At 43.3% G+C, this 72,089-nt stretch overlaps 1 protein-coding gene across 2 annotated transcripts; it reads left to right on the top strand.

The window, feature by feature from the left end:
* Positions 1-20,247: 20,247 nt before the first annotated feature.
* braf (B-Raf proto-oncogene, serine/threonine kinase) lies at positions 20,248-64,636 on the top strand. 2 transcript variants are annotated; one of them, XM_063216830.1, is made up of 20 exons: positions 20,248-20,414; positions 24,936-25,037; positions 26,890-27,213; positions 29,231-29,334; positions 30,183-30,285; positions 31,478-31,626; positions 32,337-32,456; positions 33,670-33,829; positions 33,923-33,962; positions 35,695-35,814; positions 37,397-37,533; positions 38,782-38,899; positions 39,743-39,827; positions 40,756-40,932; positions 43,692-43,738; positions 44,489-44,607; positions 51,153-51,284; positions 55,515-55,649; positions 56,934-57,087; positions 60,243-64,636. In XM_063216830.1, exons 1-20 carry the CDS (start codon positions 20,253-20,255, stop codon positions 60,263-60,265), a joined length of 2,511 nt encoding a protein of 836 aa, XP_063072900.1. In that variant the 5' UTR covers positions 20,248-20,252; the 3' UTR covers positions 60,266-64,636. The 2 variants fall into 2 exon arrangements, with proteins under 2 accessions (XP_063072900.1, XP_063072901.1); XM_063216831.1 differs by lacking the exon at positions 35,695-35,814.
* The last annotated feature ends 7,453 nt before the right edge of the window (positions 64,637-72,089 follow it).

Raw genomic sequence — 72,089 nt, 5'->3', positions numbered from 1 at the left:
TCCTCTGCTGGCGTCCTTCTGAATGAGACAACACGGCAGCGTTTATAGCCAGAGAAGCTGTAAGAACAGTGGAGAGAGAGAGAGAGAGAGAGAGAGAGAGAGAGAGAGAGAGAGAGAGAGAGAGAGAGAGAGAGAGAGAGAGAGAGAGAGAGAGAGAGAGAGAATTAATGGACTGGGTTTCCGCTGGCGCGGATATTAGCATAAAATAAGCGTTATACATGCAATACCAACCAAATTGCTGTCAAAACAATATCACTGCGTGACAGCACTTGTTCTCCGCATCTGTCCAAATAAACAGGTCATGTTTTGTTGTCGGTTTAAGGCCACCCCACCCCTTTTTTGCCTTTTCCAGAGGAGTCCAGGGGTGTGCGCTCTTTTTGCTGTAGCCTACCAATTTAAAATGCACTCACTAAACATTCCTACATGCCACAACATACGCGCATAATTTAAACGTCCCTTGGGTGCAAATCTGTATGTCGCCTGGCAAAATGAATTGACTCGGAGCACATGTAATTTGCAATACAGTCAACGAAGTCCCGTTTAACAGCGCTGCATGACTGGCGTGAAATGTTTGCATGTCACTCATAGAACCACGTAGACTAGGCATAGCCTACCTTATGGACGCGTCAACACCAATCCAAATCCATGTCACAGTCTCAGTTGAAATACAGATGCTTGACAGTAAATTGCTGGAATTTTCCCAAGACCACTATGATAACCTACATGACACTGGTACACGAACGAACAAAAGATAATGCTACTCACCGTTCAGAAACAGCTATTCGTTTGTTTTAACAATAGCCGTCCGAACAATTCTGTCAGTCGTGCTGCCGAGGATCAGTTCTCCGAACGTTTAATGGGTGTCTCGTGTTACTTGTGACTCAGTAGGCTAGTAGTCAGTAGTCACACTTTTGTGTTCAATAGATATTCCCAAAATATAGGCTATTGTATCCTTAAATTGGGTAAAATAATTCTAGGTTTAGCTACCTGGAAAGCAATACTCCAGAGGTCTCGTTGTATATTTTTCGGAGGCGATACAGTGGTGATGTCATGCTGTCAACGTGAGATTCATTGTTTATTAAAGCACCTTCTTAAAGCTACAGTGCATGGCGCCAAATGCTACTAGGCTTCGTGTTTTATTTTTGTTTGTTTGCTTATAAACACGCATGCGCTGAGGGAGAAGTTTTGAAAAAGATCAAGCTTCTGCCAGCTGTTTGCGTCAATTTAAGTCAGTCCGCCATCTGATATAGGCAACCCCATGCGCGAGAACCATGTTTCATATCTTTGATTAAAGTGCCCTTTGTCCTCATACCTCCGTCTACAGATGGCAGGCACCTTTTTTACAAGATGCATTAGGCTACATTACAACCAGAAAGTGCTATGCAAATGTTATATATTGCTGAAATGCAACCTCTCACCAAAAAGCTAGACGTCAGGTTGTACAAACAGCTCTGTAGGCCTACTTATGTCCAATAGGCTACATTTCCAAAGTACCACTTCATTTCATTCTCTTGGCAAGGACAAATTACTGGGGAGGGAGTTGTAAATAATGCTCCTCCATTTGCATTGCATTGTCATTTGTCTATTAATTCATTTTATTTGTTTTCTCCATGCACTAAATGAGGGTGAAATACTGCCATGCACATCTTGCCAGGTGTCAAAGGTAAAAGAAGTACATTTGTTGTGTAGGCTCCTTACAATACCAACTAGCCTACATCAGAGGTGACAAAGTCAAATTCTGTGACAGCGGGCCAGGTTTGGCCCCTGGGCCTGAGTTTGACATCCCTGGCCTACATGGTGGTGATAGTTAGCCCATGGGTGTAATTTTAGGGGGGGACGGTGGGGACATGTCCATACCACTTTTGAGATAAACATAGCTTGTCCCCACCACTTTTTCACAAATACAATGCAAAAACAGCATATCCGGACAATTTGCCATTAAAATGTCCCCACCACTTTTTGAGCCAAACCTACACCTCTGAGTTAGCCTATTAGTCTATCCATTGTGTCTACTGATGTAGATAAACTGTTGTTCTGGGGGGGAAAACCAGTAACAAAATAAAAAAAAACTGCCACAAATTGATCCAAGCAGTTCAGAATCAGCTGCGCATAAAACAGGTTCTGTACAGTAACTAAACATCAGCTAGTTGCTCAGTGAAGAAGGAAAATGAATGTTATTTATTTTACCTCTTCTTTTACGTGACACCTCTGCTTCTTGCTGGAATGCACAGCTACATACAATGTAGGCCTACCTTATATCAACACAAACGGTCCTTCACACCCTTTAATAAATCCAATGGAAAGATGTCATAGAAGCTAGGACTATCACTGACTTACATTGCATGCAAAGACGGTTTTGCCAATAAGCAGTCTGGGCAATTTCCTACAGCCACAGCAAAACTGCCCTCTGTAGGGGCCACCAACATTCAACACAGCCCTGGTAAATGCCAGCAAAACTAACTCAAGATGGGCCCATGTCTACATTTCGCCTGGGGCCCCCAAATGGGTAGAATTGACTCTGGTTGCATATGGTTTCATAATATAAAAGATTCTTTACCGGCAGAGGGAGATGAGATCAAATTTATGTTCAAATCAACCAGAAGTGTGTCAGTGACTTCTGGTTGACATGAACAGAAATGTGCCTACAAACTCGCCTACATAGTGACATCACACTCCACCCCCACTTACCTTGGGGCAGTGGGTAAGTGGGCGCAGTCATGGATAAGCACGTTGGACTTTTAGCCCATAGGTTGCAAGTCCGACTCCTGTCCCGACCCGCCAGGTGGGGGGAGTAATTAACCGCCCTCCCCCATCCTCCATGACTGAGGTGCCTTGAGCATCTTCCGTCCCGCTGCACTGCTCCCTTGGGCACCCTTTGGGGCTGCCCCTTGCACTAGTGAGGCATAAATGCAATTTCGTTGTGTTCTATGGAGTGCTGTGTCACAATGACAATGGGAGTTTCCCAGGTGAGTTTTCACTTCCACTGCCACTTTACCTGAACTGCGATTTTACACTGTTCTGTCCCACTCTTGAAGTAATGCTCATCAGAAGATCATTCATTGACATTGACGAGGTGATTCATTGACTGACTGTCTCTGCCATATCTTCGCAACAAACAAGCTTAGTCAATAGGCGTACTGGTACATGTTCTTTTTTGTGTGTGTTTCTCCAAAGGTGCGTCAAGCTCCATTGCTAGATGAGTAAGGTCATGAAGAGGTCATGAAGGTTCTCTTCTCTTCCTCCACATCTAGTAACTCTATCTCACCAACCCTGCTGCATTCTTTCATTTCATTTATTTTCATTAATTGTTTATTTGACAGGGACAGTGCACAACATCCAATTGAGCCAGATTATAGCCCTGAGGCTAATTTTCATCTGTAGTCCCTGGACAGGAAGGTGTTAAAATAAAGAGGGATTAAAATTAATAATGATACAAAAATGTGACAATAATACAATGAGTGCACTATTTGCAAATAGGCCTACATTATATTACAAGGTCAAGTACATAGTTAAAAAATATAGACTAAAAAACAACAAAGCACAACAGCAAAATACATAGATATATGATAAAATAAACAACAACACACAAAACACAAGCTCAGTGACTAAAAATGTCCACAGTGTTGCCCCACTTTGAGCCATTTCTTAAGACCTGATTTAAAACTACTAAGTGTGTTGGTTTGCCTGATATTTACCGGGATACTATTCCATACCCCTACTGTTTTCACTGAGAAGGCACTTTGTCCAAAAGTGGACTTTCTAAACACACTTAGCCAGTCCCCCCTTAATGACGCTCTTGTATTATTTGTGGGTTTGCTCAGACTCACAAATTGCTTAAGGGGAGGAGGAGCAAGATTTTTAAAAATAAACAGCAAATATAAACCTTCTGGATGATGGGACAGTGATGGTATATGTTGGATTTTTTGTCCAGAATTTTTAGTGCCTGTTTATAAGATTTGTAAATCAGTGACAAGGCAGTTGTACTTGCTTGGGACCAGGTGGAAGGAACCATTCATAATGTTCATCTTCACACTTGGAAAAAGAAAACCTTTTCCTACTCTTCGGTATCCTAACTCGAACTCACCCCAACTATTCACAACCCTGTGAGCTACAAACTTGTGAGCTGCCATAGTTTAATGTTTGTTCTCTACTCTGGTTGTTTTTATCTGTTGTTTTTATCAGGGGTTATGTATCAATAAGTGTGAGAAAAGAGCAGCTAAGGATAAGAGACATGCAGGTGATAAATATATACATCTTCTACACACACACACACACACACACACACACACACACACACACACACACACACACACACACACACACACACACACACACACACACACACACACACACACACACACAACATACGCACGCACGCACGCACCACGCATGCGCACGCACGCACACACAAAACATACGCGCACGCACGCACACGCATGCACACACACACACACACACAACATACGCACGCACGCACGCACGCACGCACAAAACATTACGCACGCACACGCATGCACACACACACACACACACACACACACACACACACACACACACACACACACACACACACACACACACACACACACACACACACACACACACACACACACACACACACACACACACACACACACACACACACACACACACACACACACACACACTCCTGTAACCACCCACACACAGAAAAGCCTTTTATCATCCTATTAGTGAAGACACAGAAAAGAATCATCATGCGACTGATACTAGGCTGCTTAAATTGCTGTTGAAACGACTGACTTCAGCGTTTATTTACTCCCCAAGAAAATGAATCGTGAGACCTGTCATAAATTTGGCAGATGACTTTTTCCCCCTGCGTTTCCTATTTAAAAGGGGGGAAAGAATAGGAGTGAAAATGCACAACCACTCATCCCCATCCCCATCCCACTCATTCAATTAAGTCTGCTGTATGTTCAGAAGTTGATAGCCTGCCTTCTCAGCACAGTATCACGCTTGGGAGTTCTCTTCCATAGAAGATTTTGACAAGGCTCCAGTAATTTTCTTTCAGACAGGGTGAGTGACAGCCTGACAGCTAAATTTTAATTATGTTTTTCAAAGCCTGACTTGGTACGGAACTCACAGCATTATTTATTTCTTTTTTTATTCATTCATTTATTTATTTATATTTTTACCAGCACCCAGCGCCCTAGAATACAATGTAATCTTAAAACACAGTGTGTACAGCACAGTAATTTGCTCTGTTTGAAAGGGTGTTATCTTGTTTCATTTCCTCCAGCTGTCCCTGCATGGGAAAGTGTTAATGGATACATTATTTTTGAGAAGAGGAGGAACGTGATTAAAATAAAGATTATGTGCACAGTAATACTTGGCTTCTGATACTTCTACTGTATAACGGTAGTAATGAACAGGGCCACTGACATCTTTGTCCAGGCACGGAGACTTTGTGAAAGGGAAAGCCCACCTGGGAAACTCCCATTGTCATTGTGACAGAGCACTCCACAGCACACAGTGCTCACAGCAAAATTGCATTTATGCCTCACCTGTGCAAAGGGGCGGCCCATTTCTGTCTCCATAAGCCCCAAACGACGCTGCAAGGGAGCAGTGCGGAGGGACGGTACCAGGCTCAGAGTACCTCAGTCATGGAGGAGGATGGGAGAGAGCTCTGGTTAATTACTTCGCCCACTTACCTGGCGGGTCAAAAATCGAACCGCCAACCTTTAGGCTACAAGTCTGACGCCATAACCATCTATGACTGCACATTTGAAACCCCCCAACGCGTCATGAGTGCACAATAGCTGAGGACCCAGGAGCAGGCTGTGCAGTGTGGTCCAGTCACAATACAGAGCAGTCTCACATATCACTTAAAGGTGCTCTGTAGGATGGTGGCCAGAGTAGGTATTGCAACCATACTGCTCATTGACACTGTGCTGCCTATTACCAAATTTGATCTTTTATTTGATATTAAAAGTAATAAACTAATATTTACTAGTATGACCAAGTACAGTAAGTTTTGCAACTAAAACTGTCTATTTCTGGAAATTGGAGCAAGGTTCCCCCTTTTCATGTATGAAAAGTGCAATCATCCCAGTTGTAATGAATACTTAGGATTTGATAGTGGTGGTAAGTATTTGTAGCCTGGCGATGCCATCCTATGTACTTCCACCCAAAGATTTTGGCTCCGCACATAGTCTGGCAAAACCTTTCTTGCTCGGTTCGCTCAAGGTCCTGCCAATCAGCAAACAGTTGAGTAGTGACGCAGAATTCACCCACGGAGACCGTTACTGATTGGTTATGGTAACACTATTCACACCTTTGCCTTGTTGTTTGTATTCTTTGGCAACACACTCATGGCCACTTTATTAGGAACACCTCTGGGTTGGACCCCCTTTTTGCCTTCAGAACCACCTGAACTGCCTGCAACAATACCAGGGTAGGCTGTGGCATTCCAACAAAGATAAATTGGTACTAATTGGCCCAGATTGTGCCAAGAAAATATCCTTATGCCATTATATCTCCAGCCTGAAATGTTGCTGTAAGGCAGGGTTGATACATGTTTTCATGTTGTTGACGCCAAATTCTGACCATTCCCCCTGAGTGTTGCAGTAGATATCAAGACTCATCAGACCAGGCAACATTTTTCCGATTGTAACATTTGTGAATGGGCAGCATGTATTCTGGCAATTAACTACTAAAAATATTACACAGTGCACTTTAAGTCTACAGTTGTCAAAGCATCATCGAGCAGGACCGAGGTGCGCTTGGTTTTCATTTTGGTGGATCACCACCGTAACTGTTGAGCTGAGCTACAAATACATAATTGACATGCACCGACCCACATTTTCTCACTTCTGGTCCGATCACGATACCTGCTGATACTACACTGATCCAATACCAAAACTGTTTGTTTGAATATTTTTATGGCAACTTGAGGTAGGCCAAAGGTGGCTATAAGGTCAGAAAAGGAAGTCAGAGGAACAGGAAATATTAACAGTAACAATCCCATCCTGAAAACAAATGTGCAACTATTACAAAATTAACATTATACATGGCTCATGGTCAGGATCAGCAATCCTGGAAAACTTCCAATCAGATCCCTGAATTATGCTGATATCGGAACCTGATTACGATACTGGACCAGATAGGCCCCATCCCTATTAAAAATGCTCCTGTCTCAGGGGTTAGGTTTTGGGGGAAAGCTGTGAATTCAGATGCTGAATTTCAACTTTAGGAGTGAGGGCTCCTCCCATTTCTTTGCCTGTTCTAGATAATACGTTAAGACAGTGATCCGCAGCCAGAGGAACAAGAGCATTCTGTTGGAAGAAAATGTTTGGAGTTTGGGAGAGGAAGATGATACAGAGCAAGGGTGTCAAACATAAGGCCTGAACTGAACCTGATGCTTCAATCCGGCCCCAGACTTGTAGAGGAAAAAGAAGAAGTGAATCTCTAGCCCAGGGCTTCCCAAACTGGGGTGCGTGCACCCCTGGGGGTGCGCGGCCTGCCACAAGGGGGTGCGCGAGCTGAATAGAGCAATGGCTGACGTGTGTTTTTATACAGAATTAATGAACATTTTTAATTGTTCGGTGAATTGTATGCTGGAAGGATCCATCTGAAGTGTAACTTGTAACTCCATGACTTGTCATGCAGCAAGTTCCATTGTAATGATGGCAGAAAAAGCTTCAGGTCTATTGGAAATGAGGATTGCCCGCATGGCTATGCAATATTTGCTAAGGGGGTGCGCAAACCACATTGAAATGCAAAAGGGGGTGCACAGGGGGAAAAAATTGGGAACCGCTGCTCTAGATCATACAGAGTTGCTGAAAGATGTCTAAGATTTCAGGTTTTCAATAGGCCTATTTGATAACAATGTTATTGTTCGCCATTTGCAGTGAATCTCCTGATATACCCACAGTCATACACCTTGAGATCAAGGGAATTCCAATCCGACATGGAACAGAAATCTGTGATATTTTACAATGACTTAACTGCTCCGACCCACTGAAGATCACATCTGCTGTATGTGTCCCCTCAAACTGAACAGCAATAAAACTGAGCTCATGGTGGTGGCACCAGCAATGCTGCAAAGGAAGGTTGGAGATCTCCACCTGGACATCGATGGATGCACCATCACCCCATCCCCCGAAGTACGTAACCTGGGTGTCATCTTGGATTCATCACTTTCACTTCACTCCCACATCAAAAAAGTCACCAAATCGGCATTCTATCATCTCCGAAACATCTCCAGACTCCGGCCTTCACTCTCTAAGACAGTTACGGAGACGCTCACTCACTCCTTCATCTCCTCCCGTCTGGACTATTGCAATGCCATCCTGCTTGGTCTACCCAACAAGGCCCTAGACAGACTGCAATATGTCCAGAACTCTGCTGCCAGGATCATAACAGGCACTAGACCCTGGCAGCACATCACCCCCATACTCAAGCAGCTTCACTGGCTCCCCATCAAGTCACGGATTACCTACAAAGTCCTCCTCCTAACCTTCAAGTCCCTCCATGGTCTGGCACCCCACTACCTCAGTGACCTCCTTCACCCCTATGACCCCTCAAGATCCCTGCGGTCCTCTTCCAAGGGCCAGCTGATCGTCCCTCGTGCCAGGCTCAAGGCCACCAGTGACAGAGCCTTCCATGTTGCTGCTCCCATTATTTGGAACAATCTGCCCGACCACATCCAAAATGCCCCTTCACTGGCCATGTTTAAGCAACACCTTAAGACACATCTCTTCCTGGAGGCTTATGGCTGCTAGTTCCACAAGCACTTTCACGCATTCACACACATGCTCACACACTGACGCGCACACACACTCACACTCTCCAACACAACACTCTGTGAAGCGTCCTTGGGTGTTTTGAAAGGCGCTATATAAAACGAAAGTATTATTATTATTATTATTATTATTAATCGAAATGAGATTGCCATCTTATATAGAGCATGCACTCACGGCATGGCAAAAAAGGCTTAAGTGGTATGCAAGACAAGAAAGGTTGGGAAACACCAGTGGTGTAGTCTACTTTTTTGGGGTGGGTATACTGTATATTTGAGCAGTTTTTGAAGTGGGTATACAGTATACTGTATATGTTTGTGCTATTCTAAATAATGGATCAATCAATTTTAGGTGGGCATACTGAAATCCCTGAAATTTTGAGGTGTGTATACTATACCTGCGTTCCACGCAGACAACACACCACTGGGAAACACTGAGGTAGGATTTGAGTGAGGGCCATGTCAACACACTATCTGCAGTTCATTTTGACAAAGCAGGACATTTATGACAATCCAAGATATTTGCAAATGAGCCATGTCATTTGCTTTTTAGTCTGACTACATGCTGAGCACATTGCTTTTATTCTGACTCTACTTGCATATTAATGTCAAACAAAGGAGCTTGTGCAGTTCAAAATGCTTCAAAGAAACACGTGACAGAAATGCATATGCCATGCTTAGGTATAGTCCACTATAGCAACATAGCAAATCCTCCCAGGCACTGTGAAAAGTCCCATATGTTCCCTCAGACAGGAACATAACAACAAGCTCAACTCTCAAGCAAAGGATATTTCTTCATGTGAAAAATCAAAACAAACCAAAATAAAAAATAAAACTAAAAGATCAATCAAATGACTGGGCCATACAATCAAAGAGGATATTGGAACATGTCCATTGGCCTAGTGCCGAAACACATTTATTTAGGCTACATGTTGCAATAAATCTTGGCCTATAGCCTACTAACACAAGAGAAGTGCGGAAGAAATCTCTTTTTGCCTTGGTAGCCTATTATTAAACTATTTCAACTTACCAAAATATTTACTGTAGCCTATATTAAAACTCTGTAAACTAGGTCTACATAGTTGTTGATTTTGTTCTACAGTCTATTGTAATAATAAACAATTTCCTTCCAATCAAGGTATAACATAGCCTAGGCCTACATAAAAGTAGGCTGCTAAAAATGTATAGTTTGCTATGCAATAAAAGTATAACACAGCTCCATACTACTAGACGTTACAATATTCTTAATACTTGATGTACTTCAATTGAACTAGTCGCATTGTACCAGGAAGTTTTCCAGGATTTGAAAATCTTAGGGAAGTGGGGACTGGTCCCTTCTGGCCCTTGGTAGTCGCTGGCCCCATTTATATTTTTGTGAATTTGTCGCCATCAGCTGGTGTAGATCAGTACTTCAGTTTACTTGGGAAAGCTTTACATTTCGGAAATATAAGTGCAAATACTATATTAGAGTTATTTTCCTCGTAAGTTAAATATACATAAAATCTCTGAATAATAAGTTTATCTTCCTTTTTTGTCAGCTTGTCAGCAGTTGAAGAACTTTTAACTGGTAGTGTACAACAGCAAAATAGGATCCCCCCTCCCCCCATACAATCAACTTCCTTTGGTCGTATTTGAAATAGTAAATACAAAAAATACACTTATGTTATTACTAAAACAAATTAAATGTATTATATTATAAAAATATGATGAATTAATAAGTCATTTTTATTTGACAGAAAACGAAATTTTGTAAGCGGAACTAAAGTATCACCAGTACAGGTTCTACCCGGGATGGGAGGAGAGGTGTACCCTGTCATGAGAAGGTGACCAGTGGCTAGGTAGGTCCACATGATTACATCAAATTGTGTTTATTAGTGACAGTCCTTGGTCCTTCTGATCACAGATACTGTAATAGTGTCTCTAAGTGTTATGTATTGCACATTGTATAGCGTGTATGCGTTGTAAGGACACGTATGGCGACTAACTCCGCTTGCACTGGATGTTTGCCATTTAGCTTTACACAGGACAGGACTCGTAACTGGATGTGTACAGTATTGGGTGTCTGTCTGCTGGTATTATATTGTGGTTCAACATTGTACATAGCTCACACATTATATATTGCACGCTTTAACTGTTTCACGTGTTGCAGTGGTGATTAGCAGACGCTTGCAGCGTTTATCAGTTCAAAACCACTACTGAATAGAATACACACAGTTATACAGGATAATAATTCCTTTCCCCCTTCACAACAACAGCTATGGCGAATCTCTCCAACTACGCTGTGCGTATGGCGCGCCTCAGCGCACGCATCTTTGGAGAGGTTGCACGTCCAACGGATTCCAAGTCGATGAAAGTCGTACAGCTGTTTAAGGAACCCCCGATGGCTCAACGAAAGGACGTGTACGATTGGTATCCGCAGCACCGGGTCTACTATGCTATGACTAAAAAATTGAGATACCTTGGACTTTTCAGGTAAAGCATCATGCATTTTTAAAATATGCAATAAAAGCGTGCACGCAGAATAGATGTAACGTTTACATATTGTAATTTTTCTATTTTACGTTTTTCTGATAATTTGGCACATAGCCCAGCCTATGCACATGATTTTCAACAGTGATTTTTTTGTACTACTTTACCTACCAAAAAGTGTGTTGTGTGCGTGAAGGTCTTGGGCAACTGCGCGAGTTCGCCACCTCAGGCATCCCTTTAGCATTGGAGCACAGATTTGACTGCACAGCACTGATCTAAAGGCAGTGGCTATCACATCTCTATGAGTCTTTTAGAGGGAAGTTTACAAACGGTCTACTGCCAAGCAGCTAGTTGTCATCCGTTACACTTGCATTCACCGCTCTCATCCTCATTCCCACCCAGGTCAGGGCACCAATGTAACGGAGGTCATCCTGCACTAATTTGTCACCCAGGGCTTGAACCCACAACCTCACAGTAGCCTTCTGGCATGGAGGCACAGGTGCAAAAGCACTGAGCTAAAGGTCTAGGGCTAGGCCCATTATGTTGCTATTGCCTCTAATAAGGCTTCGGAAGGGAGGTTTACTAACATTCTACTGCCGAACTCCGCTAGTTGGCATCAGTTACACTCGCCCCTCTAAACCTCGATCCCATCCGGGTCACAGCACCAGTGTGATGGAGGTGATCCTGCGCTAGTTCGCCATCTAGGCCTCAACTCTATGACTTCACTCAGCACCGAACTCTTCTAGTTGGCATCTATTACATACCACCAATGATACCTTGCACACCACCATGTATCGTGCAGTCTGTAATTTGGCATACCAATCTGGCTATTTTTTCTCCTAGGGATGAGCATGAAGACTTCAAAGAAGAGATGGAAAGGCTGAGGAAGCTACGAGGAAAGGGGAAACCTAAAAAGGGAGAAGGCAAAAGAGCTGCAAAGAGGAAATAACACAGACATTGGGGCTTTGCTTTGGACACTCGGGGCTTTGCTTTGTTTTTTGTATATTTGCGCAGTGCTGAAATAATCTGATACTTATTGAATACTCAAGTTACTCTGCAAGAAACGAATGGAGAAGGCCACATCCTATGGCTCTGTGCTTGATGCATCAGCCATATCTCCGCACCAAGGATATGGGAAATATCTGTCACTCATCAACAACATTCACCATGACATTGGACTGAATATGATACTGAATGGAAAAAGTACCTAATTCTTAATTCAACTGATTGTACCAGTGTTATTTTGAACATCTCCATAGTACTGAGTTGGTTGTAGATCTGTAATGCTCAGATAAGATTCATGTGCATATGTCTTGAACATAAAAAAATGATATTCCAACATAAGATCATTTGTCCTGGTGATTCACGCTTCATAGAAACTTGTCAATGCCAAAGATCATTGCTTGAATTAATTCAGTGATGTGCACATGAGTGTGTTAGACTGCTTTTCTACAGGTGATGGTAATAAAACACACATTTAGTCAGCATTTACATTTTATTTCAATGAGGCACAATCACACTATTAGTCTATAGTCCAAATGATCACATTAGAAATGTTGAGTCCTATTGAGAACATCCTCATCATGGGTTATATAGGACTTCTGTGAATAAGCTTCCCTCTGAGAAATTGTGGAATAAAGAAATCTAATCCACTTTTAAGATGCATCTACTGATATGACAAGCAATGTAATACACTGCAGAATTATTAGGCAAACATGTATTTGACCATGTTGTCTTTTTTTATGCATATTTTCCAACAGCAATCTACATGAACATGACCATGGATTTAAGCATTCCAGGTCATGCATATTTGTATAATAAGATGGGGGTGTGGTCGAAGGTGCCCAACACCTTATCTCAGGTATGCATAATTATTAGGCAAATTTGTTTTCTTCTGGGGAAATGGGCTACAAAATGGACCTAACAAACTCTGAAAAGTCCATAAACAATTTTGAAGTCTTCTAGAGGGATGTGACTGTCTTGAAATGGGCAAGACATTGGTCACGTTAACACTATCAAATGCACTGCAACAAAGTCATCAGTCTCATATGAAATGTCACAACATTGAGAAGAATTTAAGGTGAAACTACAAAAACAAAATTTACCCTGCAGTCCTATCATATTCCACAACAGAAACCTACACAGAGTGTCCAGAACAAGTTAATTAAGTCAAACAAGTTAATTAAGTCAAAACTGGGTCAAAAAATATGTGGGGACAGAGTTGCCTGGTCCTGACTATCCCATAATACTACCATTTCATTATTGAATTAAGTTTCTTGTTGAGTGGTCTTCAGGTTTCAGCCCGTTTTACCTTGACTATGTCTCTGAGTGCTGAATACAATGTTCTTCTGCTCACTCAAAGTGGGTTTCAGTTCTAGAATATAACAGCACTGCAGGGTAATAGTTTTGTGGTAGTTTCATCTTCAATTCTCAATCTGGCAGTTACTTTGTGAGCACATTTCATGTGACACTGATGGCTTTGTAACAGTGCATTAGATGGATGTGACCAATATTTCAAGACAGTTACTTTGTGAGCACATTTCATGTGACACTGATGGCTTTGTAACAGTGCATTAGATGGATGTGACCAATATTTCAAGACAGCCACACCCATCTGGAAGACCTCAAAATTGTTTATAGTCCTTTCAGAGTTTGTTAGATCTCTTTTGTGGCACATTTCCCCCACGAAAACAAAGTTCCCTAATAATTATGCACATTAATTATGGCCTGATGTAGGGTATTGGGCTCCTTCGATCACACTGTCTCTTATTATACAAATATGCATGGCCTGAAATATTTAAATCCAATACGTGTTCATGTCCATAAAGGCTGGTGGCAGACAATATGCATAAAATGGACGATATGGTCAAAAAACTTGTTTGCCTAATAATTCTGCACACAGTGTAGAACAGACGACCAACTGACCAACTGTGGGCCCAAGCCCAGGGGCCCAAGAGCCAATGGAGCCCTGAAACCCAAGCCTCTCCACTCCAAAAAACACTAACTATGTGTGTTCTCATATTGTATTAAAATGACACTTTTTACTACTGTATTATCACCTTTTCAAATTTCACGGATGAGAAACCCCAGTACCCTCAACAACAAAGTCTCTCTCATCTTGGTTAAATCCCCAAATAATTGTTGTCTGGCCCATGGAGTCCTAATCTGTCCCTGTGGATGACGTATTATTTACATATGAGGTAATGCGCTTATTCACAATATGCATGGTGCGCAAATTACACACAAATTTGTCCTTTTGCTGTGTTACCTGCACTAAACTAAGTGTTGAACACTGATTTAGGTACAGCACTCAATGGCTAACACTTAATCATTAGCATCTGTTCACTGTAATACTGTAATAGTATTGTTGCACATTAAAATATCAATGTAATACAATAAATCACTTTCATGGATTAGTTAATAAGTGGATAAGTAAGTGCAACTTGTTTTCCATGTCAGAAAGAAGTGTACATTTATGTGTGCTGAAAACCAACATTTCTGTATTTGATTACACATCACAATCAAGTCATTTTATGACTTGTCACTGAGTGACATTTTGTATGGTAAAGACAGCACAAACAATGTCAAATTTTCATGACCCTAAAACATTTATAAATATATAAAAAATCATGGCATTGACATAATGTCTGTCTGTCTGTCTGTCTGTCTGTCTATCTATCTATCTATCGATCTATCTATCTATTAGGGCTGTAACAATATTGCATCGAACGAGAAATCGTGATACACAGAGTCACGACACTGTATCGTGATACAAAGAGGCAGTATCGTGATACACCCTTTTAACGTTTTGATATCCATCTGCCTAGAAAACAGCCACATGATATGAAGTGATGATAGTGCTTCCAAGCATCATCTTTATTATATAGAAACTTTAAAAAATATATTTGTAGCCTCTTGTAACCTATTCTACCTTTGAACTATCATAGGTTTTATTCATAAAGATTATAATGTTGGCAAATGTAAATTTGAGGGGTGTATCGAACCGTAGGTCATGTAGGCCTATCGTGATACAAACCGAATCGTGAGTTGAGTGTATCGTTACAGCCCTACTATCTATCTATCTATCTATCTATCTATCTATCTATCTATCTATCTATCTATCTATCTATCTATCTATCTATCTATCTATCTATCTATCTATCTATCTATCTACACTCATCGGCCACTACATTAGGAACACCTGTTAAAACTGCACATTAGGGGAAATTTCTGATCACCCTATCACATGGTGGTAACTCAATGCATTTGTGCCTGCAGACATGGTCAAGATGATCTGATGCAGTTCAAACCGAGCATCATAATGGGGAAGAAAGGTTATTTAAATGACTTTGAACATGGCATGGCTGTCAAGCCGAAAAGGCTTGATTTGAGTATTTCAGAAAATACTGATCTACTGAGATTTTCACACACAACCATCTATAGGGTTTACAAAGAATGGTACGAAAAAGAAAAGAAATGCAGTGAGCAGCAATTCTGTGGGCAAAAATGCTTTGTTGATGGCAGCGGTCAGAGGAAAATGGCCAGACTGGTTTGAGCTGATAAAAAGGCAACATTTAAGTCAAATAACTACTCATTACAACCGAGGTATGCATAAGATAATCCCTGATTACACAGCACATCGAATCTTTAGGCAAATGGGCTATAGCAGCAGAAAACCACATTTGGGGACATTCCTGTCAGCTAAGAACAGGAAAATGAGGCAACAATTTGGACAGTTTCACCATAAACGAGATTAGAAGATTGGAAAAATGTTGCCTGGTCTGATGAGTGTTGATATCTACTGCAACACTCAGGTGGAAGATCAGAATTAGGCAGTATCTTAAGCAGTGGATCCGGTATCCGGCAGTTACCTAAAAATCAGGATCTGGAGCATCTCTACTTTTTACGTAGCCTAGGCTTTTCAGTCAGTCTTTCACAACCCCAATCTCTGCATGGAGTGAAAGCCCTTTGGAAGCGGCCGTTGAAGGCAGTGTGACAGTAAGCCAATGAGTCTTAAAAATAGTTTGCGCCAACGTAATAGAAAGGGCCCACGTGTGCGAGTTGGCTGTGTGTTTCAACCCTTTCGTAGGATCCGGTATCCGGTTCCGGATCCGGCAGGATCTTAAGCAGTGGATCCGATATCCGGCAGGATCCTAAAAATCAGGATCCGGTGCATCTCTAGATAAGATAATATCAACAACAATGGTGGAAAGTAAATAAGGGTATTTTCACACCTAATCCCCTTTAAGTGAACCAAACTCAGTCCACCAAAAAGTGAACCGACAGCAATAGGACTTTATTCTGTTTTCGTTCATATTGTGAGTGTAGCCTATTACAAAAATAACTGGCTGCTCATTCTGGTCCTGAGGTTCTTATGGTGTTTCAGTCCTCCTTTTGATCAAGCCCGGTCCTCTAGAGCAGTGTTTTCCAACCAGGGGTACGTGTACCACTAGGGGTACGTGGGCACACCTCAGGGGGTACGCGGAAATATGTAATAATATCAAATATAGTGTAGGGAATAGAGTCACATTGGTATATAGAGAATGAGTGAGAGGTGTACTTATCATATGACAAAATGGCTTAGGGCGTACGCAGGGCAAAAAAGCTTGGGAAACACTGTTAGAGCATTAGAGCTCTCCTGAAGTAATTACACCTTGTCACAAGTCTAACTTGTCAGGACTCATAAGCGGACTGTTCTGAGACCATGTCAGTACAGGTCTCAGTACAGTTCAGTTCTGAGGGGTCTGGGTACATTTTGGGGCGTTCACATATGTGAGTTCGCTTAAATGGCTGAAAGAGACCAGGTGTGAAAACAGCCTAAGAAAGACAAAAAAAAGTGTTTGCTTGTAATCTGCTGGATTCCGAATCTGTTTGGAATTTTGGCAGCATTTTGGAAATCCCGTTCAAGACTCCAGAGGATGAACGTGAACCGTTGAAGTTACAATTCTTCTCATCAGTTCTTCTCATCAATTGTCTGGTTCAGTTGTCTGGTTTGATCACATTTGTGATAGACATCCATTGACTGTCAAGCCATGCAGAGTCCATATTAACTCCGAATAAGATGTGAGAACGTTGAAACATTAGTCTTGGCACTTACCCAATAAAACTTATAGGCCTATCCTATATCCTAGGGCGCCAAGCCCCAAAAAGGTGGCCTCAAGTCCCTCTTTGCCTTGGGCCCCCCCTACAGTACCCTACCTCGAAACGGTCTTGTCTGTCTATAACATGCCGGCATTTCAGCACGTTCAACTTCTTCACTTGTTTTCTCCAGCCTCGTTTCTTGGTGATCTTAAGTGCACCCCCCTAACCACACCAGGCCATTACTGCCCCTCATATTTTCACAAACCTTCCCAAACTTTATTTTCCTGAAATTCACAGGAAAAGTAAAAATAGCCCTACACCTAACCACTACCATGATTGACTTTAAAGGGACAGTTTGGTCAATTTCAACATGCAGTTGTGCTCACGCTACCCTTGACTTGTCAGTACCTGGTGATGCCACATTTTTCGGCTCAGCCCTTTCCGAGATATGAGCAATTCTAATGGGGGCAGCGTTTGTTTACATTTTTAAAAAATGAAACATAGGCCAACTCCAAATATTTTCCCAAAAGGTACTGATGTTTGTTAGTTGTCTGCTGATGTTTTATAACCTTTTGGATGTTTTTGGGAATAAATAAAAATGTTTTTTTGAAATGTAAACAAAGAGCTGCCCCCATTACAATGACCAGGATCTCGGAAACGGCTGAAGAAGAAGAAAAAAAATCTCAGGCACTGACAAGTCCAGGGTAGTGTGAGCATTACAACTGCATTTTTGAGATTGACCAAACTGTCCCTTTAAGCATGTGGCACTTTTCTTTGTACAAATCACTTTTTACCACCACACATGCTTGACACGATCTAAAGCAAATGTGTTTATCTTGTTGTCATTAGATTACAGGACATGGTTCCAGCAATCCATATCTTAAGTTTGTTTGTCTCTGATGATACCATGATAAACAAATTTGCTTTATGTGGTGTCAAGCATGTGTGGTGTGGTGGTAAAAATGATTTGTACAAAGAAAAGTGCCCAATGCTTAAAGTCAAGCATGGTAGAGGGACTGATGTTGTTTGGGGTTGCATACATGCCATCAACAGTAGGAAGCTGAATTTAAGAAGAATCATGCTTGTGATCCTCTCTATGGGAGTTGAACATGGGGGTGTACTCACTTTTGCAGTATTTCTTCTAAAAAGGGAAAAAATATGCCATTTAAGTTATATTATTGACCTTTCTTTTATGATATAAGCTCAACAGATGTTGTAAAACGTACTCTATATGCACACTATAGAACTGGTGTATTTACTGAAATATTGTTGAAAATGTTACTTTTCAAACGGGATGTAGTCCTACTCATTATTGCTGAGCACCGTGCACATGTGTAGGTTTTGATGGTAAATGTCCATGATAGTGCAGTATTTGTGATATTGCAGCATCAATTCTAGAAACAAACGAATCACATTATATATGATATCTATACAGCACATATACTGTAACTGTATAGTGATGTGACAACACCATATCCACCTGTGATGGAGTGGCCACCATCAGGGTGGTGGGTGCACTCTTAGGACCTCCACACATCGGTTCTGGCAAATTGTGGAGCACTGCTTTGCCAACGTTTGATTCCACTGTTTTTAATACAACCCCACATATCGGAGACGATGTCCACGGATGACAGCTGTCGACTACGGGAGAGCTCTATTTTGTCGGAGCCGCCGCATGTTTATCCATGATCTGCTGAGATGAAATTGACCATTCATTGTTTATAGCACGTCCGCGCCAGTGTGCGGGGGTAACCAAAATGGTCGGATCTGATAGTGCCCCACACTGCTCTTGGAAACATGGTGTGCAGAGGGCCTTACTGTCTCACCAACAAGCCTGGCTCTTTGGTATAGCGGTCAGATGCTTCTTTGGTGTCTCAGAAAGGGTTTGAGTCCTGGCGGGGCAATTTCACGCCCCTCTGATACAAATGGTGTCAGAAGTGGGATGGCTGCCGTGAGGCCATTGGAGGAGCATCCTACTGTGTTAGCCATGAGTCCACTTCCCAAAGAGAAATGCAGTGTGACGGAGTGGCCATCACAAGGGTTGTAGATGCACTCTGACTGTCATGCCAATAAGCCTGGCTCTTTGGTGTAGCAGTCAACGTAAATATTCACGAAAGAGAAGAGTCTTTACCAATACCTACTTCTTGAAGATTCAGATACTAACCTAGTCTTGGTTTTGTTGGGTTTGCTTCTGTGACTGTAGAGTTAAGTGCAAGGTAGAGGCTCTGCCCCATTGCTTGTATTTCAGAGACTACCAGCTGAGCAGAGATGGCCATGCTGCAACACCTGCTGATGACCTGCGGTAAGACATGTCTTTCCAGCCCTGGTCTTTTTGTATGATGGTGACTATTGATTTCGCTATCTATCCACATTATGACATGTATTTATTTACTTACTGCTGGTAGGCTGTTGGAATCTTTAGTCATAGTTTAGCAATGCTTGATGGATGGATGATTGGCCCAGTAGTAGTAAGATAATAATAGCCTAATAATAATAGGATAATAATAATAATAATAATAATAATAATAATAATAATAATAATAATAATAATAATAATAATAATAGGGCCTAGTAACTCAACAACAACGACGACGACGATGGGAAGTAAATAGACAGATAAAAAGGAAATTAATCCGTTTGGAATTTTGGGATCATTCATTTTAGTAGCCGTTCAGCATAGGCCTAGTCAAGATTTTAGGGGAAGAATGGACCCTTCAGATAATTCTTCTCATCAACTGTCTGGTTTGACCCAGAGGTGTCAAAAGCATCAGTGCGACTAGTTTTTGGATGTATGCTCTCCACTATCCCCATTTACCCCTGTTCGTCCACGGCTTACGTTTCTTGAACCTCTCTGTCTCCCCCTCCTGTCTCACGCTCTGTTTCTTTCCCCTATTATTTTCCACTCAGCTTCTCGCAGTTTAAAATGGCGGCGTTGAGCAGCGCCGAGTCCCCACCGCCCGTCTTCAACGGAGACACCATGGACCGTGATCCGGAGCGGGAGCGGGGACTGGACGAACTGGGCGCCGGGCTCGACACCACTGGCTCCGTGGGGATTCCCGAATGTCAGCAAGACATTCCCGAGGAGGTATGCGGTGGGTGACAGGGTGGCGAGAAGCATGAGAGTCGGGTGCCGAGCGGAGGTTGTTGGATGTAGATCTTCAGGAAACACCGGCTGTATTATGGATCGTGGGGATGCATTGCAGGGGGGCAAGATGATGCACAAAATGTATACGATTATTTTTTTATATTGTGCATTGGTTAACATGCAAACATATTTCCCGAAAATGGCTTTCCCAATGACGACACAAGCCGTTCTTTCGCATAAGCAGTGCAGTTCGCCGAGCAGTGTTTATTATCAGGCCTGCCTATATTTCATTCGCTTTTCGCTTTATTTTTCCTGAGCTCACTGCAGCTGTAGCCAACAGACTGGGGCTGGCTAGTTCACTAGCATAGCAGACAGATTGTTAGCCACAGCTAGCTATCTGGTAATACACCATTAAACAAAAGCTAACGCCTATCCATTGTGTGCGTTGTAACCACTTTTTAATACGCCATTAATGTAGCGACCACACATACTTTGCGTGTGCCCCAGTTAATTGATACATTTCGTTCCGAAGCGCAGGGGCTACATTGTAACGTTGACGTTGATAAAGAAGTCGTGCAAAACTCCCCGCTATGTGTTGGTTAATTCGCACGTACATTAGACATATTCTTCCTGAATTATTAATAGGATGATTCGTGAAAAAATAACTGAGAACCAAGCTTATTAGTGTTTTGGTGGGATGTCGAAGGTAAATGTAAGAGATCTACCTCTGTCCACACACACTAAGTTGTTCTGTCTTCAGTTTACCTGCATAGTCTATTCGATTTTCTTTGACAGAAGGGAACATGCCTTCTTTTGATTCCCTGCCTCTGCACAATATTGGCATTATTCAGTTAGGTGCACAAACGCAGGTTCAAAACCAGCTCTGCAGTTTTGACATCCTAGTGTCAAAATGAAGCAGACTAATTTGAACGGTGCCCCAACCTGTCCATCATGATGACTGCTAGTCGGGGCTAACCGCAATAATTGCTTCAATCAAGTTAGGCTTTAAAGTTCCACTCTAGTGTGTCAAAAGTGAAATGCAGCAGCAGCATTTCTTCCCCTAAACTATTGACGGGTCAGAGGTGAGGGTGCATGAAAGGTTTATGTGAGAGGATTGTGCTCAGCCTCCTCGATTCACACTTGGCTGCAGATTTCCTTGCACTTCAGAATTGCACCTGGGAAAGCTAGGGTAGAAGTGTTTAAGGGGATTAGTTAATTGAGTTAACCAGCGCTTGGAGTTGGTTTTCAAGGTAATGAGATGGTGGTTGTAAATTGTTTTGTTAATGGAATGCTCAGGTGACGGTGGACGTGGAACAGTGTTGTGGGGGTTGTTTGGCAAGCTACTGGCTGACTTGGATTGAGCATGCTTCCTGGACTTTGAGATGTTGACATTTTGGGACCGAATGTCAATGCACCACAACATACCATACCCCATCCCCCCACCCATGTGTTCTGTCTGTAACATGTTGACAAAATTGTCAACAGCAAAAAAAACATTGTTGGCCTAAAATATTGAAATCTATAATGCATTGCTTTAACGATGCAAACCCTCAGCCAACCAGTGGGTTTCAAACAAGTCCAATCAGAAGGGGTAGAGTGGGGTGGGGAAGGTGGGAGGCCAGTGACTGGCACAAGGATTGCACACAGCTTCCCTCGTTCGGGTAAATCATCTGTTTTTTTTTCGTGACCATTTAAGGAACACATGTACTATTGCTTCAGAGGTGTCTTAGCAAATGAAAGCCTCCCTATGACAAATCGCCCAAGGCCCATTCGTTCACTGTCCCTGTTCCAAGACGTTTAAGCCACATGCAGCCTCTTCATGCAGATGGGCGCGTCGACAGGCCTATTCACTCTGATAGGCCATTCTGCTTGCAACCTGTAGGACGACCATAGAGGGTCACTCTTAAGGAAATGTCAACAACCAAGGAGGACAAAAAGTGCACGGTCAATCCAACATAGTACCATGAATCAGTGATTTATAAAGAAGGACAGCTGCAAGCACTGCCTTACTTGAAATTCAGAAATGCAAGGCAAGTTTATTAATATAGTGCATTTCATGCACAGCTCTGCAGTTCAATTCGCTTCACAAAAGTTTAAAAAAAGCAAAACTTTGAATGCAAAGTGCAGCATTAGACTTGTCTGCACAGCTATTGGAATGCACGATCAGATCATATCAAACCAGTTTCTCGTTTAGAAATGTTTTTGCATCGAGCAGTAAAGTGAAGAAGTGGAGAAGAGCTAGGATGTCAGCTCAGGAGCATAAATCTCAGCTGACATTTCAACATGTGCTAGAAACTGCAGTGTGAACTTTTCCCATTTTGCTCGGTGCAAACAAGTGACTAAAGTTTAGGCTTTTAAGGTCAGTCGGTATGAAAGCCAGGTCATCATTTGAAATGCTATGCTATGCAGTTTCACATGGAATATGATACTAAAACTCCTAATTGTTGTATATGTTTTTTTGGTGAAGCAACTTGATGAATTGGACTCACAACAGAAAATCTTTGCATTCATCAGGGGCGTCAAACATCCTGGGTTCAGATAGTGAATACCCGGACACATGTTACTTTGATCCGGTCAAGTCAATGAAACAGCTGATCCTAATGACCTAACTGGTGAAATCACCTGTGTTGGGAGCACAGGCAGAAGGGTTATCTGGCAGGACTGTTACTTTCTCAATCCAGTTTGTCACCCCCAGTTGTTATGCCACATCATTATCCCTTGAAGAAGATGTGGTAACAACATGGAAATTCTCAGGTCACTTGCACTTTGCACAGCGAGAAAGGAAACGGTTTAAGCTGCAGTGTGCTCAGGGCTCCAGCTCCTCCTTTCAATGGACACTGTCCGTCTCTGAGGCACCTGCCAGCAGGATAATGCATAGTCCCCCTCGTAGTCCAAAAATTGAAAACGTGTCGCATGCCGTCCAACCAAGTCACATGGGGCTGGGGCACTCAACACTATATAGATTTCAGGCAACCGAAAATGGAAATCGCTAACAGAAAAATGCAAAGTTGCTATATAACTGAATGCAGTTATGTAGGTTTTTTTTGTTTTGGTGTGTGTGCGTGTGCGTGTGTGCGCTGCCTTTGTTTTGGCTCTTGGGTGTGGGTGTGTGTCTGTGTGAAACCTGCGTGAGCGTTTACGATCCATCTCGCTGGCCCCTGGGGAAACCCCTGTGTGTGTGTGTCTTTGCTGTGCTGTGCTGTGCTGTGCTGAGCTCTCACTTTCATCGGTGTGTGTGCTACAGTTTCTCACACCTCAGAGCTCATAAGCATTTGTCTCCCTGGCTGGCGGCTGTCGTAGGGCCTAAGCATGACAGACACTAAGAGGTACGGGTCATTTCTCCAACTGGCATCCTTTCCTCTGGCCTCTGTTGTTCACGTTGTCGACTTGTTGTCGGTCGAGTTGGTTTTATATTGGGACATTGATTTAACATTTATAGTACACATGTGGCCTATCTGGAAAAAAAAGTTGCTGTCAAACCATACATTGAAACCCAGACACAAGTCTTTACTTCTTTTCTAGATTGATCACGTTAGTGGAGTAGTTTGAATGTCAAAGGAATGTCCAATGTAACACTGACTTTATCCAAGTTGATGAGTGCAGAAGGTGAAGGAAAGGACACACATTTGGACACTTGGCTTGTACCCTACTGTAGGAGATGCAGTCAGTGCAGACCAGTCTGATGGCGAGCGTTGTCCCCCCCCCTCCCTCTGAGTTGCATTTGTTTGATAGGTTGATTGGAACTGCTTGTTGCAAGCGCATGCAATTGTTTTTTTTCATGAAATCATAGACCATCAGATAAGACAGGAATGTGATACTATCAATTTGAATAACTATCAATTTGAATAATGCTTAGAGGTTTACCCTATGCACAGGTTTGACGTTGTTGTTTATTTATTTCTTAAGATTTATTTATGTGGGCCCTGCCGTAGCCCGGTAGGGCACTCGTCTACTATGTGGCTAACCCGGGTTCGATTTCCGGCCAGGGTCCTTTGCCGGCCCTTCCCCGTCTCTCTCTCTCTCCCAACTCGCTTCCTGTCACCATCTTCACTGTACTATAATAAATAAAGTCACAAAGACCAAAAAATATCTTTTTAAAAAAGTTTTTTTTTTTATGTGGACGAGACAGAGAGAGTGTGACAGGAAATGAGTGGGAGAGAGAGATATAGCAAAGGATTGGAACTGACTTGGGGTTGGAATCAAACCCAGGCCCCTGTTGTAATAGAACAGCACTAGCCCACTGTTTCTCATTGGTTAAAATAAATCCATCGATGAAAGTCATTTGACTGTTTGTGTAGCACATTTGAAAAACAAAAGAAGTTTATCCAAACTGCTTTGTTAGCCGAGACAGATTAATCTACTGTATTATCATGATTGACTATTGACTACTAATAAATATTATGTCACCTCTGGCCACACTACTTTCATAAATAAATTAAATGCGATAATAATAATTACTAAAGTAAATAAACCACTGACTTGCCTTGTGGCCTGTTTCTTTTTTTCGTCTCCCCCTAATAGATATGGAACATCAAACAGATGATCAAGTTGACGCAGGAGCACTTGGAAGCACTTCTGGACAAGTTTGGAGGAGACTGCAACCCTCCGTCCATATATGTGGAGGTGAGCCCACAGAAAGGAACAATGTATCTGTTTACTGTTTTGATGCTAATTCTTATGTTAATGTATATATTTATTTATTTTAATTTTTTTAATGCTCAACTGACATATCTTCTCACTGTTTATGCCCTATCAGTTCTCAGTTATTATTTGATTAATGTTTGATTAAATATGTTCATAAGGGGTAGAGTTAGATAGTGGGATCCAAAGTTGTAAGACTCTTAAAATGTTTTCTTTTCAGCTACAGGCCCTTTTTCAGTTGAGGTCTTTGCAGTTCTTGAGGTAAATATTGGTTAATCCCCAATAGAACGAGACAAGCCTGAAGCTGTTTTTCTGTCAGAACAGAATGCTTGACATGATTTTATTGTGTCAGCCAAAACGCAGAGCAGTTAGGCCTGTATTGTATGTTCCATAGAGGAGTGGCTGTCTTCTCTTCTCTTCTCTTCTCTTCTCTTCTCTTCTCTTCTCTTCTCTTCTCTTCTCTTCTCTTCTCTTCTCTTCTCTTCTCTTCTCTTCTCTTCTCTTCTCTTCTCTTCTCTTCAGCTTTGCTCTGCTTTTTGTGTCTATTCCCTTATCTTTTGATCTGTTCCTTCCTTCTCTGTCTCTCTCTCGTACTTCCTCCTCTTTTCTCCCTGGTCAGTCTCCATCAGTCCAACCAATGTTGTCTACGTATGTGATGTTCTTTCCATTATCCCGACTCCCGCCCTCGACCTGTGCTTGTCCCTGCTGTCAGCCCAACTGCAACAACTTCCAGGGAACTTTTTCCCATTCAATATTCTGATTGCAATTGAGAAAAAGGACCTTTACATTGCGCTTTAGCAAGATATTGATGAATGAAACCTCTATTGTCAATGACGTCTCACAACGTCACCACGAGGCCATAAGCACAAGGGAGAACGAGAGATAGGATAATTGAAAGAACCCTATGTATGGTAAGGCCAGGTTACGGTTACATCCCCTGTGTACGTAGCAGAGACGATGGATAATGTAGAGACGATTCAAGACAGTACTTTTCCGGGATCCATGTGACGTGAGGTGAACGCCACTTGAGGAGAGTGCACCTTTTTCCTCTCCCTACACCTCCATCCATGGCTGAAGTGCCCTTGAGCAAGGCACCTGACCCCACATTGCTCCAGGGATTATAACCAATACCCTGGAAAATAACTGCAAGTGGCTTTGGATAAGAACGTCAGCTCAATGTAATGTGATGTAATGTAGTGGTTGTAATGGTCTCTCCCTCTCTCCTCCTCCAGACCTGGTAAGAATATACCAATTAAGCTGCTGCAGGTCTCCTAACCCAAGGTCTCCCTAAAGGGATGTTCACGTGGAAATGTAGGGGCTTGATTCGTCTCTACCTTTGACTTTCATTTGGTTGTCCTGCTCTCAGGTCAGATGTTTGTGGATGTGCTGGCTTTAAACTACTCATTCATGCAATGCTTTCTCCCTCTCCTCTCTCTCTTTCCTCCAGGCCTATGAGGAGTACACCAGTAAGCTGTTGCAATGGTCTCTCTCTCTCCTCCCTGTCCTCTCTCTCTCCTCTCTCTTTCCTCCAGGCCTATGATGAGTACACCAGTAAGCTGTTGCAATGGTCTCTCTCTTTACCTCTTCCCCAGGCCTATGAGGAGTACACCAGTAAGCTGTTGTAATGGTCTCTCTCTCTCCTCCCTCTCCTCCCTCTCCTCCCTCTCCTCTCTCTCCTCTCTCTTTCCTCCAGGCCTATGATGAGTACAGAAGTAAGCTGTTGCAATGGTCTCTCTCTTTCCCTCTTCCCCAGGCCTATGAGGAGTACACCAGTAAGATGTTGTAATGGTCTCTCTCTCCTCCCTCTCCTCCCTGTCCTCTCTCTTTCCTCCAGGCCTATGAGGAGTACACCAGTAAGCTGGATGCGCTGCAGCAGCGTGAGCAGCAGCTCCTGGAGGCCATCGGCAATGGCACAGAGTTCTCCTCCTCCTCCTCCCCCACGGCCACCTCCTCCTCCTGCACGTCCACCGCTGCGGCCCTGCTGGACGCCAAGCTGGGAGGCGGCGGCGGAGGAGGTGCCCAGGGCTTTTCCCCCTGCCCGCCTGCGCCCAACACCCTGGCCGTCCTGCACACGCCCACCGATGCCTCCCGCACCAACCCCCGCTCCCCGCAGAAGCCCATCGTCCGGGTCTTCCTGCCCAACAAACAGAGGACCGTGGTATGTGCGTGTGCGAGCGTGCGCGTGTGTGTGTGCGTGCGTGTGTGCATGCATGAGTGTGTGCGACTGCCTATGTTGTGGTGTTTGTGTGTGTTTTTGTGTGCCTGTATGCGAATGTATACTGCTGCGTATGTTCGTGCACGCATGCGTGTGTGTGTGTGTGTGTGCCCTTTATGTGCTTTCGGGAACTTTTCAGATCCTGCAGCTTAAGCCAGCATCAGGGACATTTTCTTTCGACATGGATATCACGCATCACTTCAAACCCCCAATCATGAGATCCAGTGAAGTAAATGTATTAATACTGGCTGTATGGGGCTGTAAGTGGCTTAGTTGGTTTGGGCGCCATGCTGTTGCGGCCGGCAGGGTCCTGGGTTCGATTCCAGCCCGGGGCCACTTCCCAGTCCTTCCCCTCTCTCTCCCACTCATTTCCTATCACACTCTCCCTGGCCTGTCCAAATAAGGGCATAACAGGCCAAAAATGATCTAATTTAATTGTCTTTTTCTGATTCTGACCACCCGTATGTCAAACCTAAAGTAGTGCCGCTGATGTTGGGAGCGTGAGGAATTTTTCCATCAGCAGCTTGCAGAGCTGTGTGGGTCCTCACAGGGAAACCAGTGAGTACGAGAGAGCGAAAATATAGGTGACCCCCTTTACTTTGATTAGACGCACAGCGTGTGCCAGTGCTGCTGCTGCTGCTGCTGCTGCTGCCGCCGCCGCTTCTCCTGTCGTTACGGATGCTGTCGGGTTAGCGCAGAGAGAGGGGCCTAGATTCGGCCAGAAGGAGCCCATGAAATGAAATTGCCGTCGTCCAGATTTAGCTACTAGAGGAGAGAAGAGCGAGTGCCCGTGCGTGTGCGGGGCCGGACAGGCTAGATATGGCTGCAGACTAATGGTCCCCCGTTTGGCCAAAGGGGGTGGGGGTTGTGGGGGACAGAATTGTGACGAGACGCAGTATTGAAAAATTTGTCTGCAAATATGTTATGTATGTAAATATGCAAGTAATTCCTAGCTCAGAATTATGTCACTGGGTATGTAATTTTGTTGTGAAATTTGCCTTCTGTGGGGGCAGATCAACCCATCTTAATCTGGCCCTGTGGGTGTGCGTGTGTATGCGCATGTGTGCGCCTGCGTGTGCGTGCGTGCGCCAATTCATAATACTGATTAACTTACACACACACACCAGGGCTGAGGTTGTGTGTGCGTGTGCGTGCCCGTGCGCGCAGTGCCATAGCTCTTCGCATGTGTGTGTGTAAAGGGGCCTCTCTCACTCAAGTGACTACAATACTTGTGTGTTATGCATGTTTGAGTATGTGGAGTTTGCCAAGAACCTGGCAAAGTAGTAATCCAGGTTTAGTTAACCTTGAGGTAGTGGTAAATCATCTAATAGAAGAATCTGGCATCCTTATTTTCTGAATTAAATGACAGTTGTGGGTTATCTATTAGCAGGTTTACCACTTCACTTGGTCATGGTTTATCAACTGTGTTGTCAGAAGTGTGTGTGTGTGTGCGTGTGTGCGTGCCAGCGTGTATGTCTCTGTGTGTCTGTGTTGAATGAGCTAACTCCATGTGTGTGTCGTGTGTATCTGTGTTGAATGAGCGAACTCCATGTGTGTGTCGTGTGTATCTGTGTTGAATGAGCGAACTCCATGTGTGTGTCTGTGTTGAATGACCTAACTCTGTGTGTGCGTGCGTGCGTGCGTGCGTGCGTGCGTGCGTGTGTGCGTGTGTGCGTGTGTGCGTGTGTGCGTGTGTGCGTGTGTGCGCGTGTGTGCGCGTGTGTGCGCGTGTGCGCGTGTGTGCGTGCGTGCGTGCGTGTGTGTGTGTGTGTGTGTGTGTGTGTGTGTGTGTGTGTTGAATGAGCTAACTCCATGTGTGTGTGTGTTGAATGAGCTAACTCCATGTGTGTATCTGTGTTGAATGAGCTAACTCCATGTGTGTATCTGTGTTGAATGAGCTAACTCCATGTGTGTATCTGTGTTGAATGAGCTAACTCCATGTGTTTACTATGTGGTTCAGGTCCCGGCCCGCAATGGGATGACGGTCAGGGACTCCCTGAAGAAGGCCCTGATGATGAGGGGCCTCATCCCAGAGTGCTGTGCAGTATACAGGATACAGGACGGGTAAATACACACACACACACACACACACACACAATTTTCCGTTTGATTATGTTCCTTTGTTTAGGCCTTGCCAGGGGTGCATTTCTCCACAGCGTCGTTGCTCACCAAGTTAGCAACTTACTGCAGTTTCCCAATGGGGGAACCAAGTAAGTTGTTAACTGGTTAACAACGATGCTTTCAAGCAAGGGGTCCCAGATCAGCTTTTAATCATTTTATGTTAACCCATTAAGACTGAAATCAGCATCTGTGCAGTCTTTAGCACTGTCTGCAGTATCTATGCATATTTACCGTGATTAGTGTTGACAGTTCTGTCAAATGACCCATTACATCTCAGTCGGTGCAATTTTTTTTCTCACTCTTGTAATGAGTATACTTAATTTATTAAGGTGAATTTCTACCCAATTACTTTCATGAAAGTGAAGTGAAAGCCCAGCTGGGAAACTCCCATTGTTATTGTGACACAGCACACTACAGCACATGAGTGAACACTGCACACAATGAAATTGCATGTTTTCCTCACCCGTTCAAGGTGGCAGGCCGCAATGGCGCCCGAAAGGGAGCTGTGCGGCGGGATGTTACCAGCTCAGGGTACCTCAGTCATGGAGGAGGATGGGGGAGAGCACTGGTCAATTACTACACCCACCAACCTGGCGGGTTGGGAGTCGAACCGGCAACCTTTGGGCTACAAGTCCGACACCCTAACCGCTTACCCATGACTGCTCTAGTTGTATTGTTGAATGCGTTGGCACACCGAAGTACATTCCTAGCAACTGTATTTCTATACTGTTGATATGGCTAATAAACTTGAACTTGATATAGACATGCCTCTCTTCCTGATCCTGCCATAGGGAGAAGAAGCCTCTTGGTTGGGACACCGATATCTCCTGGCTCACAGGGGAGGAGCTTCACGTGGAAGTTCTGGAGAACGTGCCCTTGACCACCCACAACTTTGTGAGTTTGTGACTCCTTTATCTTGTGTCAAAGCTTAATGGTCCAAATATGTCCTGTTTTAGAGATATTGCTGTGTCAAATACATTTGCAATTGCTACAATATCCAACCTAATACCAAGGTTTTGAAGGGCTTTTTCTCAGTTTCAGAGTTGGCTGCACTTTGCCTTTGTAGGGCAATATACATGTTTTTATTAATACCACAATGATGAGATATAGTACATTGGGACCTATTTGGGCTGTCAGATTTGTCCATTTCTCACACACCAACATTTGCCCTGTCTACTGTAGTCACTAGTTTGACCGTCCCATTTAATTTTTACTGACCTGGGTAGAAAACAACTGGACTTTATCAGACTATTTAATGGAATAAATTATGTTTCCACAACATTGGTCACTTACAGTAAATATCAGGGTGTGGTAACACTAGAATAACTACCCAAAAAAGCTTTATAAACACTTTATTAACATTTGATAATAATTAACATTTGATAATAATTAACATTTAACAAAGCATTTATAAATGTTTGTAAATGAGTAACAACCAAATTACGCTGTGTGAGTTTTATGTGGTTTCATGCCTTCTGTTCTTTGGAGGAGACACATCCAGGACCGATGCGACTGCGCTTTGTCTGCTGTGTCAACAAAGTAGTTCTTGCCCCTTTATGAACATTTACAAAAATGTTGTTGATAATAATTTCATTATTTATAAAGTGTTTCGAATAACTATATATTCACAGTTTCTCATATTTTGCCCTTATGCTGCAAACTTGGACATATATTGCATATTGGCCAGATGTTTTGCACTAGTGCACTGTGTGCCTTTTTACTGTCTTGATTAGCTATCAAGTAGCAATGCCTTCCTGTTGGCCCTGTGGTTTGCAACAAGTCTGAACTTATTCTACAATCTCAGTGGTCTTGCTTGAGAGGGCAAATGAAAAGAAAGCATTGTTGCACTAAGAAAAGTTATACAGTATGATTTGGTGCCATTGCTTACAATAATTGTCATTTTAATGGCATCCTTGTTAGTATACAGTACTTGATTTAACTGATGTCAAATATTGGGTTAGGGTCAGTCAGATCTGTCCAGAATATCATTATCTGGACAATTGTTGACATTGAATCGCCCTAACGACACATACAGAATCTCTCCCTGACATCACTTCCCGTCTCATGCTCTCTGATTGGTCGGCAGGTGAGGAAGACCTTCTTCACGTTGGCCTTCTGCGACTTCTGCCGGAAGCTGCTGTTCCAGGGCTTCCGCTGTCAGACGTGCGGCTACAAGTTCCACCAGCGCTGCAGCACCGAGGTCCCCCTCATGTGTGTCAACTACGACCAGCTGGAGTGAGTGCTCATGGGAAACGGAGTTTATCAGCTCAACTAAAAAAGAAAAAGAATGGTTTAGGTTATATAAAGCCACAATTGAATTTTATATTAATTATTAACATTTGAAAAGCACAATCTCCAATTATCGCCATTGACATGTTTCTACATGCTACTACCACATATTACAATAATAGCATGGTATTAAAGGGTTATATCAGCAGTTATACACTTTTTTTCCTTGCCAGGGTTTGCTTGGCCGCAAAGGGAGTGTCGCTCCAGGTGCCAGTGATTGAAGGACCACCTCTGAGTGTTGTATTGCAGTAGTATTTGCTTGCATGTTGCCTACTTGGTGGTACGATTTCGGATCATCAGTGGGCCACCAGCAGCGTGCGTTAAACGCGCTGCTGCCATACTGCTAAAAATCAGAAGGCAAGCCATATCAGTGAAGATATGACCGATCTACTTGCGGAGTGATCTCTGAAGTGACCAAAACTCGTTGCCATTGGCAGCGGGTATTATTAGGTGGGCATTACAGAAAAGTAGTGACCACTGAACGTTGGGTCCGCCCATTGAAAGTGAATGGGAGCTCTTGCACCATTCTAGAGTGCCGTATAATAATGAAGAAATATTTGCTTGTATATTGCCTTGATAAACTAATGAAAGAAAACAGAACAGCAAATTGACTATTGTTGTGTTTGACAACGTGTGTGTCGGTGTCTATGTTGCAGTCTGCTGCTGGTGTCCAAGTTTTTCGAGCACCACCCCATCACCCAGGAGGAGGTGTCGTCGGAAGGGACCACCCCTATCTCGGAAGTCTGCCCGTCCCTGCCACCCTCGGACTCCACCGGGTAAGGAGGCATCACCAGGCGTTCTCGTACACATTCTCTCACACTCACACTCACTGCCACCGCCACTGCCACCTTGCAGCTCTGATGACACGAACATAAATCTATGCACTTCGCTTAAATAAACTATACAAAATGGCAAACATGTTCATTCATTTCATACACTTATAACAGAAATCTAACTGTTGTTGCGCGAATATCCAACTTTTATTAGGACACCGCAAGAAAACTGGGTCTGTGGCCCCCAGCTATATTGTGAATGGGATGTCAGTCTCAACACTTAAAGTTGGATTGTTTTGATACTTAAAATAAGTTTTATACTTACCACGATTGCGCCTGACCTGCTTCACCCACCGTGTGTGTGTGTGCGTGTGTGTGCGTGTGTGTGCGTGTGTGTGCGTGTGTGTGCGTGTGTGTGCGTGTGTGCGTGTGTGTGCGTGTGTGTGCGTGTGTGTCCGTGTGTGCGTGTGCGTGCGTGTGCGTGCGTGTGCGTGCGTGTGCGTGTGTGTGCGTGTGTGTGCGCGTGTGCGTGCGTGCGTGCGTGCGTGCGTGTTTGTGTGTGGGACAGTGGGTAGCAAGCATTTAGGCAAGTCTTTCATGCACTTTAAGTGGGATGGGGAGGGGAGAATCTAATGCACTTAACTTGGGAATCTGCTGCTACTTCTTACTAGAGATTATTTTCTCCAAACACAATTTCTTTACCTTTTCTTGAATCTTGAACCGCCAAGTGAGGAGGAAGACTTCAGCCCCATCACATTTGCCCAAATAGCACGTTTTGTTAGCATAACTTGTAAAATAGGTGTGAATTGTTGTATGGATCCGTGTTAAAAAATATTGACAAAGATATCAAAACGTGTCAGATCTTTAAAGTACACACACCCTCAACCTGTGCTTGAGAATAGAATACAGTTGCACAGATGCCTGTCACAAGAAGAGCAGTGTAAAAAATGATAAACAACAGATGATAGTATGAACTTTGGAGGATATTAAGGATATTTTTGTGTCATCTGTTAAAGAACTATTCAGGATTGAGTTTTTTCTGTTCTGTCCCCACCATCCCTTGTTCATTCTCTTTCTCTCTCTTTCTCTCTCTTTCTCTCTCTCTCTCTCTCTCTCTCTCTCTCTCTCTCTCTCTCTCTCTCTCTCTCTCTCTCTCTCTCTCTCTCTCTCTCTCTCTCTCTCTCTCCCTCCCTCTCTCTCCCCCTCTTTCTCTCAGGTCGCTGTGCCACCCCAGCGTGTCTCCGTCCAAGTCCATCCCCATCCCCCAGAGTTTCCGGCCCGGAGAGGAGGACCACCGCAACCAGTTTGGCCAGCGGGACCGCTCCTCCTCCGCACCCAACGTCCATATCAACACCATCGAGCCAGTCAACATCGACGTGAGTGTAGTGTCACACGCACGCATGCACAATTGATCTACAGTGCACCATTTTCCTTGCTAATTCTGTTGTCTATCCTGTTTGTGTTTTTAGGACTTGATTCGTGACCAAGGTTTACAGAGATCTGATGGAGGTACGATTGCACTCTAAGCCCACACAAGCGCACTGTATAACATCATCACACACATACACACACACACACACACACACACACACACACACACACACACACACACACACACACACACACACACACACACACACACACACACGCGCACACACACACACACGCACACACGCACCCATGCACACATGGACACACACACACACACACACACATACACACACACACACACACACACACACACACAGTCACCTGTCCACACTAAAAACACGGCAGTGTCGACACACACAGACTTGTAGACACAGCCTCTAAGGTTAGAGTCCATTACTACTACTAACACACACACACACACACACAAGCAAGCATACACTCGTTCAGTGGCTTCTGTTCATTCCATGTTCCCATGCTGTATGTTTGTGTTTTGGCCTGCGTGTCCCCGTGCGCCAGAGAAAGGAGGAGGAGGTGTGGGGGGGTCCATGGACCCCTCCCAAACCTGACAAGCAGCCCTCTCCCAACCAGCCCCCCCCTCCACTCCCAACACTCACAGTTATTAATACAGGCAGACTTTATTATACTACTTTATTTTACTCCTAGGAACATGGGCATATATCTGTAAATAATTATGACTCATGGGCTTTAAATATGATTAGGTAAATATTTAAGAAACACTTCAGTGACTTACAAGTGACTTGATGCTACAGCTTATTTCTAGGTAAAATTAATTGATGTTCCACGGTGGGATTTATAGTACTTGCTCGTGTTTATTAAAATGTAATCTATAAAAGTAGTGCAAGTAGTCGTACATATAATTACTATTTAAACATGTAAATACTATAACATTTTGGCGAATTTCCTGAGGAAGAGGAGGGTGAAAGGAAGATCTCGGCGAACCTCCCTAGCTCCCCTCCACCTCACTACTTGGAGCCAACATCTACCCTCTTTGCCTACCCTACACACCTACCCATCCCACGTGCACGCACACGCAACCACCCCCACAACCACTACACTGAAAAAAATGAAATCTTAGCAAGCTTATTTTTCTAGTTTCAAGTTAAAATCACCTTTGAACCAGAATTTAGAATTAGAGCTTAGACTAATTTATTTTATTTTTGCAATATTTGCCTGAAACAAGTAAAAAAATCTGATCAAATGTAAGTAGTCTAAGTTCAAGTTCTAAAGGACTTGTTATAAGGTGATCTTGCATTAAATGAAGATTGACTGTATGTTTTTACTTGAAACTAGAAAAGTAAGATTGCTAATATTTCATTATGCTGTGTAGTATTCCTGCACCCATTTCAGGCTGACCAGAACAATGCTGGTTCCCTGATTCCCGCACCAGTTGTGTTTGGAACTCAAGTGCTTACTTGCGAACCCGCCCGCTACCGGGCTCTTCACTTTTCCGCGTGTTACCCATAAGAACCTGCTGACATCCATGTTGTTGTCATGGTTCACAGAGAAGAAAAAAGTATTTTTCGGGTTTGCATCACAAACCAACTTCTCGATTTTCAAACACTTGAATTTTTTATGTGAACACGTCATTTGGTTCAAGATTAGGTGTGGGAACGGAAACTGGCAAAGTTCTCTGTCTGCCTGAACACACTACCCCCACCCCCCACCCCCTAGTTCTCCTGAGAGGGGGGTGTCTAGGATCAAGGAGCAGGGGGGGAGGGAGGTCAGGGTTACACGCCCCTGTCCTGTGGACGTGACGCCCTGTGTCTGTCTTTCTCGCCCCTCTTTGCAGCCCCCCCGACCCACCCAGCGCGCTGCTTGAGGAAACAGCGCACGCGGACCTCGAGCCCGCTCCTATACTCCTACCCCAATGACACTGTCTTTGATTTTGACCCCGAGCCTGTGTTCCGAGGTAGCTAGGCCTTCGTGTGTCGTTGTGTTCGTTACCCCCTCTCCCCTCCCTCCAACAACTTCTACTCTGTTCCTTCTATCCCTTTCTCATTCCTTCTCTCTTTCCCTTTCTCCTTCCTTCTCTCTCTCCATCTTGTTCTCTTGTTTTCTGTCTTCTCCCCCACCCCCTCTCTTACTCTCCCTCTCGTTCTCTTACTCTCCTCGTTCTCTTACTCTCTCACTCTCTCGCTGTCTCGTCATATTCTGTCTTTCTCTTTTTCCTTCTTTCTCTTAAACCCCCCCCCCTCTTTCTCTTTCTTTCTTTCTTTCTTTAGCCTGTTTTTTCTATATTTACTCTTTCTCTTCCTCCCTCCCTCCCACTCTCTACCCCTACCTCATGCCCTGTCCGTCCGGTAGTCTGTGCGTGCCTGTGTGCGTCCGTTGTCTTGTGGGTCCGTGCGTTCGTTCGTCCGTTTGTGCACCCGTCTCTTTTGTGAGTGTTTCACCCTGTCTCTCTGAAGACTTCTCACGTGCTGTCATACACACGCACACACGCACTACCTCAAACATTGCAAACAACATATCAATCAACAATCAAACATACTTAACCCCCCTCTGTCCACCATTACTTTCTCCAGTTATCTAGTCAGGGATTTCTGCTTTCTCTGTTGATCATCATGAAATGAATGATGCTGCAGCCCTTGGATGTAATATCATATCCCAGATGCACTTTTGGCCTATCTTGGCAACAATCCCTGGTGCTGACGGGTTTTTTTAAAAGGGGCTCCAGGTAGGATTAAAAGTTTAATTAATCACTGTCCCGAGTCAGCCGATGGTTATGTGAATCATTAGTAAGTGAACGATGACTCTCGCGACCACTTCCACGGTCCGCTGTCAGAAAACCCCAAATGCAACTTTTTGACAGAGTGGTCCGAACAAGTGTCGTGGGAAACACTTTTCATACGAAAAATCGCTTTACATATCGTATTCAGATTTGTATCAACTGCTGGCATTCCGTGATGAAAAACATTCTCACAGCGAGTTTATTGGAACAGCATTTTTTTATTATGGTGTAGATTTTGAGACAGGCATGCCACGGGCACTGTGCAAACGACGTCATCCTACCTTGTGCCCCTTTAAGGTCTGCACACTCCTTAAGATTTCTTGAAGTTCTTTTTTTCTGTTTATTCATTCACTGTTATATGATCATGTCAATGAATGAATAAACAGGAAAAAAAGAACAAAAAAAAAATAAAATCCAAAGAAATGTGTTTTTCAAAATAAAATCAAATGCATATCCCAGATGCCCTTTGGCTTCAGCCCTCAGGTTGCACTCCACACTGCACGTGCTGTATGATGTGACGCCCCTTCTCTCCACCTCCAAAAAAACCAAGCCACTCCTCATGAGCACACAGTTTCTTCTCTTCTCCTTCTCCTCCCCTTCGTTGACCTCCTTCTGGTGTGGAAGTTGTTTTCTACCAAGTGTCATCTGTGTGTCTTCTTTTCTTGTCTCTTCTCTTCTCTCTCCATCACGACCCATCGTGTCATGATCATCTTCTCATCTTCTCATGATCATCATCGTTCACAACCAATCAAAAACGCAGGTTCCACAGCAGGCCTGTCGGCCACGCCCCCCGCGTCGTTGCCGGGTTCCCTGACCAATGTGAAGGTGCAGCAGAAGTCTCCCTGCCCGCAGCGCGAGCGCAAGTCCTCATCCTCATCCGAGGACCGCAATAAAATGGTGAGTCGAATTCGGTCATTGAAGACGTAGCAAGTAGGTAAATGCAGAGCTATACTCTGACTAGACATTTGTCATGGGACTGATGAATGAGTTGATCTTAAATGATAACTTCAGCCAATTTCAACTTGCAGTTGTAATGCTCAGACTACCCTGGACTTGTCAGTACCTCAGGTTTTTCAGCCTTTTATGAGATCCTGGTCATTGTTGGGAGCAGGTGTTTGTTTACATTAAAAAAAAAAACATTTTTATTTACTGCCAAAAGCATCCAAAAGGTTATGCAACATCAGCACACAACTAGCAAATAGCTATACCTTTTGGGAAAATATTTAAATGATATCTTATAAATGTTAAGATTTTTTTAAATGTAAACAAAGGCTGCCCCATTAGAATAGCTCAGATCTCGGAAAGGGCTGACCCGAAAAATTCAACGTCACCAGTCATTGACGAGTCAAGGGTAGCGTGAGCAATACAACAGCATATTGAGATTGTCAGAAGTGCTCCTCTAACCAATGACTGACTAGGTGACAATTTACAATGGGGTGTTTTCACTGTATTTATATAGATAGCCATCCTGGCCGAAACACTGCTTGCTTGAATAAACGCAGCATGGGCAAAGGATGTGTGGTATCTTTGCTGGAACGAATCAAATTGTGTCCCCAACCCAATCCCCCCACGACCCTCTCCCACGCATGCCCCACCATAGTTGGACTCGCAGCAGGCAGAGGAGGCCTCCTATGGGCTAAACCGTGCTGTCAGGGACAGTTCAATGATGCATGTAATGCCGTAATAATAATGCAATAAGGCATTTTCATAATTTTTCGTTCATGAAAAGAGCTAGCGATAATGACCACCCACACTCCTCCACCTCTCGACGTGGGCTTTTCATTATTATTATACGCTCCTCTCCTTCTCCTGTTGCTCTTTATTTCTTATTCAGCACACATGTTTTCTGCTGTGCTCTCTAGTCTTTCCTAGAAATCTTGTTTATGCAGTTCCATTTACCCTCTCTGGAACTATGGGGCTCCAGCTCTCTCCTTTTTCTTAGATGTTTTTTCCCCTCCATTCTTTGCTGCCTGCAGCGTTTCTGCTGTGGTTCCCTCTCTAGCCTTTCCCAGAAATGTCTTATTCATGCAGCGTTCTCTCTCTCTCTCTCTCTCTCTCTCTCTCTCTCTCTCTCTGTCTCTGTCTCTGTCTCTGTCTCTCTCTCTGTCTCTCTCTCTCTCTCTCTCTCTCTCCCCAACTTTCTAGAAAACTCTGGGCCGCAGGGACTCGAGTGACGACTGGGAGATCCCGGAGGGCCAGATCACCCTGGGCCAGAGGATAGGATCAGGCTCCTTTGGAACAGTCTACAAGGGCAAGTGGCACGGTAAGGGAATAACAGACCATAGCTAGAGGGGGATTTGTAGATTTCGTGGGAATGTAGATAAGCAATATCAAGCTTTTTTTACACCTAAATATTATTAATATTGGATGGGCTGTTGTACAGTCTATAACAGTATGCATCACCTCAGTAAATTCACAGAGAGAGACCATGTCTTCAATGGTCTACGCCAGGGGTCCCCAAACTTTTTTGTCTGGGGGCCACATTATCGTTCCTGACAGTGATCAGGGGCCGGGATCAATCATGTGGGCTGTATACTAGGCCACTGCCTGTTATAGCCATAATTTCTAGCACAAAATAGTTCATCATAACAAGTGATTTGGAAAAGAAGTGAGTACTTCACATGTTTTTCAATTTGAAATGCCACAGGTATTCCTATTAATTTCCAACAACCACGTAAAAATAGCAAGGAAAGTTTAGAAAAATGGTTGGTTGAAGGTTTATGAGTGATACAATAGAAATGGAAATAAAAATATATTTTATCATCATTTTTTTCCTGTAAGGATTGCTTCTTTGGGCAAATGGTGAGGTGCAGAGAGGTGGAGGGCCGGTCAAAGGGGCGTGGCGGGCCGCATCCGGCCCCCGGGCCTTAGTTTGGGGACCCCTGGTCTACGCAATGGTCTACGTGTTGCCCGCTGTATTGGCTATATCGGGGCCAGGCTTCAGTCTCCGATCGAGCCTCGTACCTGGGTCCCCCATGGACATGCAGTCTCCTGATTGGGCTTGTTATCCCAACGGGTGCTGTGGCAGTGACGATGTCCATGAGATTGTTTTCCATCCTGTTGAGTCTTGAGATGTAACCGCTGATTTTGCTGGTTATCCCTGCAGGTGATGTGGCAGTGAAGATGTTGAACGTCACAGCTCCCACTCCCCAGCAGCTGCAGGCCTTCAAGAATGAAGTGGGCGTCCTCAGGTAGGAGCAGGAGGTTACAGGCAGTCCTTACTGTATTGGGGACACGTGGGTGAAATTCAGGCGAAATTCAGGGCGTCATTCTGACGGCTCAACGGTCATCAGGTCGTGGCGGCAAATCAAATTGAGTTAAACATTTTATTTTGTTGATTTGATTGGCCACCACAGGCGGAATTCGCTCCTCATTTGCATAATATTAAACTTGGTCGAATATCTTTGCTTTGCTTAGCTCATGTTCGCTTGCCTTCTTGGCTCCATCAATAGGAATGAATGGCGAAGTTCACTTCACTTGGCCAAATTGGCGTGTATGTGTCCCTGGCATTTAGTCAGTATGCATCTCCATTGTAGATCATGCAGTATTATACATATGCAGTATATGTGTACACGATATAGTATGTACTGTATTGTATGTAGTGTGCGTTCAGCTGCAAGGTCTTCAAGAATGAAGTGTTCATGCTCAGTGTTAGAGGCAGAGTTAGAGGCAGCCCTGAGGTCAGTATGTATCTCAAGTATAGTCAATATGTATACACTATCTGTGGTTTACATGAATCTGTAAATCTGCTTACATACAGTGGCATTGGATTTTTTCCTCTTTTTTTTTTTGCTTTCTTAACCGACCTTTTTCTTTTGTCATTTTCCCCACGTTTTATTTCTGTCTTTTCTCCACCATCTTTGCACTCCTTCGCTGTTCCCCATCTTCATCCCTCTGTTCCTACCGGTTTTATTTTTGTTTGTTTCTCTCTCTCTCTCGCTCGCTCGCTCGCTCTCTTCCCCCCTCCCTCTTTCTATCTATCTCTCTCTCTCTCTCTCTCTCTCTCTCTCTCTCTCTCTCTCTCTCTCTCTCTCTCTCTCGCGCTCTCTCGCGCTCTCTCGCGCTCTCTCGCGCTCTCTCGCTCTCTCGCTCTCTCTCTCACACCCCCTTCACCACCAGGAAAACGCGTCACGTGAACATCCTGCTCTTCATGGGCTACACCACTAAGCCTCAGCTGGCCATCGTGACCCAGTGGTGCGAGGGCTCCAGCCTCTACCACCACCTGCACATCATCGAGACCAAGTTCGAGATGATCAAGCTCATCGACATCGCCCGCCAGACGGCACAGGGCATGGAGTAAGTCTCTAGCCACTGTGTGTGTGTGTATGTGAGTGCATGCGTGTGTGTGTTATCGGGTAGTTGATGGAGATGGTGCCTCCAGGGAGGGGACATTGAAAAAAGACAAATGTGGCACAAGCCAGAAATGGGGTTTCTGCAGGTGGTGTCCACGGGCCATTTCTGCATTAAGACCATTCTTAGGGCTTGTCTTGGTTATGACCTTATTACCTGTCAGTTAAACTTGCACAGCAGTAGGCAAAATGGAATCACAATCAGTTTCCCTTCCGAACTGAATTGGCGGGTACATGATTGGGGAGAGGGAGAGGGAGAGGGAGAGGGAGAGGGAGAGAGAGATTTGAGATTTTAAAAAGTTCTTTATTCACAATAAGGTTGTTTTACAATCACCCCATGGCAGATAGCCAGGGTCAAGCAATACATATAATCAGCAAATAGATTAATCTACAGGAAATAGCTGAAGTGCAGTTCCTCATTCAGTACAGAGCACAAAGCATTTTTGTAACACCACCTTGCTTCAAATGTTTCCAAATCATTCATGAGTTTAAAAAAACGAAAATCAACAAGGACCCTTGACTTAACCAGTGAAGGAAATACATCTGAAAGCTCAGTTCCAGGTATTTCCTCCACTCTGTTCCTCCTGGTAACATAAATTGCCATCTTGGCTTCACCCAGACTGAAATTGATCAGTCGGCATACATTTTGTTTACGCTTTACATACCTAAACCCAAGAATAAAGGTCTCTGCAGAGAATTCTTCATTGCAATGATCGAAAAACTGCTCCAAGCTAGCAAACAGTGGTCGCAATCGTGTACATTGTAAAAAAGCATGAAATACTGACTCCCTCTGGTAACGAGAGAGAGAGAGAGAGAGAGAGAGAGAGAGAGAGAGAGGAGAGAGAGGAGAGAGAGAGAGAGAGAGAGGAGAGAGAGAGAGAGAGAGAGAGAGAGAGAGGAGAGAGAGAGAGAGAGAGAGAGAGAGAGAGAGAGAGAGAGAGAGAGAGAGAGAGAGAGAGAGTGTGTCCATGTGTGTTTGTGATCAAACCATAATTTTCTCAACATTTAATGATTGATTAATTGCTCCCAAACTCTGAAATGGAAGATGTGCATATGGAGTGGCTGGCCATGCTTGCCTTTGTTGGGGCTCATACAGTACAGCAAAATAATCTTTTGTTGCCGTGTCTGTGTGTGTCTGTGTCTGTGCACGCTTTTGCTTGAATATATTCTTTATAGAACCCAAAATAATTTCTGGATACAGGTCTATCAAGGCCTAAAGGACAGTCCTTGTCAGAGTCCTTGTTAGGGTGTAAACAAAGTGGCACAGTATTTAGGATCCTCAGAAGAATCCTCTTGTGTTCCTTTCAAGTACAAATCGGGATTTTTCACAGCACCTGCTAGCTTGTGTGAATTTGAGGACAAACGCATCTCATTCAAAATTCTCTACAGGACAGTATTTTTCCCAAAAAGAATCTCTTATTTACGTAGCAGAATCTCAAGCCACAGACAGAGAGGAGACCGTAGGAGAGAAAGGGGGACAGGCAGAGAAGAACCGAGAAAGACAGGCCAGGCAGAGCTACAGGTATGAAGTAGTCCAGTGGTTCCCAAACTTGTTCTGCTGGGACCCCCTTTTGGACCTAAGAATATTTCACCCGTATGCGTCCCTCCCCCCACCTCCCATTTTCCAAATGCAAAAACATAATTTTGTTCATCTTGAGTGTAAATCGCAGAAAAAGTGAATACTTTTATTACCCAATTGAAGTCAATATTGTTACTAACAGTGTATGGAAAGGTTATAAAATCCTCTATTCAAGGTTTGAGGCAGTCATGGGTGAGCGGTTAGGGCGTCAGACTTGCATCCCAGAGGTTGCCGGTTCGACTCCCGACCCGCCAGGTTGGTGGGGGGAGTAATCAACCAGTGCTCTCCCCCATCCTCCTCCATGACTGAGGTACCCTGAGCATGGTACTGTCCCACCGCACTGCTCCCCATGGGGCGCCACTGAGGGCTGCCCCCTTGCACGGGTGAGGCATAAATGCAATTTCGTTGTGTGCAGTGTGCAGTGTTCACTTGTGTGCTGTGGAGTGCTGTGTCACAATGACAATGGGAGTTGGAGTTTCCCAATGGGCTTTCACGCTTTCTTTTCACTTTCACCTTTTATCCAAACTGTCCCTTTTGTCCGCGACCCCTGTCGTACCTCCGCAACCCGCGACTTCGCAACTTAGACCCACTGTCACACAGCTCAGCTCCGCTCTGCTCTCCTCTGTTCTGCTCAGCTCAGCCCAGCTCGGCTTGAGGGCTCTACTGTCACTACAATACTACGGCTGGCAGTGTTGTCCCATCTGAGAGCAGCTCTTCTGTCAGGCGTGTGAAAGGGGAACACCACAAACAGCCCTGGCTCTCCATCCCCATCCCAGTCCCAGCTCCCGCCTGCCACTAACCCAGGCAGCCAAGCGTGGGCACTTCTGGGAGAATTTTGGGGCTTTGTCATTTTGTGGGGCATACAGTATGTCTTCTGTTGTTTTCTGGATGTGTGTGCGCGCATCTTTGCAAGCATGTTGTGTGTGTGTGTGTGTGTGTGTGTGTGTGTGTGTGTGTGTGTGTGTGTGTGTGTGTGCTGTATGTGTGTGTGTGTGCTGTGTGTTAGTGTGTGTGTGTTGTAAAATGTTCGCGTGTGCGTACGTGCACGTCTCTCATGCTGGCGCGTGTGTGTGAGACTGGAGACTTGACTCCTGACTGACCCCGGTGTCTCTCTGCCTCCTCTGCAGCTACCTGCATGCCAAGTCCATCATCCACAGGGACCTGAAGAGCAACAGTATCCTTCCTCAACGCTGACTGCAAACAGTATATTGTGTCACGACAATGTTCCCACAGACCAAGTAGCATTGTGTGGTGCCACGAACAAAAAAAAACATTGGGACTGTACAGTTATGCGTGTTAACCCCCATTGAGATGTACAGCATGCACTGCTGTTGATTAAAGCAATACTGTACCATTTCTGGAAATCATTTTAGACCTCCCCTTGAGTTAAATGATTGAGTGTTACCTTTCTCCTTGCCGCTATAAGATTCAAACATAAGATTCAATGACAATTGCTAGCTCGTAACTAGATGTAGCATCACCAGAATAAGAGAGTGGCTGAAAGAACAGAAGAGAGGTCAAACTCAATCATTACGACGCAGGCTGTATTTGAACCTGGGGCTCCATTTGCCAGGTTCCATATCGCAAGTGATTGGGTTTCTGGTAGGGGAGATGTGGTTTACAATTGCCAACAGCCGTTTATTGGCTGCATATGTAGCCCATAGCCAATCATGTCAGTTGTATTCAAACAAACTAAGCTTCCATTTCCCCAGTAATACATCATCTTGCCACTCCTCAACGCTCTCGGATTGCTCGCTGCTGTACCTCAGGCTAACGCTTTGGGATGAGCTTCCATGCGGTCTTTCAGATCCGAACGATTGTGCAAAGCGGCATGGGATTTCCCAGGCTAGGGGGCTCCATGAGTGTGCATCTCGTTAGTGGTACCTTCTTTTGCAAGTCAACCTTAACCCCTCCCTCCTCTCAGACATCTTCCTTCATGAGGACCTGACGGTGAAGATTGGTGACTTTGGTCTGGCCACAGTGAAATCGCGCTGGAGCGGTTCACACCAGTTCGAGCAGCTTTCGGGATCCATCCTGTGGATGGTGAGTACAGATTGTCTGTAGAAAAAAGTAGAAGTCTGCACACTGTAGCTCCGCTTCGAAGGTTGGAAATGTTTAAAGTGGAGCTTCGGTGTGCGGACTTCTACTTTTTCTTTTGCGCGATACGCCTTTGTCTTGCACCAGGCCTCAGTGAGGTGGGATGTGCATACATACTCTCACTCTTTTGAAGAGTACAGATTGTCTTCCATGTCTACTGGTGCAGGGGTTCCCAAACGTTCCCATGACACGGCCACCTATATAGCAGCAGATTTCATGGAAGGCCCCCCTGACATGAGCCCTTTAACAACTCGATGGAGTCGGTGCATCCGAAAACCCACTCAAGGACAACAGGAAAGCAGTAGATCTTCCATTAGAGATGCAATAGATCATTATGAAACATTTATTAAATATTAGCCTGTTTCTGGTTTATTTCGCTTTACATTAGTTATTTATTTTATTCAATTATTTATTTTGTTTTGCTATATTTTTCTTGCCAACTTGCCGCGGCCCCCTAGCACCCCCTTGCACCCCTCCAGGGGTCCCCCAGGCCCACTTTGAAAACCACTGTCCTGTCCTGTCAGTTAAACTTGCAGTAGGCAAAATGGATTCACAATCGGCTTTGCTTCCCCAACTAAACAGGCTGGTGCATGATTGACTCAGAGTTGTATTGCACTGTTTTGGTGTTCCCTTTATTGTGTAATGTAGACCATTTGATTAACACTAGAACTACCACGGAGGGGTCAATTGACCTTTTTACCTAAAAGCCCCACAAGAGGGTCATTTGACCCTTTGGACCCCCCGCGGACACTCCTTTTGTTGTGGAAATGTGGCTGTTAGCAGTTAGTTAGCTGTGTGTGTGCGCGTGCGTGTGCGTGTGCGTGTGCGTGTGCGTGTGCGTGTGCGTGTGCGTGTGCGTGTGCGCGCGTGAGTGTGTGTGCGCGCGTGAGTGTGTGTGCGCGCGTGAGTGTGTGTGCGCGCGTGAGTGTGTGTGCGCGTGTGTGGATCATTTCCAATGCCTGTTGAGTGCTGTATCTCTGCATCTTCGTTCCTTGGAGAGGAGCTTCTTTCACCACAAAATTCTTGAGGGAAATGTAATGAAGCAGTAGTCCACATGCACTGGTATTTATCCATCTAACAATTGCCAGGTTGCATTCACATGAGTCGTTATGGTCACATGGCATGGGAGATTCACACGTTACAGTTTTTCTCGATTGGTTTGACTAATTTCTCGGAACTGAGATGACATTCTCAAAACAACACGGACAAATCCCCAAACCAACTTGCAATTTCCCAAAACAGAATGGCATTTTTCATTGCTTTCATCAGATATCAAATGCTTTGTACATTTCTCAAATGTTTAGTACATCTCTGCAGATGGATATGTACAAATACCCTTCAGTTGACACATTCAGCATACATTTAGCACATTTTCCAAATAAATTGACCTTGCTTATCTAAACGAATTAGACAATTCTCAGTCTAATGGTTGCCCTCTCCAAAACACGTCAGCATTATTTCATTATGTAAGTCATCATATGCAAAGTGGTCTACGCAATTCCCAAAACAGTCAAGGACATCATATTTTAAGAATTTCATTACATAGTAAATTCATGACAGTGTTCAACAGGTCAGATGGTATTGTAACTTTACTAGTACTAATAATTTTACAACCGTGTATACTACAGTTTCCTCTGTTATTTGGCTAATTTCATGACATTTTTTCAAACGACATTCTGTTTTGAACAATTGCTAGTTGCTTTGGCATTTGTCCATGTTATTTTTAGAATGTTATCTCTGTTTTGAGAAATGAGCCAAACCCACGAGAAACCTGTGATATATGGGCATTACTTTCTGTATATGAATTTACAGTAAAGAAAGTTACTGATAAATGTCCTTGGTAAATTATCTGTGTTGTCAAACTTCAATGGTTTCACTCACTTTTTCATTTTTATACATAGTCGAAATCTGTTAGCTGAACGTAGATAAAACACCTAACCATTTGACTGCCAGTGCTTACACAATGGCAAAGGGACAATGTATTTTGGGGGTACTGATGATATATGTGGGGAAGAAATTTAGTTTTGACACATGGGTAAACTGTTTTTGGGGTGATATGAGCGAGTGATGAGGATCCATGTAGTTATGCTGAACCATCCAGTTTATTTTGACAGAAGGACTAAATGAATGCAAATGAGCCAAAGCAATTGAGAAGTATCTATGCCATTTTGATGGTACTGACTATTTATATGTGAGACGGTTTAGTGCTGATGCAAGAATGAGGTGTTTTGGGAGGTATATGACATTTTGCTAGTTATCTGAACTGTTATGCAGAAGTGTAAGAATAGTTGGCCAAATGACCCAATGGTTATAGGAATGTCATCTCAGTTTCAAGAAATGAGCCAAACCAATAGAGAAAAACTGTAATTCAACCATTATCTGGTTGCAGTCATATGATTCGTCATGATCACATGGGACATTCACACGTTCATTGATGACTTGAAGAAAATGTGCTGACATGTTTTCAGGACAACCATTACACTAAGAATCAACCAATTGGGATAGATCAGCAAGGTACATTCATTTGAAAATTCTACTAAATGTAAGCTGATTGTGTTAACTGTAGGATACTTGTACATAGCCATTTGCAAGGATGTACTAAATGATTGAGACATGTACAAAAGCATTTGAAATTTGATGAAACAAATGATAAATGCCATTCTGTTGCGAGGAACTGCAAATTAGTTTTGGGATTTGTCCATGTTTTGAGAATGACATCTCAGTTTCAAGAAATGAGCCAAACCAATGGAGAAAAACTGTAACACACTGTCCGCCAAACTGTGCTATCTGTCTTTGCTGCTGATATCTTCATGCAAGTTGCTATTTACCTGTGGTGATTTTGGAGGCTGACAGCCCTTGTGAAGAAGCTGTCTGTCCCTGTTTTTCTTGGCTGTTAGCACTGTAAGGTGTGACCCCCTCACCCCTCACCCCACACACGGCCCCTAACAGCCTCATTACCATAACAAAATGAGTGATTAGTGTATTAGGTAAAAGCCAAGTATGTTCAACTGCAGTGTGCAGGGCGGGGGGCAGGTCTGGATCACATCTCCCTCCTCCCCCCTGAGCACATCTTCCTCCTCCCCCCAGAGCACATCGAGTGCCTCCCCCTTGTCATTCAGCGGCAGCGCTAAGCTTCTACATGGGAAGAAAAATAGCTCTGGAAGTCACTGCACCGTGCAGAGCAGAGACGCAGAGTTTTCACAAATAAAATCGTAGATCCACTCTCTCTACTCCACTAATGTATAATGGTTTGGTGAGTGTAGGAAACACGAGCGGGGAGCTTTGAGTGAACCGCGCGATGAACAGCACGCGACCCTGTTTAGTAGGCCTATAATTTATTAATCCGGAGGGAAATTAATATAAGATATTATTATTATTAGCTAATATAACCTACATGTAGTATTTGTTAACACATTAATATTAATTAATATTAAGTGTCTCTTCTTAGTATCTTAGTTTGAAGACCAGATATTTGGTGCCAGTTTCTAAAATTCGAAAGATGGGTAGGCTACTACAAGAAAACTAAAGTAGGCAGTAAAACGCCTGTGCAGTGGCGAATTAGGCTACTCCATGTGTGATCCGCTCGAAATTAAACACAGGCCTACCCATCATTGACAAGCATGAGCACATTCTTCAAAGTCCCAAAGCCTGGATGCTGTCGCCACAATCTCTTTAGGATTGGGGACTGGACTCTGAGCAGGCCATTGCAGTAGCCTTTGGTAGGCCTATCCTTCGTGCATCTGCCCCGCTTCCAAACTGACACCCTGACACAGCATTAACCTTTTGTTTTTAACCGTCTAACAGCGCTTAACATTATCATTAAATCAGGAACCTAAAGCAGTTGCAGAGACCGTTTCAATCTTCTCCTTTACTATGAAAGAGAAAGTAAGGTCAAGGACAAATTATTCTATGTAAATGGAAATAAACACTCATGCAATTGAAACGTACAAAATTAAATATATTTAGTAGGCTAAATATATTTAATTAGCACTCCAAACGACGAGACATGATACAAGCTGTGTGCATAGAATACAGTGTAGCCAACTACGCATTCACTATTATTGATGAATGATTCTATGCCCAGTGTTTAGTAAATGTAGGCCTATTTACTTAACACTCCAAACGACGAGACACGATACAATCTCCCTAGAATACAGGGTAACGCATTCGCTATTGATGGATGATTCTATGTCCAGTGTTTAGTAGGTCTAAATATATTTACTTAACACTTCAAACGACGAGACACGATAACAAGCTGTGTGCATAGAATAAGCCTACTGCATTCGCCAGATAATTTGGGTCCATTTCTCAAATATGGTGCGCTATTATGATTGACGAATGATTCTATGTCCAGTGTTTAGTAAATATAGGCCCCTATTTACTTAACCAACGACGAGACATAATACAAACCACTTCACACCGCAATTAGCCTACATAGGCAGTATTATTGTCCAAAGCAGCTCTAAGAGTCATCAATGTATGCTGGTGTGCTACACTTGGCAGTCCCTCCAGTTTTTCGCGATTCAGCGATCGCGTGGATTCATGCAAATTCAATGATATTCCGCATAATTTCACGATGCCGCGTAATTCCTGTAAAGCCGCATTTTTCCCGCAAAATTTCAACATTCTGTGGAGTTTATTGATTTATATTTTCGTCAAAAAATATAAAAATGTGACTACAATACCACCGGAGACGAAAACCAATACGAAGCATTTTTGTTAATATGTCACTGAAACATTGAAAAAGAATTGCCTGCTATTTCGGAAGTCGCGACCCTCATCTCAGCTGTTCCGCGTCTCTCCTCCCCTCCCTGACAGGCTACACGCAGGCGTCGGTGCTGCACACTCATGACCTTTTTTTTTAACAGCAGTAGCCTACTTTTCAGTGCAATCCTGGGTGGAAAAAGTATTGTTGCCCATTTATCCATGACGAAGAAGTGTATGCAGTCAAGAAATAGTGACGGTAGGCCTCTGTCGCACAGCAAACATCTTACGTTAGGCTACATTTTTGCGGAACTTCTCCACTCTCCCCTGTCGCTTTCATGAGCATGCTACCCGACGGTCGTTGTCTGAAACCCTTTTCAATGTTCGCTAATGTTTGTAATTTAAGGGTCTATGTCTATGCGTAGGCACAAGCCTTCTGATAACAATCACTGTAGTGCCGATCGCAAAGGTTTCGGAAGTGTGAAGTTTTGCAACTTGTTTCAGTCAAGGACACCGAGATAGGAAGTGAACGGCCCTTCCACGCTTTCACTGTTATTGCAATAAAGTCTTGCGAATCCATGCAACCATGCACACAACCATGTCAACGAGAGCGTGTATGCCATCACAACTTTGCATCAAGCAAATAATATGCAACAGCTTGCAATACGAGCACGAGAGAGAGAGAGAGAGAGAGAGAGAGAGAGAGAGAGAGAGAGAGAGAGAGAGAGAGAGAGAGAGAGAGAGAGAGAGAGAGAGAGAGAGAGAGAGAGAGAGAGAGAGAGAGAGAGAGAGAGAGAGAGAGAGAGAGAGAGAGAGAGAGAGAGAGAGAGAGAGAGAGACGCGTCTTCCAACAGGTGACATTGTAACGCTTGCATAGCCTACAGCCTGGCTACTGTACCCCGCGACGCTCTTCATTAGGCCTAGTGGTAGGCTATACCCACAAGTATTTTTTCATAACGCGCTGTCCCGTTTCCCCCCGAAGTCGTTCTAAAATATCGACAGAGATTTATGAGTGTCGCGGCCATGATTTTTTTACACATTGGACGCACTGGCTAATAAGACGCTCTGACAGTTTTTCACAATATTTTATTAGGCCTATTCTATTATATAGGAAGTGTGTTTCTGAATCTCTCTCTTTTGTCTTAAGCCTGCTTAGACTGATTGTGATTTTCAATTACCAAAAAAAACAGAAAGGGATGCAAAATCTTTGCAAAAAATGAGAAAATGCCGCAAAATCTTTGCAAAAAATGAGAAAATGCCGCCACAAAATCAGGCATTTTGACCGCAAAAATCACAAAATCCCAGTGCAAAATCCTGGAGGGACTGACTTGGGCCTACCGCCATCGAATATCCTATGATTGATGAATGATTCTATGTCCAGTGTTTATCAATACATTTATTTAGCACTCCAAAAGACGAGACACGATACAAGCTGTGTGCATAGAATAGTGTAGGCCTAGACTATGCATTCGCCGGAGAAGACATTTGGCGCAAATTCTCAAATAGGGTGACGTCGGGATGGTGTGGGACTGTACAGACTACTATAATAGGAAAAATAGGAGGGGCGAGATCCAAAATGGGAGGGGCGGGATCTCAGAAATCCAGACCTGCCCACTTCTGCAAACTGCAGTTGGATGCTACTCGTAAAAGCCGCCGGGTCAAATGACCCCTCTCTGGTACTTCTAGGTAGGCAGAAAAATCCTGGTAGTTCTAGTGTTAAGTGTGTATGTGTGTGCGTTTGTGTGTGTGTTAACGTGTGTACGCGTGTGTGCATGCGTGTTTCTCAGGCCCCTGAGGTGATCCGGCTGCAGGATAAGAACCCGTACAGCTTCCAGTCGGACGTGTACGCCTTTGGCATCGTGCTGTACGAACTGATGTCTGGAGCACTGCCATACTCCAACATCAACAACAGAGACCAGGTAGGGGTGTATGTGTGCACGCACACACTACAGCAGGGATTAAAGTTTTCCGTCACTATGACGGATTTCCGTCAACTGGATTTTCGTTTGGACGGATTTCCGTCCTCATAATTCATGTCAATTAATTTACAATTTTTACTTTCCAACTGAACTCAAATCGAGAGTAGTCCTGGCCATGAGAAGGGGACGAGAGGTGTGTTTGGTGCACGGATTTAGTTATACACTCCAGCACCGGTTGTGTCATACAACAGATTCACTCAGTAGTTTTGAGCCATCCCCTGGTCTTCCGTGTTCCAAAAAAAAAAAAGTACACCAGCGGTCAACAATTCGGTTGCGGCGCAGCGCGAGAGATTAAAAAATCAAATAGCCAACATTGTTGCTGATGGCAGAAAAGAAAATAAGTGTAATACTATGTCTTTAAAGTGCAATGACAATCATTAAACGGGTTGGACTGATATTCCAATATGGGCCAATAATGCGCATGGAATGCATAGCTGGAAGAAGGTAGGACACGTATGTTTCCATTATCATTGCACCTGCCGTGGCGGATAGTTAGGAAAAAAAGAATAGTTTACTTCGACTGCGCATGATGTCTTTTTCATGAAGGGTTTTTCTTTTAAGCATTGTGACTTTTACTAACATTATTCATAGCCCCAATGGGACGGCTATCATTGGCAGCTAGCTAGAATATACCATGCATAGAGGTAGAAAATAACACTAGAGAGGACCCCGCCCCCCTTTTACGGCAATTTGTAGCGGCCATTATCTGTAGGTAGATCAGAGAAATGGAAATTAACGGAGAACGAGGCTCACCTCTGTCAAAAATGGCTTAATCATGTGAAAATGTCCATCAACACACTATACAAGGACAATAGTTGAAGTGTGTTGCTAACTATGTTCATAAAATATATTATTTGATTTTTAAATGTATTTTATCGACTCATATGATTTCAGTAGATATGTAACCTTACATTTAAAATCTGGTCTTTGATTAAAGTGTTACTTTATATTTACACAGTTTTAGTTAATTTCTTGACAGGGGTGGGCATGTTCTCCATTGACTTGCATTGCCTGAAAGTACCTACACTACCTACGGAAGTTGGGAAGCTCCAGCTGCCATTTCCCAGTGCTGTCGCAAATTGCTGTGTCCTCTCTAGTGTTATTTTCTACCTCTATGATACCATGCCTAATAACATGCGTTTCATCCTCAAAGTTTAGCGCGTTTGACTGGCTACGTGTAGAACTAGCTGTAGTTGTCTTTCTGACAACGGATAATTTACAGTCTCACCTGTAATCATAGCATATTAACTTTGTTGTTGCGGATATATTTAAGAAATAAGTTGAAAATGGGTTGCATTTTACAGGGGTCGCGGAGGCTATCCCTGGCAGAGCCAATATTTTATGCCACGTCTTGTTCTGGGAAGCAGTGTCAGGGTTCCCACACGTCCTGGAAAACCTGGAAAACCTGGAAATTTAGAGATATGTTTTCAAGTCCTTGAATGTCCTGGAAATTCACCAAATGTCCTGGAAAAAAATATTTTGTCCTGGATTTTTTTTCCTTCAACTTTTTCCCGATTTTGTTTGTGGTATAATTTTTACTCTTTTTTGAGTCTAGACATGACGATTGAATTTATATCCACGCATTGAATACATTATTGTCCACACACACATGCACAGTTTGGTAAGGTTGCCATCTTTGATTGCACTTATACACAGTTATATTCTTTGACTCAGTGTTGCCAAAAGTCGCTACAAGTCGCTAGTTGGCTTGCTGAAAAGTCGCTAGATGATATGATGGCGTTATATATCTCTCGAAAACATGCCTAGGGTCATAATAGGCCTACAAATAGGCAGTGCTAGCACTTACTTACAAAAAATTGTAGTGCTATCTTTTTTTGGAGATCAGAGCATATCTGCAGCCCTGCTTAATCGTAGGAAATGCTTCTGACAGCAGCTCAGCGTCACTGAGGTGCTGTTTCCACGTAGCTGGATATTTTTGTATGTGGATATTTTTTTCTCCTGCTTGTATTGGTTTTGCATTGGTTTTGGCCTTCCGTTTCCACGTAGCAGATATTTAAAATCCAGGTATAAAAAGCAGGAGAAAAAAATATCCTGTTTAGGGGGCTGAAACGCATTTGTTACAATGGAGGATTTTTTTATCCACATGTTGCATTTACACCTAGCAGGAGAAAAAAATACCCTGCTAAAAAAATATCCTGCTACGTGGAAACAGCACCTGAAAAGACATGTTTTACCAAAAAGTTGCTAAATGTGGATTTTAGTCGCCGAAAGGTTAAAGGTTAAAAGGTTAAAATGAACCATTCCATCTGTTGTTTAATTTATTACTTGTCCCCTGTCGGTGTGTCGCTGTGTATGCCCAAATTGTGGGTTCGATGGAGAAAACATCCGTCCTAAATTACCAAAAAATGGTCCTGGTAATGTCCTGGAAATGTCCTGGAAAGTGATTTTTAAATAAGTGTGGGAACCCTGAGTGTTCTCATGGGTGGTCAATAATTGCCGTTTCGGTGTTTGTTTCACTTTCAAGGCTTGTTGTAGGCTACTCTGTGATGCTATTTTTGCTAACTGGAATAGTGTGCAGCAACAGTTGTGTGTGCTCGTTTTTGAGTGGCTCAACGTCTGTGCCCATCTTCTCGGACTATACGCTTCGTTTGAGTTCAGTTATTTGCGCACTGCGCACTCAGGACTGATAGGTGGGTGATTTGTCTTGATTCGAGTGGAAAGTTGCGCGACAAGCTTGGGAAAGTGTGCTACTTTTGTTATATAGACGTATGTCTGACTGTGTCGTGTTTGCTTGCGTCGTGTCAGCTTGTAGGATAGAACATGAGTGCGTGTAGGAATCGGGGACGTTTTTTAAATCAATGGTAAGCGTGTGCCTGGCACCGCACATCGAGAAGCAAAAAAGTACCGGTCCGGTAGCCATAGGTTTTCAAAACGGTAGAATACAAGAGGTAGACTACCGCACCCTGTTTGTAAACATCAACAAGTTATTTGTAACAGGACGAATAGTGAAAAACATACAAAATAACCAACTAGTTTAAATGTCAGAAATACAACTGCAAGCAATGCGCACCAGTGCTTTCACCAGAACAGTGTTTGCCCATTCTGATGGGAAAGACAAAATATAGCCTACTACTGCAACAAAACAAAAAAAAAACATAATGGGATCACTGTATCAACGCATTGCAATTCCAAGTCAATAATTCTGTGATATCAGCTAGACCATTTTGAAGCAACACTCAATGTGAATCCATTCTGCATAATGTTGTGAACAATTCATAAACAATGGGTAGAAATAAGAGGAAATAACCAAAACATGCCCCAAATTGCAGTTCAATGTTTGCAGTCTGATATAGTATCCATTATCCCTCCATTCTCGGCCAGTTCTAGTCAATCTGGTGGCCTAGGCCTGACCCCTTTCCCTCTTTACTTTTTTTGTATTTAGAAATTGGCATCTGTAAACATAGCATAGCATCTGATCTAGTACCTACAGGTACATTCATACTGAGTGTGTATATAGGCCTACTGAGTGTATAATGAATATTCATTACCTCCGCCAAGGAGGTTATGTTTGTTAATGTGAAGTGTAGTGTTATGTTGGTTGAAGTTCTGATTTTGTGGCACTTTTTGGTATTACTGGCGCCCTCAATACATAGGCCTATTCTGCTCCAGGTGACTGCCCTGTCTGCCTATGCCTAGTGCTGGCTCTGGCACCATTCCTTGCATAAAACCAGTGTATGTTTCGTTATGAGGGCAGAGCCTGGCTACATTAGTTTTCGTTGGGTTACGGAGTGATACTCGATCGGGTGCCTAACCGGTAAAAAAGTTCAGTCAGATGACTTTTTTTTGCTTTAATCCCTGACTACAGGTATACTCGGAAATTCAAAATGGCGCTAATGCCATCCACCCTTATACTGTATGTAAGATTCACCTGCTATGTACTGAATGTACAGTATGTAAAGTGTACATTTCAAAATCATAATGAATACTTCATACTTGGTGTTGGTAAATATTCATGAGAAAGATAACATGTAATGGAACTTTAAGACATTCTGACTGTCTGTCGAAGCCACCGTCTGTCCAGGCACTGTTTCTTAAATCTACTCAAACTTGAAAAGAGGAACTGATATCAACTGATGCATCGCTAATGTCGCTCTCACTCTTTCTTTCTTTCTGTCTTTCTTTTGCACCCCCCCCCCCCTCCTCCATCAGATCATCTTCATGGTGGGTCGGGGTTACCTGTCTCCTGACCTGAGTAAGGTGCGCAGTAACTGCCCCAAGGCCATGAAGAGGCTGATGGCAGAATGCCTCAAGAAGAAGCGGGAGGAGAGACCCCTCTTCCCACAGGTGACACACACACACACACACACACACACACACACACACACACACACACACACACACACACACACACACACACACACACACACACACACACACACAGAGCAAGAGGAGAGACCCCTCTTCCCACAGTTGCCCACATACACTTAAATGCTTACGATTATACAGTTATGATCACACAGACTCCATTTCTTACTCACTCACATCCTCTCTTTCTTTCTATCTATCTCCAGTTCCATGTTTCTTCTAGACTGGCATACACACTCGTTCTCTCATTCTCACTCCTTCTTTCACACATGCTCACCCTCACACCTCCCTCTTACACAAAGACACACATTAAATGTGGGCAGCCGTGGTTACGGAGGTGAACTTCACATGGGTTGCAGATTTGAATCCCACCCTTACCCATCCTCCCTACACCTCTATCCATGGCTGAAATTGCCTTGAGCAAGGCACCTAACCCCAACATTGCTCCAGGGATGGTAACCAATACCCTGTATCTAAAAAGCTGTAAGTTTCATTAGATAAAACCGTCAGCTAAGTGTAATGTATTGTTGTGTAATGTAATGATGTATTGATGTGGTGTAATGGGAGGCTGCCCATCAAAACCACTAGATGGCCTCAGAGTGCCACAAATGCACCTACAGCCACTGGAGAACATGCGCAGAAGCAGAGGATCAGGAAGTGACAGACAGTGGAACTGCTGCTGTTGTTTATATGAACAGAAGGCCTTTTTCTCTCAACTAAAGCACAGCACAGTCAGTCTTATTCACTACGACCGGCAACAAACTGTTTACTGAGGTTGTCAATAAAGACACGGATTTAAAAAAATACTGAAAACACAAAAACAAAAAGGACAGGGCATCATGGAAAAGCAAGAGCTGTGGAGAGAGCGGTGAGTCAGATTATGGGAAAGGGAATGATATTGAATGACTCCTTGTGACCTTTCCAAAAAGCATCTCTTTAATCTTCTCTGGGACAAAAAAAACACAATGGCATATCCACAGACACCGCACACATGGACACTGATGAGGCATCGAGGAAGTCCATGTAGCTCGATGTCTTTGTGTTCAAGTTCCCTTGAGCGTAATTGCGCCTCCCTACACTACTACTACTACTACTACTACTACTACTAATACAATGGCTGCAATTACCACTTCTACTACCAGCAGAAAGAACCATTTATCTTCTTTTTGTTAAAACTACTGTAGCAGTAGTTATTGTGTACCTGTATGTCTTTTGCTTTTTGTTTGTTTTCACGATTTATGTTTTTTTTTTTTAATCGTGCAGATCTTGGCGTCTATAGAGCTGCTGGCGCGTTCGCTACCCAAGATCCATCGCAGCGCCTCTGAACCCTCCCTCAACCGCGCCGGATTCCAAACCGAGGACTTCAGCCTGTACGCCTGCGCGTCCCCAAAGACACCCATACAGGCCGGCTGCTATGGTATAAACTATACTACACACACACACACACACACACACACACACACACACACACACACACACACACACACACACACACACACACACACACACACACACACACACACACACACACACACACACACTTCAGCCTGTGTGCCTGTGCGCCAGGCCAAAGACCTATTCAGCAGAGGCGATTCCTCCTTGAGTACAAGGGAGGCGCCGCCTCCTGTCCAAAATCACGGAGAATAGTATGTAAACTAATGCTTTACACGACTTAATAACATTGCTATTTCAGACCCAGCTCCATAGAAAATGCATGTGCTCAACTTAGAGATGAAACCAATCTGTAATACGATCCCGAGGCTTGCACGAGTTTTTTTCCGCTCATGACAACGCAAGCGAGTCGAGTCTCAATGGACTTCAATGGCATGTGGGATTGTATGCTTTTCAATGGCAAAACGGTCATTGGCTATTGCCGTGAAATGTTTTTGATTTTGAGACTGAGCCTCACTGGGAGTGAATGGAGAAGAGAGAGGAGGGGGGAGGGACCGGAGACTGGAGCTCCGACTTGTGATTGGGTGAACCCCGTGTCAGTAGGCTACAGTAGTTGATTTCATTTCGAAATGCGGATATGTTATTAATTTGACTGAGAAGTTTCGTCGTGGTAACCAGTGGGGAAGCTATTCATTGCGGTGTACTCCAGTTTTGTGTACATATTCTTGTAAACCTAGTGTTGCGAATAAAGTCTTAATAGTGGCACGTCCTTATCTTTTTTAATCTCCCAATTCAAAAGTTGAAGTTGCCTATATACTTTTCGTTAGGGCTAGCTTGCAAGAAAGCTAGAGAGCTATGCAAAATGCCAAGCATTGTGGATTAAATTCTGGCGAATTCCAGTCGTCCTTATGAGGAGAAAATGAATATCAAGGAGCAGAGCAGAGCACTGCCTAATATTGACTTGGTGAAAAAAGGTAGGGAAGAACAACCGTTTCTTTTGAGCTTTCGTGGTGTGGTGTCTGACCAACTGGTTAACTGCCAAGTCCCGTGAGTGGCGAGTTCTTGTTTCCTACTGTGTTGGCAATGTCTGGTAAATAATTAAAGATTTTGCGACCTCTAGTGGTAAGTTAAGCCGTGCACCCAGTAATGAACAAAGACAACAAAGGCAAACTCAATCACATCATTATGTGGCGGAGGTAGGCCTAATGATAATAATAATAATAATAATAATAATAATTTTAAAAAAAAAAAAAAAAAGTCCCTAGGCTACAAGGGGGATAATGATTCATGATTAACAAATTTGTTTCAACAAGAGTCCTTTAGTGTGTGAGGCCATATGTGGCTCAGGACCAATGTAAGATGTGTGTCAACATTTTTTTGCGTTCTGGACATATTGTAATTGAACAGCCTCCCCTGTTTGACAGACTACCAGCCGCCACTGCTATACAGGGTGGCTGTGTGTCCCAAAATGCCTATACAGGCTGGCTGCTATGGTACAGTACACTATATACACACACACACACACCAGTGATTGCCTGGTCTTTGGTATTATCATCTTGGAATATGCCCATATAGGGAAGAAAAAACAACATTTATGGAATTATCTGTTTATTCACTGTATTCAGGTAGTCAGCTGTGCTCATTCTTAAAGCACACACTGTAGCTGAACCTTGTAAACATCTAGCCTGCCTATTTTGGATACCAGATGGAAATTAGCCCTTGGGCTACAATCTTGCATATTTACATATATGTACATGTATGTATATGTTCATTAATGTGCAATGTCCTGAAGAAATAAAGTAAAGTAAAGTAAGTAAAGTAGAACCTAGACCTGATACTGAATGTGATGAATGCTGATACTCATGATTTGACTTTTATCAAATAGAATGAACATCTTTTTACATGACCATAGGTTGTGTCTTTTGACGTGGTTGTTTAAATGAGAAGCAAGTCGTGCCACCAGAGTGGTTTGGAAACACAAGACATATTTTTTACACATGGACTGGCCACCACTTGCCAGGCTGTGCCCTCCTAATGAAGCCACACTTTCAGCTTTGCAACTAGTCAGGTCAAGAGCAATGCAAGTGCTTTCTGAGTTCCCGAAAATACGGAAACTCCTCCCACTTTGTCGGTAAGCAAACAACCATAAGCAAACCAAGAGAGGCTGGTCAACCATGCCGGAAATTTTAATTGTTATGCTCTTGGTCAGACCAAGTCTCGAAGAGATTTGAACGTCGAATGATAATCAGACAAGGCCACCACAGAGTCCAGACCTCAACATCGTTGAGAATCTTTGGGATGTGCTGCAGAAGGTAGCATTCAAGCTAGCATCATCAATACACGATCTTGATAAAAGCTTAATGCAGCGCAAGATTGACATTTCTGAAACAATGCAACACCAAATGTGCGCCGTAGTCAAAGCTAAAGGCAGTCCAACAAAATGGTGCGCGTTCGCCTTTTTTGGTCAGGCAGTACATTTGTGTGCCTATACATACAAAAAAGGCGTATAATAACTCAACTTATAGACATTTAGAACACTGTGCTACATACCACACGTATGTCTTGCCACATTGTCAAAATAGTTAAATTCAAGTCTATTTAAATGTATAATGTTTCTATAGTGTGCAAAATCGTATGTGTACATCATGAATCCTACTATGCATTCACATGCTTTCTGTCTGAATTATTTGTTCCATAAGCAATAATGCCATAACCCTGGCCCTGCAGTGGCCTCCCGGTAGGGCACTCGAATACCATTCGGCTGACCCGGGTTTGATTCCCGGCCCGGGTCCTCTGCCGACCCCTCCCTGTCTCTCTCCCCATTCTCTTCCTGTCCATCTCTCACACTGTCCTGTCGAATAAAGTCAAAAAAGACCACAAAAAAATCTTTAAAAATAATGCCATAACCCTATGCCATAAATGAATCCTATTTCATAGGATGAACAACACTGTACATGACCGTTTGTTACAGAATAAGGAAGCTATTTCAAGTGTGCTATGATTGATGTTGCTGATAACTTCTTTCTTTCTTTCTTTCTTTCTTTCTTTCTTTCTTTCTTTCTTTCTTTCTTTCTTTCGTTCTTTCGTTCTTTCTTTCTTTCTTTCTCTTTTTCCTGTCTCTGTCTTTCTTTCTTTCTCTTTTTTCTGTCTCTGTTTGTCTTTCTGTGTGTCTTTCTACAGGGGAGTTTTCAGCCTTCAAGTAGTACTGCAGACATCGCTAGTCCATTCCTCATCACCTTTTTGCTAAAGTCTTGTGTTCCTACAGTGGGTTCATGCATAAAGCTGAAAACAAAAAAAAAACAAAAAAAACCTAGTCTCAAAGAATGTGCCGTTTTCTCTTTTCCTCTTAACCTGAAGAGCAACAGCCTCAAAATGGGAGTTGCAAACACAACATCGAGAAAAAAAGAGAAAAAAAAAGAAAAAGGACAAAAGACGGGGGAAAAAAGCTGACCAACTGATCTCTGCAACAGGACATCTCTGGTTCACAGTATGTTAGACAAACTTGATTTTTCTCTGCCACTGCCCCAACCACATCTTTCCTACCCTCGCCCTCCAGCCACAAGAACAATAACAACCACAACAAGACACTCGAACACAACAAAGAGATTGGGGGAAAAAAAGAACGGTTATATGATGGAAATTGAATTTCCAAAGGAGACTGTGGTGAGGCCCACACCAAGAAGACTTTTGAGGAGCGAGCGAGAGAGAGAGGGATGAGGAAATGAGGAACGAGAGGGGTTGTACTGGTCTACATCCCACCCCTTTGTAATGGGGAAGACAATGGACAGAGGTGTTTGAAAGGATGAGTGTGAAAGCATTGAAGTGGTCTGAGTGGATTGTGGCCCCCTCTGTTAAGACCGCTGCTGTGCCGTGTGTCTCCCCAGAGGGTGGACAAGAAGTGGGGTTGGATAGAAGCAATGGAAGGATGGATGGATTCCCATCCAATGGATGATGGCGATTTCAGTAGTTTCGGCCAACCATGGCACAGAATGGTCATTTGTCCACCAATGGCTTGCTTGAGGACCGTGAACAGAGAGAACAGCTGCCCCCTCCTCCCGTGGGGGTTGCTTTTTGGCTGATTGGGATTGGCTCTGATCTGCCGTCAGTCAATCCATGAGAGGTGTTGTGTAATAGGGCCAACTTCGTTCGGAAGATGACTTGAATGACACTTTTTTTTTTTTTTTTTAATATACATACAGTACATATGTTTTGAGCATATTGGGAGCTACTGGTGGAAAAAGCTTTTGTTTTCTTTGTTTTTCTTTTCTTTTCCTCTCCTGTTGAGCTTGTTGCAGCAGATTAGGGTTTTTTCCCATGTTCCTTCCCTCCTGGCTCTGTATAAAGGCAAGTCCTTTACATTCCCTCCCCTTCCCTCCCCTTCCCTTCCCTTCCGTCCTAATGGTGATTATCCCATTGCCTGTACAGTGAAGACGAGGCTATATCTGGATTTTTGCACCATCCACAGACCCTACCAGTTCCCCCCCAACCCCACAATCTCTTACATTCCACAGCTGTGATGACTTTGCGCTATTGTACATGTTGTCCAGAAGGATGGTAATCGTCCAGTGTAGTTATAGACACTTTTACAGTCCAGAATGGTGTGTTTCACTAAAAGTGATTGTCCCTGATTGTCATCTTTGGGGTAATCCTTTTCGAGCATTTATTTTAAAAAGTTGTTTTGTTGAAAAAAAAAGCCTCACAACCTCCATGTGCTTGAACTCCAGCTTTGAAAGGATACAGCACAATTCCACATAGACCACAAAGGTTTTATAGTTTATTCTCTTTTTTCCCTCCTTCTTTCGCCAGGGTGTCCTGGCATCTAGCTGATAAGCTACACTCAAATAAGAGGAGCGGGCCGTCCACTCCGAGCTAAGCAGACCGTGCCGTACCTAGCTGTCAGTGTCTGTCAGGGAGATGATCTTGTGCCGCTGCTGTTGGAGCAGAAACCAATACCGTACAAGTCTGTTGTAGTGGCGCCATGTCCTGTATTACAACTGCTGATATCAATATCACAGTAAGAGGTGCATAAGGAAGCACTTTGTGGAGCGCCTTTAGATTTTATATATCGTCACTGTCCAGCAGAAACCTTGTATCTCCACTATTTGATTTGATTTTGCATCTGTTCTTTATTCATTATGAAATCTAAATCAGTGCTACTGGTCGGTCTTCATGAGTAAATGTGTATGATGAATTATTTAATAACCAACTCTCATGTTGAAGTGATTATCTATTTTGAAAATAGTGCTTTATAAATCAGTGTGTGAAAAACGATGAAAAGTTGAGATACAAGGTTTCTGCCTGACAGCGACGATATATCCTTTTTTGAAGAACAAATGCTGGGGCCTTGTAGCATGAAGAGAGTTTCGCTGTCTGGAATGCCAGTCACAAACAGCCTGGACTGGCATTTGTTTGTAAATGTTTTCGTTGATGGTTAACAGGAAAATATGTGAAGTATGCTGACTCGGAGAAGACTCGTTTAAGCACAGTTTTTTGTCAAGGTCAAAAGGCATAGTCAATGCAGTTATTTCCAATTACTGACTGTCAGTTTAATATTGGTCATAGTTACAATTGTTGTGTTTTTTTTCTCAACATTTTTTTTTGCAAGCTTTGCCATTCAACAAAATGGCTGTGTCTTACTTGCCTTGTTTCAGATGTATGGGTGGATGGAGTGTTGCAGATAGCTGTCGTTAACCAAAAGATTTGGCCTATGAAACGTCCAAGAAGTTACAAGATGGCTGCCATCATTCTGTTGCATAAAAATAGTCACACAAGAGATAATAATACCTCTGAATCTTGCCATTTTTTGTTTAGTTTACTTCCTCAATTTTTTTTCATTCCAGTAACCGTTGAGGGGTCAAAGATTTTTATTTTATTTCATTTTTTCTATTGTTTTGCCTTTGATTTTCTTGTGGACAGGCAGGCCTGCAGAGTTAGATTTTATTTATGTGACTTAAACTATATTGAACTCTATCTCTTGTTTGTTTGTTTGTTTTGATTCATTCTTTCCTAGAGTACTTTATTTTTAGCTGTAACTATATCTTTTTTTTGTTTCTTAATTTTTAATGTGGATCCTGCAATGCTTGTACTTGCACTTTGTGGAATTTGGTTGAAACAAATGAGCAGTTTTTTGCCTTTTCATGGCCTAATAAATATTGTCATGAGCGTAATGGCATCAGTTAATGAAGCGTTGTGAAACAGCTGTGTATTCCTCTCACTTGCTGAGGGGGCTGAGAGAGAGAGGGATAGAGATGGAGAGAGTGGGAACAGTGTTGCTGAGAGTGGTTTTTAGAAAGGATGTCGTTTTCCTCTCTGGTTTCCACCCATCCACCCCTTTATTTCTCCTCCTCTCCCATTAGTCTTGACTTCCCTCAATATGATGTTTTTTTTTAATACTCTTTATTTTTTTGTTCTTCATTTTGCCTTTTCAACCAGTGCCATTCCTCAATATTTGGTTATCTGTCCAAACAGCCCCACATCTGAGAACGTGTATCTGCTTGCACTAGCCTGGTCGCACACTCTTCCTTTTATAAAGATCACCCTGCCCCCCTTCTCTCTCTCTCCCTTCCTCCCTATTCCTATCTGATTCAGGGGAGGTGTGAAACAGATGTTGTCCTTTGGAGGGGAACGACATGGTGCATACACAGCACTAGTAATGTTTTGTTGTGGGTTTGGGTGCCGGCTACAGAAGTGCTGTGTTGGTTTTCATAGCGTATTATTTGTAATGTTGTCTCCTCACCCTCATGCTTGTTGGTTGGAAAAGACAATGGTTGTCTTCTGTCCAACTGTGTAAACCAGGAATGGCACAACTACAGGATGTAGTGAATGGGAGTATGTTTTTATTGAGTGTTTTTATTTATTTGTTGATGTTCTTATTTGCTATGAGAATGACGTTGAATACATGACCGAATGGTGGATATTTCCAGATGTTTGAGCTTGGCTGTGGAGCTGTCCCCCGCAGTAGGACTTGAATGAGGTGTCTTAATATGTATTCTGAATATATTTTCCATATACTGTATATGGAATACATGTTGGCTCTAGAACCTTCCCTCTCTCCCTCCCCTGCTTAATGTTTTCGCTTCCAGAATGTTCTTAGTGTCTAAGAGACTTTTTCGCTCACCCTTCCCCTTCCCCTGCCCCACCTACACCTACACTCAACCCCATCCCTTCTTCATTCCTTTCTTCTATTCCTGCTTCTTAGCCTGATCCTGAATTCTGTCCCATAGACCCACTCAGCAGAGCACTATCACACACCAAGTTTTTGTTTTGTTTTGTTTGTTTTTTGGGAGATTGTTTTCACCTGTAAATAGCTGTACAAAGGAGAAAACAAAAAAACACTGTTTGCTAAGAGGCATGGAGACTAAAAACATGAAAATGAGCTATGAAATATTTCGAAATGAAGACATTAAAGGTTGAGACAAAAAATACCCCAACGTTTTGATAGAGGAAAAATTCTGAGAAAATATTTCTGTGTAAAAAATATTTAAGACTGTATATTATAAAAGGAAACAGAGCTTAATGTATTTGTTGTGAATATGAAAAACTGATATATTAAAGAAGTGCATGAAAACTGTCAACACTGCAACAGTTGTATTTGTTGAATCCTTCTTTGTATTCGCACAGGACCGGGCTCACTGTTATTGTTGTGGTGATGGGTCATTGATCACATGTGTTACTTGTGACGTGTTTTTAGTCCCCTTGGAGCGCTGCTGTATTGGCGGCGGTCACTTATTTGTGCTGCTTACAGAAAAAAAAAAATCTGCCCAGGTGCAGTACAAAAACTCACTTGTCAAGTAATTTCCAAGAAGATGGATCCCACACCTTAAATCCTTTTTTTCTCCTTTCTTTCATTTTTGGGACAGTTGGGAGAAAGACCCCACAACAATGGTCAATGTTATTCTGTGTGGAACAATGAAAGAGCAGGTGAGATTTTGGGGAGGCAGGACCCATCTTTTTGGATTCCATACTGCTTTTGCCAACAATTGTCAGACGGTGGTAGGGTTATTGTAACATTTTGCTTGTAAATACAACTGTTTTCTGCTGTGAGGGTGTGCGTGCGTGTGTATGTGTTAAGAAGGCCTATAAATCGCATTAAAGGATAACTTCAGCCAATTTTGAACCTGCAGTTGTGGGTCCTGGACTTTTCAGTACCTGAGATTGTCTTTTTTCCCCTTTTTTTCTTTCAGCCTTTTCCGAGATCCTGGTCATTGTAATGGGGGCAGATGTTTGTTGATTTTGTATAACCTTTTGGATGTTTTTGGGATGTCTTTTTAAAATGTAAACAGAAAACTAGCAAACAGCAGTAGCTTTTGGGAAAATATTTGGAGTAGGCCTATATTAAGAATTTTTTAAATGTAAACAAAAGCTGCCCCCATTAGAGTAGCTCTGGGGTCTGTTTCTCGAATGCGTCTTTGCTATCGTCGTTAGCAAAGTCCTTCGTAAGAGCTACTCAACTCTCTCTCGACAGCGACGCTCACCACTAAATCCAAGGGAACGATAAAATCCAACTTAAGACGGTTAGCAACGACAAGAACCGAGAAATGGACCCCAGATCTCGGAAAGGGCTGAGCCGAAAAATGTGGCATCACCGGGTACTGACAAGTCAAGGGTAGCGTGAGCAATACAACAGCATATTGAAATTGACTGAAGTGGTCCTTTAAGGCTGGTTAGTCTGACGTGTCCTTTCAGTGTGCAAGATGTGTATAAAGACACATGTAGAGAGAGGAGAGTATCTTTCATTAATCCCGAGGGAAATTAAGGTGTCCACGGTCTGTCTGTCTGTCTGTCAGTCAACAGCCGTGCCTACACTGTAAGATGCATGAACAGTATACTGCCCTACAAAGACAAAGCTATTTCAACTTTGAAATTGAGGGAAAAAAGGCCTTCAGAGTATTGGTATTGGGTTGGATATTGTAGATACTGCAAATGTGAATTAGCAATATCTCCAAAATAGGACTCATTTGGACCATAAGGCTTTGTCACAAGATAAAGGAGATGTTATGAAGACAAATTTCAGTCTAAACTCTATTTTAACACAATTTTGCCTTTGTAGGGTAGAATAGCACAGCCATGTATCCTCACAGTTGCCAATAGGCTCATGTCCATAGATAGAAGGTAGGCAGACAGACAGACCAGAGGGGGCAGTAGCTCCCTCTGCAAGAAAGAGCTCTTCTTGAGACATGCTTTAGACACGAGCTAGATTGTGTTTAACACACATCCAAAGAAACGGACCTCAACAACATCAACACATCCCAGAAATCTCCTGTATACTCCACAGTAGTGTATTAATATTCTAAGGTGACCGTTTTTGTTAAGTTGATCATTTGTGTCAAAGGATACACACTGGTTGTACACACTGGATATTAAACACTTGATACTTTGTGAATGAAAACAAAATGCTGTGATTTTCGAAACATTTAATCTGTTAAAGTGATACTGTCTCATTTTTGGAAATAGGCTAAGCTTATTTTACACCTCCCCTTGAGTTAAATAATAGGGTTTTGCCGTTCTCATGTACTTTGAACCGTTCTCGGGGTATGGCAGTGCAAATTTTACCTCCATGCTAGCAGTTAACATTCAGTCCTATGAGACCAGCTCGCGGCAAACTGGTCTCATAGGACTCCATGTTAACTGTTAGCATAAAGCGGTTGAAAGTACAGGAGAATGGTAAAAGCCTATTATTTAACTCAAGGGAAGGTGTAAAATAAGCTTATTTCCAAAAATGGGACAGTATCACTTTAAGAAGGAGCATTGTGCAAAGACAACACGTCAGCTGTTAAAATCAAGCAAAATTATTGTTTTGCGGGGAATACTTGTAAATTTCACACATGCAGCAAATCTCAAAAAAGTTGGGATGGGGCCAATGCAATGCAGTTTTTGTGGGATGAGTGTACAACCCAGATGAAGGAGGACACTAAACAGTTCATTACATTAACTGATGATTGTTAATAAAAGACAGTACTTTTTTTCCGGAACGTGATTTCAGCAGCTCAACTAGTTGATGGTTGACCTCTTCATCATGTTTTCCTTTTTTATGCGTAGTACAGTATGTGACTGATCCTGAATGCAAACTTGCCCATTTTTATCATCTGGTTACCCTTGTGATGGAGCTACACTGTTGGAACGTAGTAGAGAATGCATTTTGCAATTTGCCAATATTTTAAGGCCTACCTTCACAATATTATGAATGGGTGACTGTGCTTATGCTGTTACAAACCCATACAGTTATGCTCGAAATATGTGATAGCAGTGTCTTTAAAAAGGTGTGTGTGTGTAAATGTAAAAAAAAATCTTCAAAATAAGTTGAACACAAATGCATTGGGCACACTGAACATTCTATTTCAACACAAGACATTTGGAAAAAGTAATTCAATTTTATTATATTTCACAGAAAGTGAAGTCATGTTGAAAAAAACGTTGTCATCTGTCTTTGGAAACTGAAAAATGTATGGATTTGATGAGCAGATATTTCATGGTCCACTGACTCCACTGAAGACTCAGTTGACAGATGCACCTGGTAAAGTCTTTAGTACGCCCTGTTGAGACAACAGCAACATCTCGGTTGTGCTTTTTCCTCGTTATTTTTCCATTACATGCAGTATTGTCTATTTGTGTACTGCCGTTGTGTTCATCTGTTGTGGTGTGAAATGGATTCCCCCTCTGCTTCTCCCTCTCTTCATTCCATATAGAAAAACATAATTAGCCATGCTTTTCCATTTAGCCATCAAATCATGGGGTGATGCAAGTCATGGACGGAAAACAAAGTACATTTAGACTGAGATTTGATGGGGTTGAACAACCCCTGTTGAGCTAAAACATTGCATGCATAGATTGTTCCCGAATAAGAAAGAAAGAGGGAACTGAAACCCAAGAACAAACCCATATAGTCACAACAAACATTTCAGAGGATAAGAGATGCCCTTTGGTGAAGTATGTGTGGGTACGTTTTGTAAAATAAAAAGAAACCTTTATGTTTGTGCACCAAAAAACAAACAAATACCTGTATAGGCCTACGAGTACCTAACAGGATTTGCAAGGCTATACAGACATAAGCTTACTATAATAAACACGTACAGAAGACAACAGGTAGACAGACAGAATCATTTAATTTGGCCAGTGACTGACTGCAGATGTGTCAAAAGTAAAAGTACATTTATTGTGTAAGTACAACACTAGCACATGATATTACATAGCTGTTACACAATTTACTCCATTGTACCTAATGAGATGGATAGACTGTTTTGCTACTGAAAAACACTAAAACCCAACAAGGACCCACTACAACCTTGATCCAACCAGTGCAGAGTCAGCTGATCGTAAGTCAAGTTCACAGGTCTACTGGTTACTCGGATAGCTTACCTGTGTTTGTTTTTTTTCTTCTACTTTTGACACCTCTGCTTGACTGTGACCAGCAGATGCTGAGGTCAAGGTCAAGGTCGAGCTCAGCCCAGAAGCAAAGAGAAGGAGAGAGGGGGGCCAAGCCGCCAACAGCTCTGAGTTCATAGGACAACTTACCTCATATTTAAAAGATGCCTTTTTCTTCCGATTAGTCCTGGACTAGCCACGGGGCAGCTCAGACGTTGAACAGAGGGCATCCATTTAAGAGCCTTGAGTAAGACGTGAGTGGATTTGAGAGCCATTCAGACAGTGTTGTTTTCCTTCCGCAGTGTTGTCTGGTCACGCAGTGTTGTCAGTGGCCAAGGAGCGTGACCCTGTGATTTCCAGAGCAGGTGTTCCTCATGTTCTGCTGCACACAGCTTGTTATGCTTGACGGTGCTTAAGAGACTGGAACCGGTGCCAATGGAGTTAATGTCCTTCGAGTAAGTAAGAAAAGCCCTACTTGTGCTCTACTCTCTGATGTCTTTAACTTTAAGCTTCTTACATTGAGGCACATCTTCACAATGTAGCCCCATGCATAATGCACGTTGTTCCACCAGTGGAACACTGTAATAGACATTGAAAAGCTAACTACTGTTGTACTACACTACTATGAGCTATGACAAGGATACAAGGATTTGTCATGTACATAGAGACACTTTCGTGTCACTTGTATTGAAATGCATGGCCGGTGCAAAACAAGTGTGCAGAAGAAAGGTGAAGAAGAAATAAAATAAAAATAAAAGGTGTGTGTGTGTGTGTGTGTGTGTGTGTGTGTGTGTGTGTGTGTGTGTGTGTGTGTGTGTGTGTGTGTGTGTGTGTGTGTGTGTGTGTGTGTGTGTGTGTGTGTGTGTGTGTGTGTGTGTGTGTGTGTGTCTTCAATCAAATTAATTAGGAGGAATTCAGTAAGCAAATCTGACAAGATCTTTAGTAGTGCACTACGACTGGGGTCATTGCTATTCTGATAACAGCAAATTTATTGTGCTGTGTTTTAAGGCACCATTTCATAGACATCCAAATCCACACATAATGCTGGGTACACACATCATAACAGTGCACTCATTGTCCCGATGCACTTTCTTTCCAGTGGTGTACATAAGGGTGTCACGTCATGTCATCATCATAAGCTTGGCATGACGCATGCCAGGACACAGTACTGATGTTTATTTGTCATAATGTGTCATTCGGTTTTTGGAATACCATGACACCCAAACAATGTCATCTAGAAATTCCCAAAACCTGAACGACACATTAAGAGAAGGCACAAGCAAAAGTACACCAGAACGATTTCGTTTTTTTAAAAGTGAAAAACAAGCCACATCACGCTGAGACAAAAAACACATACTGCAAATGTAGTAAATTGCAAATGTGTGCTTGCTTCAGTGTGGACGCTGCATTGATGAGGGAGAGCAGCGGAGGGCAGACTTTATTGCAGAGGGGGGCGGGAGAGGACTCTAATCTTGGGGATGGACTGCAGGGGTGCTGACCCGCTCCCTGATGACGCTGAGTAATGAGGTCTCCTGGGGTGTGGGGGGGCAGTGCAACAGGGCAGAGTAACCTCATCCAAAACTGTCTCCATCTCTCTCTCTCTCTCTCTCTCTCTCTCTCTCTCTCTCTCTCTCTCTCTCTCTCTCTCTCTCTCTCTCTCTCGCCCTAGGACTTAAGGGAGAGGCCAGGCAAGGACATCGGTGTGTGTGTGTGTGTGTGTGTGTGTGTGTGTGTGTGTGTGTGTGTGTGTGTGTGTGTGTGTGTGTGTGTGTGTGTGTGTGTGTGTGTGTGTGTGTGTGTGTGTGCGTGCGTGTGTGATGGGGGAGTAGAGCCAGGAGTTGGGTGTAAAGAGAACAGGGAGCGTGTTTCTATGAGAGTGGGTGGTGGTGGTAGTGGTAGTGGGGGTAGAGGTGAGGTGACGTCAGCCAGACCTATCTGCCCAGAGAGCATATGTTGTAGGTCTTGCCTGGTTAACACCAGGTGATTTCACAAGTAAGAGTCTGGGGGCTACCTATACAATTTCTTGTAGGAAAGATGTGGTTCACGATTGCCCATGGCCGTTAATTGGGCGTTACAAATGTGTCATTTGGCATACAGGTAGCCCATTTCCAATCGTGTCAGTTATATCTATTCAAACCTAACTGCAGTCATCACCTTTCCAACCCTCCCCGCTCTGTGACTGACTCCCTAGCTCAGGTTCCCTTGCTTAGGGCAGCGGCCATGCTGCCTTTCAGATCGGAACGACTGTGCAAAGCAGCATGGGATTTCCCAGACTAATCTAGGCCCAGTGGTGGGAGAGGACAGGGAAGGTGGTGGTGGGGGTGTTGGTAGGGTGTTGGTAGGGTGAGTGAAGTGGTACCAAGGATGGATTACTGCATGGGCCTACCGGGCCCAGGCCTAGGGGCCCAAGAGAATTTTGCATCCTCACATTGCATGACATATTGCTCTTTTAACAACTGTATTTTCAAAATTTCTCCAGGGAGAACCTCCCGAACCACCAACGACAAACGGTCTCTAACATCTTATCTGGCCAAAACCCCTGTTTTTTGGGGGTCTTTCTTGCTGTCTGTCCCAGGGGTCCATGGACTCATGATCCGTCCCTGTGTGGTACAGTGAGTGGTAGAGTGAGAGAGGCCCTAAAACACCATCTAAACCCACTTCATAAAACCACAGAGTTATGGCCCCACATTAGGATTTTATTCCCTCCTATGTGTCTTTTCACAGACCAACCAGCTCCCCCGCCATTACAGTTTTTTGACTGCTTCACAGCAGCTATTTATTTATTTATTTATCTATTTATTTTTACTTGCCTCTTCTATGAGGCTCTCCCTCTCCCCCATCAAGCCATACAAAAATATATATCAGTCAGGATCCCATCTCATGAGGAAAGGAGGAAGGTAGGGAGAGAGAGACAGACAGACAGACAGACAGACAGACAGGAAGAAAGAAAGAAAGAAAGAAAGAAAGAAAGAAAGAAAGAAAGAAAGAAAGAAAGAAAGAAAGAAAGAAAGAAAGAAAGAAAGAAAGAAAGAAAGGGATTGATAAGGTGAGAGGGACAGGGAGAAAGAATAAATGACACTGACAGAGGGGAGAGAGAGAGAGAGAGAGAGAGAGAGAGAGAGAGAGAGAGAGAGAGAGAGAGCGAGCGCGATTGGTGAATGCGTACACATAATTCCACCACCACCACATGTGTACGCATTCACCTGATTCCCTGTGAAACATGTATTGAATGATATATCTGTTTATAGGGAGTGCATAATCCAAGGGCAGGTCTGGACACTTCATCTGGCATACAGAGCATTTTCCCGGTGGGCGTTTTTGTTGTTGTTGTTGCTGTTGTTGTTTTTGTCTTTGTGAGGAGTTCCATCTTTAATATACAATAGATAATGGACTGGGCCTATCAGTCATGGGTAAGCGGTTAGGGCGTCAGACTTGTATCCCAAAGGTTGCCGGTTCGACTCCCGACCCGTCAGGTTGGTGGGGGGAGTAATCAACCAGTGCTCTCCCCCATCCTCCTCCATGACTGAGGTACCCTAAGCATGGTACCGTCCTGCCACACTGCTCCCTTGGGGCGCCATTGAGGGCTGCCCCCTTGCACGGGTGAGGCATAAATGCAATTTCGTTGTGTGCAGTGTGCAGTGTTCACTTGAGTGCTGTGTCACAATG

The sequence above is a fragment of the Engraulis encrasicolus genome, chromosome 15, assembly GCF_034702125.1.
Source record: "Engraulis encrasicolus isolate BLACKSEA-1 chromosome 15, IST_EnEncr_1.0, whole genome shotgun sequence".
Classification (NCBI taxonomy): domain Eukaryota; kingdom Metazoa; phylum Chordata; class Actinopteri; order Clupeiformes; family Engraulidae; genus Engraulis; species Engraulis encrasicolus.
Note: the sequence above shows the minus strand (reverse complement) of the source record. Positions and strands in the feature narration are given on the sequence as shown.

Coding starts and splice junctions, on each gene's coding strand:
- braf (XM_063216830.1), top strand. CDS start 20,253: ATGGCGGCGTTGAGCAGCGCCGAGTCCCCACCGCCCGTCTTCAACGGA. Junction 25,038..26,889: donor CTCCGTCCATATATGTGGAG/GTGAGCCCACAG, acceptor TCTTTCCTCCAG/GCCTATGAGGAGTACACCAG. Junction 55,650..56,933: donor AGAGACCCCTCTTCCCACAG/GTGACACACACA, acceptor TTAATCGTGCAG/ATCTTGGCGTCTATAGAGCT.